Source organism: Hibiscus syriacus, unplaced genomic scaffold (genome assembly GCF_006381635.1).
Source record: "Hibiscus syriacus cultivar Baekdansim isolate YM2019G1 unplaced genomic scaffold, ASM638163v2 tig00111659_pilon, whole genome shotgun sequence".
NCBI lineage: Eukaryota > Viridiplantae > Streptophyta > Magnoliopsida > Malvales > Malvaceae > Hibiscus > Hibiscus syriacus.
Genome location: NW_024063149.1, coordinates 660,857 through 721,804, shown reverse-complemented (window position 1 = coordinate 721,804; position 60,948 = coordinate 660,857). Strand labels below are relative to the sequence as shown.

At 33.8% G+C, this 60,948-nt stretch overlaps 3 protein-coding genes and 1 non-coding gene across 5 annotated transcripts in view; 1 reads left to right on the top strand and 3 right to left on the bottom strand.

The window, feature by feature from the left end:
- Positions 1–9,814: 9,814 nt before the first annotated feature.
- Positions 9,815–16,095, top strand: LOC120167044 (dnaJ protein ERDJ2A-like). Its single transcript, XM_039176172.1, is given in 12 exon segments — positions 9,815–9,999; positions 10,407–10,605; positions 10,717–10,812; positions 10,921–11,041; positions 11,131–11,237; positions 11,345–11,517; positions 11,519–11,560; positions 13,058–13,235; positions 13,332–13,451; positions 14,095–14,181; positions 14,581–14,691; positions 15,124–16,095. Coding segments are annotated over 11 exon segments (2,058 nt in total). The 5' UTR covers positions 9,815–9,999; positions 10,407–10,419; the 3' UTR covers positions 15,961–16,095.
- A 2,023-nt stretch (positions 16,096–18,118) lies between these two features.
- LOC120167045 (rRNA 2'-O-methyltransferase fibrillarin 1-like) lies at positions 18,119–20,484 on the bottom strand. The gene is made up of 7 exons (XM_039176173.1): positions 20,469–20,484; positions 20,044–20,339; positions 19,575–19,670; positions 19,404–19,481; positions 19,139–19,315; positions 18,444–18,512; positions 18,119–18,304 (listed from the first exon to the last, which is right to left on the bottom strand). The coding sequence occupies exons 1-7, from the start codon at positions 20,482–20,484 to the stop codon at positions 18,128–18,130; spliced, it is 909 nt and encodes a 302-aa protein (XP_039032104.1). The 3' UTR covers positions 18,119–18,127.
- Positions 18,882–18,954, bottom strand: LOC120167056. The gene has a single exon (XR_005519997.1). It is a non-coding gene; the product is annotated as a small nucleolar RNA snoR60 (small nucleolar RNA).
- A 38,697-nt stretch (positions 20,485–59,181) lies between the features above and the next one.
- Positions 59,182–60,948, bottom strand: part of LOC120167048 — a 5,357-nt gene continuing 3,590 nt past the window's right edge. For both annotated transcript variants that reach the window (XM_039176176.1, XM_039176177.1), the window contains exons 9-10: positions 60,628–60,948; positions 59,182–59,906 (exon numbers count right to left, since the gene is read on the bottom strand). The exon at positions 60,628–60,948 is cut by the window's right edge and continues 211 nt beyond it. In XM_039176176.1, coding sequence (XP_039032107.1) covers positions 59,414–59,906; positions 60,628–60,948 — 814 coding nt within the window. In that variant the 3' untranslated portion in view covers positions 59,182–59,413. The remainder of the gene's footprint in view (positions 59,907–60,627) is intronic.

Here is a 60,948-nt window from a genome sequence, read left to right as displayed (position 1 = left end):
AAAGAATTACATATCAAAATTAATGATTTTGAAAAGAAAATTATTGATTTGCATAACTTACTTTCAAAAGTTCATGATGATCATCAAAAGAATATTAATGATCATCAAAAGAATATTGATGATCTTAAAACTTCTTTTAATAAGGTTGGTACAAAAAGTTTTGAAAAATGTGAGAATTCAAAATCCAATTTTGTTAAGAAAAGTTTTAGAAACTACAATCATAGAAGTCCTCAAAGAACTTCAAATGGTAAAATCATTAGAAGTATATGGGTTCCTAAAGAACTCATTACTACTAAAGATAAAAATGTCGTTCATAAACGGATACCTAAGGGGACAAGGATTTTAGAAACTAACCCAAAAGAATTTGGGTACCAAAAATTAGAAATTAATCTATGTTTGTATGAAAAGGAGCATTGCTACAAGGCACGAGAAATAAATCCAAATTCATGGTATCTTGATAGTGGAAGCTCGAGACACATGACCGGAGACAAAAGCCGGTTCATAGAGCTTAACGTCAAAAATGGAGGAGAAGTGACTTTTGGTGATAATTCAAAAGGTCACATTGAAGGTATTGGTACTATAGGTAATATCTCTTCCATACAAATTAAAAATGTGTTATATGTTAATGGATTAAAGCATAATTTATTGAGTATTAGTCAATTATGCGATAAGGATTCAATGTCATGTTTGAAATTAATGGTTGTAAAGTCATTGACATTGCATCTAATCGGATTATGCTTGTTGGTCATAGAATAGGAAACATATACATGGTGCATTTAGACTCTATTGATATGACTTATTTGTGCTTAGTTGTTAAGGATGAACATGATAGTTGGTTATGGCATAGGAGACTAGGACATGCTAGTATGAGTGTTTTACAACGGCTAATTCAAGAAGACTTAGTAAGAGGGTTGCCTAAGCTTAAATTTGATAATGATAAAATCTGTGATTCTTGTGCTAAAGGAAAAAAAAGCGAATTTCTTTTAAATCCATTAATGATATATCGACTAGTAGAGTATTACAATTGATCCATATATATCTTTTTGGGCCAACTAGGACTGCTAGCTTGGGTGGAAAACAATATGCATTTGTCTTGGTAGATGACTATTCTAGATATACTTGGGTTATTCTTAAGTACTAAAGATGAAGCATTAGAAAATTTCATCACATTTTCAAAAGTAATCCAAAACGAAAAAGGTTATTCTATCACTAGTGTTAGAAGTGATCATGGCACTGAATTTGAAAATCTTGGATTTAATGAGTTTTGTAATTCTAATGGTATTAGCCATAAATTTTCAGCACCTAGAACCCCTCAACAAAATGGAGTTGTTGAGAGGAAAAAATCGACCTTTAGAAGAAATGGCTAGAACCATGCTTTGTGAAAATAATTTGCCAAAATATTTTTGGGCGGAAGCCACAAATACCGCTTGTTATATTATTAATCGAGTAATGATTAGGTAATTTTTAAAGAAAACTCCATATGAAATTTTCAAAAATAAAAAGTCTAGCATTAGTTATTTTCATCATTTTGGATGTAAATGTTTTGTTTTAAACAACGGTAAAGAAAATCTTGGCAAATTTGATGCTAAAAGTGATGAAAGAATTTTTCTGGGTTATTCCTTAAATTCTAAAGCTTATCGTGTATTTAATAAAAGAAATTTAGTTGTAGAAGAGTCTATACATGTTGTTTTCGATGATAATCCCCTTCCGAGAAGGATTCTTGTGTTAATGATGATGTAGGTATTGTACAAGCAAATGACATTAGACATGAATTTGGAGAATCATCATCATCAAAGGAGGAAACGAAAGATAAGGAAACTCATGATCCTTTAGAGAATCCAACCATTGAAGAAAGGGAAGTTTCTTATCCAAGAGAGTACAACTATGTCAAGGATGGTGAAATTATAGGTGATCCATCCAAAGGGGTAACTACTCGATCTTCTCTTAGAAATATTTGTAATTATGTTGCATTTATTTCATGCATCGAGCCTAAGAACATCAAAGAAGCATTAAAAGATGAACATTGGATTATGGCTATGCAAGAAGAGTTAAATCAATTTGAGAGAAGTAACGTATGGACATTAGTTTAAAGGCCTAGTAATAAATCTACTGTAGGTACTAGATGAGTATTTAGGAATAAGCTTGATGAGAGTGGTAATATAGTGAGAAACAAGGCTAGACTTGTTGCTTAAGGGTATACTCAAGAAGAGGGCATAGACTATGATGAAACATACGCTCCCGTAGCTAGGATGGAAGCAATTAGAATGTTATTAGCATTTGCATGTTTTCATGAATTTAAATTATATCAAATGGATGTTAAAAGTGCATTTTTAAATGGTTTTATAAAAGAAAAAGTGTATGTGGAACAACCTCCAGGTTTTGAAGATTCAAAATTTCCGGATCATGTTCTTAAATTGACAAAAGCATTTTATGGTTTAAAACAAGCTCCTAGAGCTTGGTATGAAAGATTGTCAAACTTTTTAATTGAAAAAGGTTTTTCAAAAGGGAATGTTGACACTACATTATTTTTAAAGCATAAAGGTAAAGATTTATTAGTAGCTCAAATTTATGTTGATGATATAATATTTGGTTCTACTAATGATGTTCTTTGCCAAGAATTTTCTAAGCTAATGCAAAGTGAATTCGAAATGAGCATGATGGGGGAGCTCTCATTTTTCTTGGGACTCCAAATCAAGCAAAGAAAATATGGCATCTTCATCAATCAATCTAAGTACGTCAAAGATATGCTCAAGAAATTTGGACTGGAAAATGGCAAGCCTCATGACACTCCAATGAGCTCTTCAACAAAGCTTGACTTAGATGAAGGAGGCAAATGTGTAGATGTTAAATTATATAGGTCAATGATTAGATCTTTACTGTATCTAACTGCAAGTAGATCGAACATTATGTTTAGTGTTTGCTTATGTGCTAGATTTCAATCATGCCCTAAGGAATCACATTTACTAGCTGTTAAGAGAATCTTTAAATACCTTAAGGACACTCCTAGTTTAGGACTTTGGTATCCTAGAGACTCTAGCTTTAGCTTGCATGCCTTTTCTGATGCGGATTATGGAGGATGCAAATTAGAAAGGAAAAGCACCTCCGGTATTTGCCAATTCTTTAGAAATATGTTGATTTCTTGGTTTTCAAAGAAACAAAATTGTGTTGCATTATCTACCACTGAAGCGGAATACATTTCAACCGATAGTTGTTGTGCACAAGTTTTATGGATGAAACAACAACTTTTTGATTATGGAATTGAAGTAGGTACTATTCCTATCAAGTGTGACAATACTAGTGATATTTGTCTCACTAAAAATCCCATCCAACACTCTAGAACTAAACACATTGAAATAAGACATCACTTCATTAGAGACCATGTCACTAAGGAAGATGTAGTTCTAGAATTTGTTGATACTTTGCATCAATTAGCAGATATCTTTACAAAGTCTTTAGACAAGGAAAGATTTTGGACACTTAGGAGAGAATTAGGTTTGACCAACCTATCTTCACTTAGTGTTTAAAATAATTTTAGCACTTTTAAGAATAAATGAAAAATGATTATAATAATAACTTTTGATTGCATTCTTTGCTATTAGTTAGGGGGAGTTTATCTTGCTTGATGAAAATTAATTTTATGTTCAAATAAAATTTAAAGGATTAATTTGATTGATTGAACATGATTAATCTTCAATATATGAGTTGCCAATACCACTAAATCTAATTAATTTAGCATTTTAAGTGTTTAAAACAGATTTTTGACATTTCTGTGCTTCATGAATTGATACACTTAACAGTGCATCGATGCATCCCTTTGAATGTGAATCGATTCATCATGTTGATGCACGCCTTGAATGTGCATCGATGCACAGGGTCATGCATCGATGCATCCGTCTGGTTTTGGGTTAAAATGCCTTATTTTTTTCATTTTCTCAAACCTTAAAACTAAAATCTCTCCCGCCGTTCGTCCCTCTCTCATTCTAAATCCTCCTCTTGCTCAAAATCATCAGAAAATCATCGGTTTCTTCGTGCTTTTCATCTTTAAAACCTGCTTATATCATTAAATCGTGCAAAACAACTCCTCATCCCTCTCAATCTGCATTTTCAAGGTAATATTTCAAAAACCTCTATTTTATTGATTTTTGATTTTAGAACTAGTTTTGATTAGTTCTAGGATGAACATTATATCGGTCATTGATTGTTTGTTGGTTCTAAACTAGATTTTACTACCAATTTCGTCAAAAACAAACAATTTTTCAAGATTTTTCTTTGAATTTCGAAATTTAAAAAAAATATGATTTCGAAAGTTAGTAATTTTTTTGATTTAATTGTTTTGTTTTCATGAAAACTATATTATGATTATCAAATATTATTTTTAAATAGTTTTCAAAACATGCCTATTAGGATATGGTTTAGAGAACCTTGAATTATTGAGGAATCATGTGAGTTTTGGGATTGATTGTGCATACATGTGTTTCAAATTGCAGGTGATATTCCTTATTCCGATTTCCTTTAATCATGTCAAATCCTAAACGCCCTAGAACTTCGTCAAGTCGTTCTCGTTCAAACCAACCTTATAATCCCATTCCTCAACCTCCTAATAGCTTATTAGAATCTTTCTTTAATATGCCTGAACGTCGGAGAGAAGAATTGTACCATAGGTACATGGATTCTTTCCAATCTTATAGAATTAGGGAAGAACGTATTCCATCTCTACAAGCCATGATAGACTTTAAATTTGAATACCTCCCGATTCTTAGAACATGGAAGTTTGATAAACTATTCTCTCTTAGACATGTCGTCTTTCATCAATTAGTCCGCATTTTCTATTCTAATGTGGTCTGTATTCAAAACGAAACTCAATATGGAACTATAGGAATTAGATCCTACCTTTTAGGACAATATATTCTTATTGATTCCGCAACTATAGCTTCAAAATTTGGGTTAGATGACGATGGTGTCTATGACGAAAAAGAAACTGTAGATTATCCATATCTCCCAAATGCTAGTGTTAGTACCCTTCGATCTCATCACGATCGTTTTCTTCATTTAATGATCTCATGGTGGTTTCGACCATCAGCGGGTAGGTACTCCACTCTTCGTGCTAGGGATTTATTGTGGATGTATTGTATTAAGAATAAGATCAAAATAAATCTTCCACATATTATCTTTAGTGTTCTAGTCGATACTGTAAACATTATCCCATCCAAACATGTTGAAACATTAGTTTATGGTTGTCTTCTTAGCAATCTCTTTATCAAACTTGGTTTGGATATCTCTCTTGACAATCATATTCCTCTCCAAAACCCAATCAATCTCACATCCTTGAAGAAAGCGGATTGGAAACAAGATGAGGTAATCAGTCAATGGGTTTTTAGACCCAGGAGCTAGTTTCTCACGAGCTGCTCCTAGCTCCTCTCATGCTCCTCCTCCTCCGACTCTGGCTTCTGACGATGATCCTGAATTTCAACAGCTTATGCAAGACATCGATGATCACGTACCCAATGACGAGCCTGCACCGGAACCAACTCCACAAGAAGATCAAATGCCTCCATATTTTCGTTCGTTTTTGGAGACATTTGATTTACGGTATGCTTCCATCGAATCCCACTTGACTGCTACTCACGAAGAAGCAAATCAACGCTTAGGCACTTTGGAAGCTCGTTAGATGGAATTTCAAAGGGAGATGCTTGCATTCATGGATGCTCTCTCCCTTGAGATGCAAGCCCGATTTCCTCCTCCGCCTCCCGATCCTTCTATGGATGATTAGACTTATTTTAGTTTGATTGTATTTGGGATTAAACTTAAAACTTTGATTGATTAAACAGTTTGCTATTTTTGGAGTTGAATGATTGGTTGTTTGAACTTATTATAAATATTTGGTTTGGTTTAATTCTTGCATCATTTACATATTAGTTGCATTATGACCAATTATGCCATTTCACATTTTATTATGAATATTGATTATGAAACTAATGGCTAATCTCTCTTTTGATCTTTGATCTTAGTAGCTTAATCTTTAAGTTTCTAAATATAAATTGGCTAAGTTTTTCAAAACCTTGTGTAAAGTTATTTTAGAGTCTTTTTGATTTAACAAAAAGGGGGAGAAGTGTAAAATGTTTTAAAGGGGGAGTAATTTCAAACTTGATTTTCAAAATAGTTTTTCAAAGAAAATCTTAAAATTACTCAAGTGTTTTGTTATATCAAAAAGGGGAGATTGTTGAAAACATTTTGATATTTCGATATAACAAATTAAGTTAAATGAATTTTAAGATTTTACAAATGATTTTCTAAGGTATATTCGAATTAATTAATCGGATATCAAATTATTACTCCAAGTCTTTCAAGATCAATTTTAATCCTTACTAAATGTGTAAAATTGTGATATGTACTTGAACTATTTTTGAAACAATTTTCACAAAGTATTTTGAACCAAAATCAAGCCTTAAATCAATTTTCAAAGGCATGCATCGATGCATCAATCCATGCATCGATGCACCATTGAATAAATTGAACATCGAATGCATTTCATGCATCGATGCACTCTCTATGCATCGATGCACTCTCTATGCATCGATGCACTTAGGTTTTATTAAAACATCGAATGTATTTCATGCATCGATGCACAAGTAATGCACCGATGCACTCAGGCTATTTTCAAACATCAAATGCATTTTATGCATCGATGCACACTTGGTTCACCGATGCACTAAGTGTTCCAACGGTCAAAATATTTGAATTTTACACTGATGCACCGATGCACTATGGTCATGCATCGATGCACCGATGCTCCCAACCAGTTTTATTAATTGTTTTCACACAATAACGGCTCTATTGACTCCACTAATCATCCCCAATGTTCAGAAGTGATTCAAGGTGTATTTAAACAACCTTAGAAGCCATTGATCAAAACAAGAAACATCAAGCAACTAGAGTCAAGAGAGAATCAAAGAGAAAGCATCAAACCTCAAGTTTGAGCATATCAAGCCTATTTTTCATTCAATATTCATTTTGCTTTCAAGAACACTTATTGTGCTCAATTATATTTATTCCTGAGTGTTCTTTCTTTGTTCTAGAATTGTGCAAACATCTTACCTTGTGAGGTTTTTCTTGAAAGTTTGCGAAATTTGTAATCTTCTCTTTGAGAAAGAGTGTTCTCAAAAATTGAGGTATAATTCTTGAGGGAATTGTAAGGTTATCTCGTTGGCCTCAAAAGAAAGAACAAATTAGTGAATTTGTTGGAAAATCCTTAGTGTGGATAGCTAAGGTAGTGGACGTAGATTTTGTTGAGAAAGTCGAACCACTGTAAATCGCTGTGCAATTACTTTCAATTTTCTGTAAAAGCTTCCACCAAAATTTTAATTGCCAATTCACCCACCTCTTGGTCGATTCCATCGTTCGATTAACTCAACAATAATGAAAACAACTCACAAATTATCGATTAGGTTTCAATCAATCTTCACCAATGATCAAATTGTCGGCGATAGGCCATTTGAAGCTCTGATATCATGTTAGATAACATAGCTTTGTTAGAATCATCATGAACAAGAGTGAGAGAAGAAGAAAAACATGTGAGCAAAGCAAAAATAGAGAAGGAAAAAAGAAGAATGAATAGAACAAATTTTTAGACTTTGGCAATAGTTTATAATTGTGGGTTAATAAGCCCAACACAAGGCAAACACTTGTATAACCCATAAGTGGCCTAACAGAATTGTAAAAATTTAAATAATATTAGAAATTAGAATATTCTAATATTCATGTGGAAACTCTTAATTTTTCGAGGTTTTTGAAACCCAACTGTGTGGCTTAAAATAGAATAGAATTTAATATTATAGAAACACCCGAATTCGAGAGTCATCACTAATTTCCAATCATTAAGGGGGTTCAAAAATACTTGACCCGATTGACCCGACTCAACGACCCGAACTAAAAAATCGAGTATTTTTCTAAAAAAAATACTCGACCAGGCTGGGTACATGTCCCGACATTTTTTGGGTCAGGCCCGGGTCACAAAATTTATTTTTTGGGTACCCAATTACCCGAATACCCGTTATAATTATTTTTATATATATTATAATATTACATATTTAATTATTAATAATTTATATATTAAATTAAAAAAATCCTACCCACCCAATAATTGTATATTTAATAACTAATATAATATTTTTAATAATATAAGTTTTTTAAAAATTAATAATTTAAAAAAATTAAAAATCGAGTACTTGATTACTCGAATTACATGTACCCACAAAATTCGAGTACCCGCAACATCCATATTGGGACACATGCCGAAAAATCTAATACCCAAAAACCTGGGTATCCGGAACTTTGGGTACCCGGATTTGAACACCCCTACCGATCATGACTTGGATAAAGGAGACGACTCTTCCATTAATTTTGATCTACCTTTGCATGAATCCAACTCTAACCCCTGTTATTGGTATCAATCCCCCGGAGTTTTCGATCTTTGGAGTAATAATATACAAGCATTATTGTATGTTCTATCTTTATTATGCACTCTGTTCATTTCGTTATTTTATTTTAAAACTTATATATATATGATACTCTGCTTTACTTTTGTCTCATTCTGATGAAGTGACGTTTAGGCCTTGTTGTTGTAAAGTTCGTGATTTTCACAGATAACAGGAGGTTTTAGGTACCAAAGATAAAATTATGGAAGAAACAAACTATTTGTTTAAAGATAAAAATCGCAATCATACTATGTATATAGACTCTAAGAACGATAATAATATTACTTATATTAGTAAAGATTTTAATTGTTTAATAGATATAACATCTATATATTTTAAATAGTTGTATATAAAGTTAATAACATAGAACAAAAAAAAATAGTAGTATTGGAGTGGTAACTGAGATAGATCTAAATAGTGAATCTAAAAAATTATTATCTGATATTAATAGTAAACTAGATCAAGTTATGTTATCTTTTAACCAAGAAGATGATATAAAATTAGGTCATTTATATTATGAAAATGGAAACACCATGTTAAATTATGATACTACAGACAATAGTACCAGTTCTAAAAATAATTCAAAAGATATAGAAATTATAAATATTAATATTCCAGAAGAAAATAATTTAGATCTTATGGAAACAAATCAAACAGATCCAGATACAAAAGGAAAAAGGGAATTATATCATGATCCTTTTGAAGACGATTATTTAAGGTCTTTTAATATAGACTATGATAGAGACCAAAATACTACTAGGATAATAGGAGAACAAGTAGAACATATTTACACTAATGAAGTTAAAACTGAACAAACAAGAGAAACTTCAAAACCAGTTCCTTATAATATAGAAAATTTTAATAAAAGAAATGTTGCTCAAGGAGGAGTATATTTAGACTTGATCTTAAAAAGAATGATATCAAAGGTGTTAAAAGACCTATCTTGCATGGCAACATATCTTGGAAACATGTTTTAGGTAGGTGTATATATATTAATTATGTTGCTCAAGAAGGAGTATATTTAGACTTGATCTTAAAAAGAATGATGTCAAAGATGTTAAAGACCTATCTTGCATGCCAACATATATTGGAAACATGTTTTAGGTAGGTGTATATATATTATATAATTTTTTTATATAGAATAAACGTAAATAAAATTTTAATACAAGTATAAATTAGAATCAGTGAAACAAATTATTTTAAATTAAAAAATAATCTATATATATATATATATATATATATATATATATTTAAACTCACGAAATATCAATTAAATTAAAATTTAACGAATAAATACATGTTAAAAGCGCTAAAATGGGAAAACAAAACCAAAACCCTGTCGCTACATTTTCCGATCTCAAAAACCAAAACCAAATTCAAAAACCCAAAGCGTTCCTCGACACACAAACACAGCCCTTTTTGTTATTTGTTATTTGTTTTTGTTTCTCAGATTGGCTCAGATTGGCGCCGTCAATCACAAAATCGTTTATGAAGCAGACCGCCATCTGAAATTTATTTTTCCCAGGTGACGTTATTTCCTTCCATTTTCTTTTGAATTTATGCTGAATTTGTAAACTTTATATGTTCTCTTTCTTTACTTTTAATGGTCGCAACTTCCTTAAATTTTCGTTCCAATTTCAGATCTCTTTTCTTCTTCCCATTTATATGTTTTTTTTAAAGGCAATTGATTTGAGTTCATTGCTTCTGTTTGACTTTGGCGGCACTAACAGCTTTCCTCCTTTGGTTTACTTTCTTACCTACCAGTTTTATCAGTTGATAATTAGGGTTTTCAAATTTCCTTCAGTAATAGAACGGGGAGTACAGAGACTATCCTCACTTTATTGAATTGGAAAAATAATGATCTTTGCGAACATGTGTGTGTGTGTATAATTTAACTTAATTTCTGCAATAGCTGAATAAGATTTGTTTCAGGTAGACGATCCCCATGGCTGCTTCAGAAGAGAATGGTGCATTGTTTCCGATTTTCATTTTAACAATAATGGCGCTGCCTTTAGTGCCCTATACGATAATGAAGTTGTGCCGAGCTGCATCTAAGAATACTAAGGTCATTCATTGTCAGTGTGCACAATGCTCTCGTTCGGGGAAGTACCGCACATCGATATTTATGCGGGTCAGTCCTTTTCTGGTCCCTTAAAATTTGTTCTTGACTTTTCAGTTTATTAGGAGTTTCTAACATTTCACCTGCACTGAAACTGTTCGGCTTTGGAATTTGTTCTTGCAGATCTCAAACTTCTCAACGTGTAGTAACCTGACTCTGGTGCTGCTCTGGGTGGCCATGATATTCCTTGTTTGTTACATTAAAAACGTTAGCCAAGAGGTAAAGACATTTGGTTAGAGTATAATTCTATATTCACTTTAGATATTATTATCCCTATATTCTAGATGCTCTGCTATGAGCTGTGCTAATTTGTTTCTTTCTATTCAGATTCAAGTGTTTGAACCTTTCAGTATACTAGGATTGGAGCCTGGAGCTTCAGATTCTGAAATAAAGAAGGCATATAGGAGGCTTTCTGTTCAGTATCATCCAGATAAAAATCCAGATCCAGGTTGAAATGACTTTTAGGTTAGCAAGAAAAATAATTCATTTGAATGATAGTGTTTATTTACTTATAATTGCATTTATATTATTTTCCAGAGGCTCACAAATATTTTGTGGAGTTCATAGCCAAAGCTTATCAGGCTCTCACAGACCCAATATCCCGTGAAAATTTTGAGAAATATGGTCATCCAGATGGAAGACAAGTAATTGATTTCTTATCTGATAGAATGAGCAGCAGTTCATTTTAATACTGATCATTATTATAATTAGCCCTCCTCAAGAGTTAGACTGATATATCTTTTTGATGCAGGGTTTTCAAATGGGCGTTGCTCTTCCTCAGTTCTTACTAGACATAGATGGGGCATCTGGTGGCATACTTCTACTCTGGATTGTTGGCATTTGTATTCTCTTGCCTTTGGTGGTTGCTGTCATATATCTCTCAAGGTCATCAAAATATACGGGAAACTATGTCATGCATCAAACTATCTGCTTACTATTACTTCATGAAACCTTCTTTGGCCCCAAGGTACTTGTCTCTTTCTAAAATATTCATGAATCATAATCACTAATTACAACTCAAATAGTGCATCAACGTGTATTATATGCACATGCACTCCATGACCTGTGATGTTAACCCAAAAAAAGAAAGCATGTAATGTTATTCGAGCATTTTTTTTCCTTGTGAGTTCCTTCTTTTTTGGGATGGAGACCATCATTGGGAAACAGTGGTGTCCTCTTCCTTTCATTTTTTATTTATTTTTATACTTGTATTAATGAGGCACTGCACATGATACTTGTATAACCAGGTCTTTAGGGGCAAGCAAAACTTGATTCAACTCGGAAAAAGTCAAAAAACCATTTTGTTTTTCAAATTTTGAGTTATTCTAGTCAACTCAAATTTTTGGTTTGGATTTTCAGTTTGAGTTGAGTTTGAATTTTCAAAGTTCGAATAAATAGAAAACTGAAAATTAAAACGACATCGTTTTGGTCTTTAGCTTAGTAATTTGATTTTTTTAGCAATTTGGTCATCGATTTCCTTTTTCTTCAATTCCTTCTTTGTTTTAAGTCTTTTTTTTTTGACCAAATTTAAGCCACATGCTCCTCAACCACATTAGAATACCTGTATAGTTTCAATTCCTCTTTTTGACAACAAGTTTTTTAATTTGTAATTTAGTCCATCAACATTGCATGATTTCTTTGTTTCTTCAATTCTTCCCTTGCTTTAAGTCCATTTTTGACCAATTTTGAACCACATGCTTCTCTACCACTCTAGAATACCTATGTCACTTCCATTCCTACTTTTTACCACAAAATTTCTCGTTTTTAGGTTTAGTCTCTCAACTTTTCATTTATTCAATTTGATCCTTCAACTGCAACTATTTGCAAATTCTTCTTCCCATCAATTCTTTGACTCCTTTCAATACTTTATCCTTAAAATCCATTCTTTTAAAAAATAACATTATAACATATTTATATAATTTTAGATGATATTTGATTTATTAAATAATATTATAAATCTTCCTTACACTTGTGAAAAATAATTTGAATAAATATATATGTATATATATATATATGATTAGAGATAGGTGATTAATTTGGAATCAATCAATACCATACATTAGAAGTAATTACATTTAAATTTGGATAGAAACTCGAACAAATATTTTCGATTCAACTCGACTCGGAAGAAATTTAAATAAGGTTTAAATGATAAAATGGTACTCATAAACTTAACTACTTGAACTTTTTCAGTTTGGCTTGATTGAATTCTCATCCCTACTTACATTGAGCTTATGGATTTAATGGTAAATTGAGGGGGTTATAATAATGACCGGGTGTCGTCACGAAAATTGCTGAGTTCCTTGATGCTGTTGTCTATGTGAGATTTGATATCTATAGTGCTTAACCTGTCTTGATGTCTAATCGAATAACATTTTTCAACCTCGCTGTAAATATAGAATTGTGAAGTTGTTTGTATCATAATTGCAAAATTATCTGATTCATTTTGTTACCTGGTTCACAGCAAAGTTATGGAAGTCTTCACTAAGGCTGCCGAATATGTGGAAATTCCTGTTCGTAGGACTGATGATGAACCTCTCCAGAAGCTGTTCATGTCCGTCAGGAGTGAGTTGAATCTGGACCTTAAGAACATTAAACAAGAGCAAGCTAAATTCTGGAAACAACATCCAGCTATAGTGAAGGTAATTTATAGACTGATATATATCTTTATTGAAAAATAGTATTTTTGTCCCGGTTTATGGGGTTTCTTATTATTGCATTTGTCATTTTGTATCCAGACTGAATTGTTGATTCAAGCCCAATTAACCCGTGAATCAGCATCCTTATCTCCAGCCCTGCTTGCTGATTTTAAGCGCATGCTAGAACTTGCACCTCGTCTCCTTGAAGAATTACTGAAGGTCATATCTGTACCTGTATATCATAATTGAGTATCTATGACTGATCTGGATACCTCTGCATCTTGTAAATCTGTTCTATACCTTCTATCAGTAGTACTTTTTCCCATGGAAATTTAATCCTCTAGGCAAAAGTTAAAGTTGACATTTATGGTTCATATAGTTACCATATTGCCAAAACCCTCCGTATGGTGGATGCATGGATACCTTTTTTTTGGATAAGAATTGGAGGTCTCATTAATGCTTCAGGATAAGAAACTGTATGATAACTTAATAATGGCTCATAGTAACTTTGTTTCATTAAATAAGTTGAATAATATTCATGCATGGTTATGAGCGCAAATTTCCTGTCATTTGAGAAGTCCTACCTGCCCCTTGCATTGTCTAGGAGCTTTAGATATTTATGGCATATGTTAAATTTGAATTAATTCCAAAAAAAGAGTCAGATGAGATGACAGATTTCAGAGTGAATGATGGAATGAAATTGTAGCCAACAAAAATTGGCATGTTTACCCATGGGGTTTGCCCATGAGTACCATCTTTTCATGCTTTAGCCTGCTATCTGGCTATCTTCTATCCTTGTTTGCTCTGAATAATATCTAACTTTCACATCTTGCTTCTGTTATTAATCTATATTTTATTGCAGATGGCAATTGTCCCACGAACTGCTCAGGGTCATGGATGGCTTAGGCCAGCAGTAGGTGTTGTTGAGCTTTCTCAATGTATTATTCAGGTGCTTATTTTGGGGGATAATTAGCTAATTCTTTTTGTATAATCATTTCTACGTTATTGCCTTGCATAAATAAGTTATTGATTATTATCTATTAAAATTCTTTACACTATTTGTTTCAAAAAAATTTGAAATAGTTGAACCTGGTCTAAGTTATGCCCAACCCTTTTTGCTTTGAACAAAAATTTCCCTCCATCCTCCACAATTCCTTATCATTTTCTTGGAGTAAGAGTTACTTTACGTGAATTATCTCATAAATCCAAATACGTTTTTATCTTCATTTCCGATTGATTATATTCTCCCTTTCCTCCTCTGTCTTAGTTGCAGATGCAACATGTTGCAATTGCCCTCTTTTCCGCTCTTGTTAATGCTTGATGTTATTTATTTTGATTGATGTAACAGGCTGTTCCACTAAGTGCAAGAAAGACAACAGGCGGATCATCGGAAGGCATTGCATCATTCTTGCAGCTGCCTCATTTTAGTGAAGCTGTCGTAAGAAAGATAGCTCGCAAGGTAAGTGATAAATGTTTGGAAGAATGCATGCACTGTTCAACATTTCACCTTATTTCTGTCAATGAAGGTGCCCGATCTGCTTTCTGGTCTATGTAGGAAATTTAATGCAATCTGCTTTGATGCTTTTTTTCCTCTGTGCTTCTATTGAATAACACTTTGGTGAACTTTCTGTATATGTATAAACTACAAAGGAAGTTGTTTTGTATATCTTGGATATGTATAGGAAGATTCTGCTCATTTTAGGAGCTTTCAAATGAAGTTTTTCATATGTTTCTTAAACTAGACTTAAACAGGGAGTATTCATTTGAAGAAAATAGTTGATTCGTTTGAGGGTTTCTTTTCCTTACGTCCCTACTCGAATTCCTTGACATATTTATCTTTAGTTGTTTCCATTTGATCTAATGCTCAAGATCTATTCGTTTTCCATTGCAGAAGGTGAGAACGTTTCAAGAACTCCGAGACATGACTGTTGAAGATCGTGCTGAACTTTTAACTCAAGCAGCCGGATTTTCTACCGAGGAAGTAAAAGATGTTGCGATGGTATTGGAAATGATGCCTTCCTTAACAGTTGAAGTTACATGTGAGACTGAGGGTGAAGAGGGTATACAAGAGGGCGACATCGTGACAGTTCAAGCTTGGATAACACTCAAGCGCGGTAATGGCTTGATTGGCGCTCTTCCCCATGCCCCCTATTTCCCATTCCACAAGGAAGAAAATTTCTGGTTTTTGCTTGCGGATGCCGCCTCAAACAATATGTGGTTTTCCCAAAAAGTGAGCTTCATGGATGAAGCTACTGCAATAACTGCTGCTTCTAAAACTATCGAGGAGACAATGGAGGTTTCCGGAGCAAGTGGTAAGGAGACAAGTGAAGCGGTCAAAAAAGCCATAGAGAAGGTGCGAGCTGGCTCCAGATTGGTGATGGGCAAATTCCCGGCCCCGATGGAAGGGAATTACAGTTTGACTTGCTACTGTTTGTGCGACTCTTGGATAGGTTGTGATAAAAAGACGAACTTGAAGGTTAAAATTCTGAAAAGAACTAGAGCCGGCACCCGTGGCGGTCATGCATCGGAAGAAGGACCTCTTGTGGAGGACGGAGTAGAAGAGGAAGAGGAGAATGGAGAGGAGTATGATGAAGATTACGAGAGCGAGTACAGTGAAGATGAGGATGATGAGAAGGATACGAAAAAAAAGGGAGGTGCAGCTAATGGCACAGTGCCTAAGAAAGGCTCAAACTCTGATGGTTCAGATTCAGGTACGGATGAGGAATGAAGCAAACAATTCTATTTATCATTTAGAAGAATAAGCCACTTCTCTTTTTCTGTATAGAAAAAAAGTAGTGAATAACTGAAGGACCATGAAAAAGATAGATTCATACTTTTGATACTATAAACGTGTGGGTTAACATTTTTCAGCCTCGCAATTTTACTTTTAGTATCATGTGTTGGGTTATAAACTTGTCAAATCATTTAAAATGACTAGCTTGCAGTCATGGCGGTTGGAAAAACTGTAAAGCTTGCAGTCATGGTATGGTGTTGGCCAACAACTATCATGGACTTAGCAAAATTCTTCAGATGCATGTCTCCCTTTGCACTATGTTTACACCGGATGCGTAGTTATTTAAACTTGAAATTTTGGGGACAAAGCCTAATTTAACTAATGTTTAAACTTGTGGGTCATTCGACAAAATCACTCCATGTGTCATATTCAAAAAGTATTTGCTTGGTAGAATGATAAAAATTACTATTTAACGTTTGTATAAATGGTCGTTTCACACTTTTTTTTGAGTAGCTTAGTTTTAACGTTCAAGTTTTGACCAAAATAACATTTGTTGGGTGAAAATTGTTAGTTGAATATAGATCAACATATGTTACTATATGATATTTTCATTTGATTAGTTGTTGACGTGACATGTTATATTATTAAAAATGATGACATGGTATGATCGTCTCACCAAAAGTGATGGCGCACAGTGGCGGAGATACAGTTTGCCCATCTTGATATTCAATTTTTTTTTGATTAGTTATTGATTTTATTTATGGTGTACACCTTAAAATTTTTGATGTCCACCTTGAAATTTAAGTTTTCTTCGATTAGTTACTTATTTTACGGATCGTCCCACCCTGAAATTTTTGATGTCCATCTTGAAATTTAAGTTTTCTTCGATTAGTTACTTATTTTACGGATCGTCCCACCCTGAAATTTTTTATTTGTACCTATCCTATTTAATTTTTTTGTTAACATATATGTGTTCACCTTGAAAAATATTTATAGATCCTCCATTGATGACGAATTATGTGTCATACCACCCAAAATGACAACGTAACATATATAATATCAACAATTAAATACATGTGAAAATGTCATGTCAGTAATATGTGTTGATCATTACTTAAATAATGATTTTCATCTAACACAAGCTACTATGAGTAAAAATTGAAACATCGAAAATTAAAATACTCTAGAAAAGAAATTTATGTTGATCATTAATCAATTAAAATGTTGATATCCTTGAGATTTTGAGTTCAAGCACTAGGAATGCCAGAGATATGAGTGTTTAATATTATATACTCACAACTTACGAGATTGATTTTTTTTATTAAGCTAAGGTGATTACAAAGTAAAGTCTCTTTTAAATACTTTCAATCATTTAACAATGAACACTCAAATGTTTTGATGTAGCTTTGATACTTGAACCCTTGACATCTAAAAACAACAACAATTCTTTTAACAACTGAGATAGATTAATTCGTACTACTTACGAGATCGGTTGCATGTATCATATGCGTTGAAGCTTAATACATGCTAATCATATAGTATTATTGATGTCCAATCTCAATAATGTAATAGTCCAGAACAATTAAAGAATACTGTAACACATGGATCTCATAATTGTACCTCCTTACAATTCCCTTCCCAAGGTCTAATATGCTTCATGGTCTTTATCTATATATATATATATATATTAAATAACATATATTCTACTCATTAATAAAGAAATATAATAAAGTTATCTCCATTAAATACAATTCAGTGTTTACAAGCAAATTGTGATTGCCTTGTAGAGCTTACACTTACCTTAAGAACTTTAAGGATGCATACGCTCGTAACTATGCCCTAACCAATTTCATAAAATCAACATCTTTCTTATATAAAAAATATATTAATTATTTCCCCCAACTTCACCCTCAATTGCTTAAGATGCTTGGATTGAAGATTTAAATTCATTGGTTACAAGTAAACAATGAAATTAGCTGTAATATGGATATTAATTCAATCATTTGCCATTTCAGTCTTGGTGATCACACCTCATCTCTCACACGCATAAATTAGCTAAAACATTAATACTGAGTTCCAATGAACACCTAAAGAGAATCAGAAAAACTGAAGAAAAGTTTGAATAATTTGGACAAACATGAAACACAGACATAAGGCCAGCCTAGGCTGCAGCTTTCTGTTTCTTCGGCATGCGGTAGCCGCCAACAACACATGCATGGTCTCGCTCGAAAGGTTCGAGAGTGACTTGTTCGAAAGGCTTGAACTGCTCCTGCTGCAATTTCTTAACCTCGCTCTGGAATACAGCCTCTGCCGGAACAGTCGAGTCGATGCAGTTTGCCTGAACAAATATTCAAAACCTAAGCTTAAAAGTCTGCATACAGAGCTTGATCCAATTCTTACAATGTCAACTTCCAGGTCCCTAAAAACTAACAAATCTCACATGTTTTAAAGTTTAGAATCACAAAAAATTTACCAACCTTGATTGAAATAACAAAATGACCGCCAGCTTTCAGGAAAAATGATGCATTCAAAGCCAGAATCCTTGCCTGCAAACAATGTAACAGAAATTAAATACAAGCACGGGAAGATCTGTCTCACTCTTCTTCACCCGGAGAAGACGAGTAAGCTGGAGCACCATCTTCGGACAAAGGAAATGAAAACCACATCATTTGCATAACTGAAGTTAAAATGAAAACGATCCAGACTCATAAATACAAATACATGCACATACACACAAATGGTGGGGAAGAGATGATCTGCTACATGTGAGTTTCAAGCATGTACTGGTATAAAAAGGAAAGTATCCATAAGTTCAACTTCTTGTAGATACTTAAGTCGGTGACCAGTATACTAGACGAAACCAGAAATTGTGTAGGAAAAAAAATCAAAGAACCCTTCTTTTATAAAAGAAATATTGCATCAGAAACTCGAGTTTGCATCACCCATGAAGTCTTGAAGGGGAATCCGAGTAGAGTTCATCATTTGCGTTTAACAGATCAACCTGTTTTCAGAATGCTGAAGACCAGAACCATATGAAAACCATACAGAAGCATGGATGTGATGAAATAAACAGATCACATAAATCGAAAGGTTGTTGATTAATCTAGCAAGTGAATCTGATCCTCATTGTTTTTTCCCAATGATCTAAAACATAAATACTCAAAAAGCAAACCTGATCAGGCTGAGCGACATCGGAAAATATCACATCCACCATGCCAACTAACATCCTATATTTAGCCGGATGTCTAGCATCTTCTATAATAGGTATAACATTTGTTCGCTTCTTTGCCATGTTAACCAAGTCTCTACCACTTCTGTGAGAAAATTCCACAGCATAAACCACTCCATTCTGAGAAAAAAGAACAAACATTAAGCGACTCTGCCAGATGCAAACATGCAAAGAACATTCGGAAATTTGGGTTCAATACTGCACTTACAGGACCAACAACATCAGATACATGAGAAACGGTTGTGCCAGACGCAGCTCCTAGGTAGAGAACCTTAGCACCGGGTTTCTTGATTAAACAAGAACGATAATAATTGCAGGTCAGATATGCATATAATGTAAAGTATATGAACAAACACGAAAAGACGAATGAAAAACTTACAATCCATATGTTATCAACACCACCAAGAATCGCAGCTGCCAACTTGGATCGGAAAGGATTCCACACCCTGTACTCAACTTTGGTCCCATCTTCATTCTGCTAAGAGTAAAATCATGAAGAACAAAACACCCAGCTACTTCATTCCTGAGTCGAAAAGCTAAGGAACAACTCAAAAAATGATATAAAATTTTTATGTACTTAAGTTCATGCTCAAGTTCGAGCTTCAATCAAACTAAGACTGAGAATATTTAGAGTTAAGATTTTTTTAGCTCGAGTAAGTCCCAATTTTTTATTTCGAATTCTTGAGCTTTAACAATTTTGAGCTCGCAAAATTTCTCAAGCTCAACTTTAAACTTTTTGAATGAGTTGAGCTCTGCAACACTGGAACTCGACTCATTTACAGCTCTAATACAACACATGATGTCTAAAGCACTTATATAAGAGTGGGTGATTAGAAATATGAAATGACCTGAACAGAAATCCTCTTTTCATTGTAGACAGCCTCACCAGGGACCATATTCTTAGTAACAAGAGCATCTTCTTTACCCTTGGCAACAAAAACTCCTTCATGCCTATGGGGCTCAACTACAACCTTGCTCCCACCTTTCATTCCACCGCCTCTTCCTCCACGTCCTCTCCCTCCACCACGGCCACCGCCACGGGACATCATGGCACTGCCTCCCCTATCGCCGCCTCTTCCACCACCTCTTCCTCTCCCTCTACCCCCATCACCTCTTCCCCTAAACCCACCACCGCCACCACGTCCTGCACATAATCAAACCACAAGATAACGTTACCAGACACTAAAATCATTTTTCTGGAAAAATAAACCATAAGCTCCAAACTATCAAACCCAGTTGTTTAAACCAAAAGAACAAGAAATACATTCGATACCTCTTGGAGGTCTCATCCCTAGTAGAGTTTGACAGCGAATATAGTGAACAAGAAGGAAGAAAGGGGCGAAGCAAATGAAATGACACGGGTGAGTGACTAAAGGCTAGGGTTTATGCGTGATATAAAACGAAGAGTAGGGCTTAAGGGCGAAAAAGAAAGGGGACAAAGGCCCGCTGCATTTAAAGCAATGGGCTTGAGATGACTCGAACACTATAAACTATTTAGGTGGCGTTTCATTCGCTGAAATGTTTATGAGAGAATTGAAATCTGTGAAGGAATTAAAATCTGTAGGAATTGGAATCCAATTTCATATTCTGTTTGGTTGGCAGAAAATGTAATTGAAATACAATTCTATATTTTGTTTGGTTCGCAGACATGTCAGATGAATTTGATTTTAGTAATGTAAAATGACATAATTGCCCTTCTTATTTTTTTGCTTTATTTTAGTTTATTTTACAACTTACATATAATAATATATTATAAAAAATTAAAAAAGATTAAATTTTCATTTTATTGATTGATTATCCATTTCAATAAATTATAAAAATCATGCTAATAAACATTATAATTTAAAATCATCGCAATCAAAATATGTTAATAAGTTACCAAAAGATAGAGCAATATTTCGATACATTCTAATCGGAGTATGTTAATTAGTTACCAAAAAATATACCAAAAACTATGTTTATTCAATATATGGATTAGAAACTCGACCCGACACGACTCAAAATAATAAAAAAAATTATTTTTATTTAATAAAAACATTGACTTAATTGAAAAAAATTATATATAGAGGGGTATTATTGTAATTATTCCTAAATATATAAGGTAAAATTATATATTTTTTTCGGGTCGATCCGGTTTTTTTCACCCTAAACTCGAACCCGACCCGACCTGACCCGAATATCACACTTAAAAAACCCAACCCAACCCGAACAAAATAAAGTTTCATCCGACCCGACCCGAATATATGAATTAGAAATCCGACCCGAAATAATAAAAAATTATTTTTATTTAATAAAAACAGTGACTTAATCCGACCCGACCCGAATTATATATATTTTCGGGTCGGTCTGATTTTTTTCACCCTAAACCCGAACCCGACCCGAATATCACACTTAAAAAAACCCGACCCGACTCGACCCGAATATCATACTTAAAAAACCCGACCCGAACAAAATAAAGTTTCATCCGACCCGACCCGAATATATGTATTAGAAATCCAACCCGACCCGACCCGAAATAATAAAAAATTATTTTTATTTAATAAAAACAGTGACTTAATCCGACCCGACCTGAATTATATATATTTTCGGGTCGGTCCGGTTTTTTTCACCCTAAACTCGAACCCGACCCGACCTGAATATCACACTTAAAAAAACCCGATCCGACCCGACCAAAATAAAGTTTCACCCAACCCGACCCGACCCGAATATATGAATTAGAAACCTGACCCGACCCGAAATAATAAATTTTTTTTATTCAATATATAAATAAGTTACCAAAGGATTGATGAGGGATTATGGTCAAATTTCAATTCCCTCCAACAAGGGAATTGAATTCCATCCATTTTTGGATGGATTTCACTTTCCCTCATTTGATGGAATTGAATTCCATCAGAGATTCCAATTCCCTTGAAAAACTTGAACCAAACATGGGAAAGTGGTAGAATTGGATTCCAATTCCCACCAATTCCAAGAGATTTCATCCAACCAAACGTCACCTTAAGGTTAAAACTTGGAAGTTGAAGTTTTTTTTGGCTTAATACTAAAATAGGTGTCCAAACTATACTATTGTTATAAATAGGTGCATAAACTATTTTTTGACTCATCTCGGTGCTTAACGTCATAAACGTTACTCATTTAGGTGTCTGGGCCGTCAACGGTGTTAATTTCTCCATTAAGTAACACGTGTCACAACCTGAGAATTTTAAAATTTTATTTAAAATTTAAAAATTAAAATTATATATATATATATATATATTAAAAAATAAAACATAAATTTTGAAATAAACCCAACACTTTAGAAACCTTCATTTTAACCCTTAAACCTATGTCAGCCGAACGACGACGAATCAACGTTTATACCCCACGAACACTATGATGAAAATCACGATTCCATGCGATTCCGACGGCCAACCGACGGAAACTACGATGACGTATGAATATGAGGATGGTAGGGACTATGTCGGTTGCAGTGGCAACTGTAAAAAAAAGCTGCGGTAGCGGATTAAGGTTATGATTTGAGATTTTGAGATTGTTTTATAATAGGGTAAACTACATAAATGGTCACTAATGTTTGAGTAAGTTTTCATTTTCCCTACTGAAGTTTTAAAAGTAACAAATTAGTCATTAACGTTATCGATAAATGACAAATTGGTCACTAACATTATCGATTTATAACAAATCGGTCACTCTACGTTAACCACTATTAACGTGGTTGAAGGAAGCTGATGTGGACCGTTAACTTAACTTACCTAGCTATCTCGTGGTTAAAAGAGGTCAAATATATGTTGGGGGGGGGATTTGGGTCTTTTCTTTAAAAATCTCATGGCCAGTTAAATCAAACCGCCGCTAGTGGGTGGAGCAAGGCTCTGGGCATTCATGGAATGTAACACCCCAATTTAGGGGCTAAATTTAATAAATTATAAGGTGGTGAATTTAATTGGAATTTTGGAAGATATTGATGATTAAATTGAATAATTTCAAAGTTGGCAGACCGTTTTAAGAAGTAAATAAAGTTTAGTGGCTAAACTCATGATTTAACCATTTTTATATATGTTGAATTATAAATCTCTCCCCCCGTCAGTTTCCAGAATGATTTTCCAGATTTTCCCTCTCCGATCAACCAACTTTCAACTCCGATCTACTCGCCGTCCGACCTCCGATCGACGAGCCGAAACCACCATCGTGTTCGTTGTCAACCGAGGAACAAAACCCCTCAAACTTTTCGTCGTGAATCATATTCGTTCGTCGTTAATTTCAGTCGGAAGTATCGTCGGTAATAACTCGGTTTTAGTTGGTTTTTCATCGATTCACGACGATCGGGTCATCCGTTTACGACACCTCCCGCACCATCGTGTTTGTTGCATCGTTCCGAGTTCGCCGGTGTCATCCTTGGTCTCCGTCGATGGCGGCGCGTGAGGAGGTGAAGCAATCAAAGTTTCCGATTTGTTGAAATCGAGCTCTCCGCCGTTCAAAATTGTGAACCGAGCTTCGTAAGTATCTTGAAATCACTCGAAATAATTTTAAAGAATTTTTCCGTGGTTTTTAGGCAGCCGGAAGGGGTCCCACGCGCCGTCACTGCGTGTGGGGATGGTCCAAATGACCGGTTTGACCGGTTTTGGTGCATAATTGACTGGTTTGACCGGTCATAACCCGGCCCGACCCGTTTACCCGACCCGTTGACCTGACCCGACCCGTTGACTCGACCCGACTCGTTGACCCGTTGACTGTTGACCGTTGACCGACGTTGACCACTGTTGACCAAAACTTTGACCGGCTTTGAACGGGCATTAAACGACCTTTGACTTCGACCGAGTATACCTATCCTGACATTTTTCGACGTTCCAAATCCGATTCCGCAGTCCGTTTCTCGAAATTCAAACCCGAAGGCCTCGAAATTTCCAGTCAAACCCGTTGACTTTGATTTTGACCGAAAATTCCAAATTTTCGAAAAGCCATATTTTATGCTTTCGACGTCCTGAATCCGAATCCGAAGTCGGTTTTGCCAAATTCGAACATGGTAAGCTGTTTTTGACTGATTTATCATCCGATTCGATCTGTTTTTCAGAATTAAGCTTCGTTCTTGATGTAATTTCTGTTTATATGGATCCGAGGAAATATTGGAAGTTGAATTGAAGATCAAAGGTGTTCGAATGGAATTTTTATGGTCGATCAGTATTACACAGAAATCGAAGTAATACTTTACTACCTCTTTATGCTTTATGGAACATGTTTATATTGATAAATGCATGAACAAGATAATGTTGGTCACTTTGGTGGAGTTGAATAATTTATACACTCGATATGATGTGATAGAAATTCTGTAACTAATTAAGGATCGAATGACTAAATAAGAGATTAAGGAATTGTGAGATTAAATTACAAGTTTGTGATTAGTGATAAAGAAATCAACCCTGTATCTGCAACTTATAATTTATTTCATCAGAGGTTAAATGTTAAAGGTACTTGGATGGGAAATTATGAGAATACTCCGGTAGGGTAAAATTATGAAAATACCCTTATGTTATAAAAAGACAAGATTTGAATATGGAAGTTAGATAAGAGGATTTTACAGACATATTGATCTGATAAAAATATTGATGTGTATAAGAAATGTTAGTTTTATTTGGAAATTATGGATAACCGGTTTTAATCTTATGAGAATTTGTGAAGGATACTAGAAGTTTGTTAAGAGAACCGTTTCAAGATCAGGGAGTATTCAAGAAAGCAATTAATCATAGGATCTCTAAATAATATTATTTTCGTTAAGAGCTAATATCGAAATTATCTGGTTAAGAAATTACGGAAATACCTTAAGAGGTAGAATAGTCTGAGTTGACTCTGAATGAGAAAATACTTAGAGGATTCGTACTTAACTTTATTAAGTACGGATTTGATTGTTAAAATCCTGACTTAGTGTAGGAAAATTCCTGATGTTCCGTTTGTAAAATCTGAGAAGGCACTTGACCCGAAAATATCCGAGTTATGAGTAAATACCTGAAGAACAATTTGTCGGGGGTGTTCTGTTGTCAGAATTGTTCGAAAGGACTGAAATAAATGATAAGATTGAATTTAATAGTAAGATCAGACGGAAGGAAATGATTAAAGTACACTGAATCTGTACAATGACCAAAATATCCCTGTAATAGAAATGACCCAAGAATACCACCAAGCTTAAGAATGATTGGATATCCTCGAGGTCTGAATTGAATGGAATAAAACTGAACACCAAAATTACCAAAATACCCTTATGGCCTATATTAAGTAAATGTCTTGGATTAATTAAGGAATCCAAATAAGCATAGGTGTTGGACTACCTTTAAAAGTTATGGAACAAAACTTAAGTGAGTAGATCAACCCTAAAGCTATGTCAATACCTGAACAACATAGATATTACTGGAATGCGTGTTCGTTTTTTCAAGTTTGGCTCGATGATAATTTTGGAAGTATTCAGCTCAGCTCAACTCTAGATCGCGTTAAGCACTAAGAATTGGATATTTGTCTGACAAATCAACCACAAAGACCGAACTAAACAGAAGTACAATATGTATATGAAATTTAGAGACGTCCAAATTAATCTGGAAAACTCTGAAGTAATTGGAATGGATTTGACTACTAAGTGAAATAAGTAACCTCAATGACTAAGATTTTAATAAGTGATTTGGATGAGTCTGGAAACGTTAATGAACATACACGATGTACTGTTCTTCTGGATCATGAACTACAAATCAATCACGTCAGTATTTCATGATATAGTGGAAGCGTAAAAATGAAATAAAGACATTGGAAGATCTATTTATTGATGATTCCGAAGATGATCTATGGATAATAATTTTTGGTATTAAAGTGTAAATACCCTATAAGGACACGAAATGACTAGTCGACAAGCATTAATTTTGGGAGCTATTCATTTAAGAGTTGTTTGATAATCCGATCAATCGACATAGATTGTAAATGTCCTGAATCTTCATTTCTTCCTTACAGCTCAAGTCATATTCTGAATAATTGATGATTTTGTCAGTTATTGAACTCTTTCAATAGTGATTCTGAATTCCGATATTCTATCGGCATACTGAATAACTGTGTTTCTCTGCCTGATACAGTACCTCTAAATAATACCTATAAACTCTGGTGTGTTCCCTAATTATATAAATATTTTATCTGATTTCAGAATTGAATTCTGTTCTGATACGTTACATGAGTTCTGTTCTGATTCTGATCTGGATTCTGTTCTGATATCTGATCTGAATTCTGTTTTAATTTCTGATATCTCCGTTTATCGACGGAGAAATGTTTTATCTGGGGGGTTTATTGTTGGAGGAAGAATACTGCAGGCTCCTCGGCTGTGTGCTCAGGGCCTTACTGTTACTGGTTGTGCGGGGTGTATGGTTCCGGGGAACCTACACAAACAGATTGTGAAAGGATGGGGGTGTATATATATATGTTTAAAAAAAACTAAACTTGTTTTACGAGAACACACTAGAAAACCTATTCTGAACTCCTGAACTCAGTCATCCGAAATATCTATTTGAACTGAAAGCTCATTATCCGTTAGCACCTGAAATATCAGTAGGATCCCTGCTCAGTATAAAAATCTGTAAATGTTCGGAAACAATAAGGAATATATATTTATCTGTATCTGCACGTTCATCAGCATCATCTGGTAGTTCTGTATTACTGAGCTTTTCGAAGCTCACTCTATTACTCAACTTTTCAGGTTAAAAGAATTGTATCAGTGCATCTATCGACTTCAGTAAGAGAGTTCTTCCGACGTTGTTGCAGAGTATGGTACATGTGATTAGGGGGCATGTAATTGTATTTTGTTTTATATACGAGTCTGAAAATCTGTTTTATTTCTGTACACTGATAAATCATTTTATAAGTTACATGTTTTAATAAAAGTTTTAAATTTTCTGCCATTTTTACAGTGGATCGCTCCGATGGCCCTAATGTGACTTCTCGGATCGGATCGGGTTACCCGCATCGATCTGGAGGTTACATGGAAGGTACAAACAGATTTACCAAGATTGCAAGAATGACCATTACCGCAAACCTAAATCTTAAAATCTCTATCCGTCTTCTTCAACCCACAATTTTACCCCCTTTTTTGTTTCTTGAATTTGATTTTGAGAAGGTTTAAAAAGAGAATGGGAATAGAGATTCTAAACGAACAAACGACCATGCTAGCTTTTTAAACCTAAAACCAACCTTGACAATCATACCAGTTGCACCGTCAGCCACAACTTTCTCATGATTCCCAGGCTCAAAGTAACAAAGCTCTTTTTCATTAACATCACGAAGGCCAAGTATGTCCTGGGAACAACATGCAAACCAGTGATCAAAGACTTGATTCAAAGAACACCAATGTTAACTGAATTCTTATAGAAAGGCCTTTTATTTCTGGTCTGATGTGGACATTCTCTTCCTCAACTTTTATAACCCAACCCTTCAAATTTTTTTAGTTCCCCATGAATAACAATAACAGCTTCTCCCTTCATGAAATGGCCTTTCTTCCTGTTTGCAAACAAAGTTGACAAACCAGCCATTCACCTTCTCCTTTCACACTTGCTGTCCGAAAATTTTCAACTTCATCAAAAGTTGGTTTTATGTTCTGAGCACTAATTGACTCTGTTTTGTACAATAATCCATCTTTAAACATCACGGGACCAATATAGAATCTCTGTTCCCGGTCGCTTTTTAAACCTTCTCAAAATCAAATTCAAGAAAGAAAAAAAAGCGTAAAATTGTGGGTTTGAAGATGACAGATAGAGATTTTAAGATTTAGGTTTGCAGTAATGGTCATTCTTGCAATTGTGGTGAATCTGTTTGTACCTTCCAGTTCCATGAATGCCCAGAGCATTGCTCTTACACCTCCACCCACCAGCGCGTGGTTTGATTTCACCGACCATGAAATTTTTAGGGTGCGTTTGGTTAACCGAATGTAAGATTACAGTGGGAATGTAAAATTATCAGGGAATAGGATTACTGGGAATGTTGTATTTTGTGTTTGGTTGGCTTAGCATGAATGTAAGATTACCGTCTTTGGTTAAAGGAATAAAAGATTATTGGAATGTATATTTGACCAAATTGTCCTTATTATATATTTGTTTTTTAACAAGTTGGAAAATATTTATATATTTTATTTAAAAATTTTAAATTCATAAAATTTATATAATTTTTTACAAAATTTAAAATATAAAAAGGTTTAATGAAAGGGTAAAAAGTTTATTTTAACCCCTGAACTTCATATAAAATTTTAATTATAGAATTTTTTGTAAATCTAAAATAGTTTAAGGATAAATTTGTAATTTAACCTTCGTAGAATTTTTATTATTCAATGACAGAAGAATGATATTTTTGCAAAAAAAAATTAAGGGCATTTTAGTCCAAAACGTCGATAATCAAACAATACCTAAGGAAATGGAGGTAATGACATTCCCGGTAATATACCCCAAAAAATCCACTATTGGTAATCTTACATTACCAGGAATGGGATTCCCGGGCTAACCAAACGGGGAATGTGGATTTCATTCCTATGAGAATCTCACATTCCCCCATCCAAACACCCCCTTAAAGGAAAGAGTCAAACTGTTTGCACACATATATTTGACCTTTTTTTGACCACGACTTAGCCAGTTAAGCTAAGTTAACGGTCCACATCAGCTTCCGTCACCTACGTTAATGGCGGTTAATGTCGAGCGACCGATTTGTTATAAATCGATAATGTTGATGATCAATTTGTTATATATCAATAACGTTAATGACTAATTTGTTAATTTTGAAACTTCAGTGGGGAAAATGAAAACTTACTCAAATATTAGCGAACATTGATGTAGTTTACCCTTTATAATATAAGAAAAGTTAGTATTTTTTTAATAAATATCATAATAATTTTCATAATAAAAAAAATTCAAAATCACTAGAGTGTGACACATGTAACTTAACGAGAGAAATTAACGTCGTTGACGGTACGAACACCTAAATGAATAACGCTTGTAACGTTAGACATTTGAACAAATCAAAAAATAGTTTAGATACATATTTAGAAAAAGCTGTTTTGTTTGGAGAGTTATTTTGGTATTAAGCCTTTTTCTTCTTCTTTTTGACTTGTGTCTTTTACTCTTTTGTAATTTGCTAGATATTTTAATTTAGGTTTATTTGTAAAAAAGGTATTTAAATTTTATTAAACATTTTAATTTCTATAGTCATTTTTAAATCATTCGTTAAAAAAATCCATACCTTTCATTAATAAGTTCTTCAAACATTGTTACTTTTTTTTTTTATCCTTGATCGTTTGTTAAGAAAAATTCAAGGGTAAACTATACCAGTGACTACCTAATTATAGTTCCTTTTCATTTTGACCAACATTTTTGAATTCGTGTCAATTAGGCCATCCAACTATTTAAATGCATTCAATCAAGTCAGTAGCCATTAACAGTTAATAGAAATGATGATATGGTAGTTAGTAAAATTACACATTTAATCACTGTTACCTATATATTCTATGAATTTGGTCCTAATTTTAACAAATTAAATATAAATTTAATCTTTAAATTAAATCGTACCATGTGTCACCATTCGATTGGAGGATTTACTTCATTTTGATTTAATAATTTTATTTCGCGCCAACCAAGTAGAAAGAAAATTAAGGAAGTTGAAACGGGGAAGCAAAAGAATCGAAATTGGGTATTTTGGGTGGGAAAGCAACTGTTTAATCACTAAACCAACCAAACCCTTTGGATTAAACAGACTACAAATGCTATATATACTGAATACTAGTTTAACCTTAAATTTTTATTATTTTATATATCTTAAACTAAATTCACATATTAATTAAATTAACATCTAAACATTAAAAAATATATTTTATTCTTATCTTAACTTTAAAATATATTTTATTCTTATTTTACTTTAGAAAATATATTTTATATATCGTATAAAATAGATTAAAAAATTTTAAAAAAATTTCTTTCAAAAATATATTTTATTTTTATTTTAGCTTAAAATATAAAATCATTAAATTAAAAAAAGTAAATCCTCTAATCGAATGGTGACACACGACACAATATAATTCGAAGATTAAATTTATTTAATTTGTTAAAATTAGGACCAAATTGATAGAATATATAAGTAACAGTGACTAAATGCATAATTTTACCAATTTCACTAACTGCCAAATCATCACTTCTGTTAACTGTTAACGACTGGTGGCTTGATTGAATGCATTTAAATAGTTGGATGACCTGATTGACAAGAATTCAAAAATGGTGGTCAAAATGAAAAGGGGCTATAGTTGGGTGGTCATTGGTATAATTTAACCAAAAATTCAATGTGTTATTGTTTAACTTTATGGCAAAATGTTTTTGGACTTGAATTAAATTTATTCAAAGTTTTCAAAAATAATTCAAAGTCTATTTTACTTGGAATTGAGCACAAAATATTTTTCTGAACAAGAAGTACCAATATTATTCTTACAATATCGATACCTCATGAACTGTATCGATATTGTTCATATGGTATCGATATCAAAGGTAAGGTAGTATCGATACCACCAATATTGCTCAAATTCCAGAATGTAAAAATGGTATCGATATCAAATGGGGTATCGATATCAAATGGGGTACTGATACTACTTTACATAGCAGTATCAATACCATAAGCTTAATATCGATACCGTCAGACCCAACGGCTAATAACGTCTAGTTTTATTTAAAAATAACAAAGGTAGTACTGATACCCTCTGTATTGGGCATATTTATTTTGTAGAGAAAAACATCCCCAATGACTCCAAGTTACTCCCAACGGCTAGAAACGGCCACAACTTCATTCCAACATATAAATACAAGTTTAAGACACTTAAAGAAGGGTTAGAACACCTATCTAAGCAATCAAACACAATAAAAGAGTTTTTTATTACTATTTTACTTTCTTTTGTAAATATTTTGTTCTTGCGAGCTTTAATTCTTTGTAAACACCTACCTTAGAGAGTTTTATTGTTTACATTTATTTTCCTTTGTGTAAAGGGGATTGATTCTAGTTTAGCTAAGTGAAAAACTAGGGAGTGTAAATGTTATCTCTTAATCCTGTAAAAAGAAAGAACAAATTAGTGAATTTGTTAGAAAATCCTTGGTGAGGAGCTAAGGTAGTGGAGGTAGACTTAGTTGAGAAGTCGAACCACTATAAATCGGTGTGTCTATTTTTCTATCTTTTATTCTCCTTACTCCCTAAACAAATATTTGCCTAATCAAATTGAGCTTCAAAATATCAACAATTGGTATCAGAGCTTGACTCATTAGAAGGTATAACAACCTTGAGACGATCCTAGAAGAAGCTCTACCAATTCCCAAAGCAACCGACAAAAAGATGGCTTCAATCTCCGGCTTTTACTACCTTGAAGATTCTCAACCGGTTAACAAGCCACCGTATTTCAATGGAGCAAACTACGCCTATTTGAAGAATATGATGATGCTCTTCATTTAAGCAAATGATCTATGAGCTTGGAACTCAATCATGAAGGGTTACTCCACTTCACCCGGTGAGATGTATGATTGGAGTGATGGAGAGAAGAAGTTCCAACTCAATACTAAGGTTGTGCACATCCTCTTTTGTGCATCAGGCCCGGATGAATATAGAAGAGTCTCCTCTTATTCCAATGCCAAGAAGATATGAGACAAGCTTCAATTCACTCATTAAGGAACCGATGAAGTGAGCAAAACCAAGATAAGTCTTCTCAACCATAGCTACGAGAATTTCAAAATGAAACCCGATGAAGACATCAAAGCTATGACTGATAGATTTTTCGTGATTGTCAACGATCTCAAGGGATTTGGAGAAGTAATCCCTAATAAAAAGCTTGTGAGGAAGATGATATACTCTCTTCCAAAGTCTTAGCAATCGAAGAAGACGACGATCATTGAAGCTAAGAATCTAAAGTCTCTCACTCTCGATGAGCTGATTGGTTCTCTTCTCACTCATGAGTTGATGGTGAAGGAAGAGGAAGAATATGAAGATAAGCAAAACAAGAAGGAGGTAGGCATTGCCTTAAAGTCCACCAATGAGAGAAATCAAGATTCAAATGAAGATGTGGATAAAGATGATGATGAAGAAGGTATGGCCAAGCTCTTCAAAAGATTCATGACTTCCAAGGAAGTGAAACATTAATCGAGCAAGAAATAGAGTCCCTCGGTGTGCTTCAATTGTTAAAGAACTGTTGAGTTAATCGATCGATGGAATTAGCCAAGAGGGGGTGAATTGGCAATAAAAATTTTGGTGGAAGCTTTTGCAGAAAATTGAAAAGATTTGCACAACGATTTAGAGTGGTTCGACTTTCTCAACCAAAGTCTACGTCCACTACCTTAGCTATCCACACTAAGGATTTTCCAACAAATTCACTAATTTGTTCTTTCTTTTCAGGACAATGAGTAACCTTACAACTCCCTCAAGAATTATACCCCAAATTCTTGAGCACACTCTTTTTCAAAGAGAAATATACAAATTTCACAAACTTACAAGAAAACCTTACAAGGTAGATTGTTTGCACAATTCTAGAACAAAGAAAGAACACTCAAAGATAAATACAATAGAGCACAAATGGTGTTCTTGAAAGCAAAATGAATATTGAATGAAAATAGGCTTGAAATGCTCAAACTTGAGGTTTGATGCTTTCTCTTTGATTCTCTAGATTCTCTTCTTCCTTGTTGTTGATCAATGGCTTCTAATCTTGTTTAAATACTCCTTGGATCACTTCTGAACGTTGGGAATTATTAGTGGAGTCAATAGAGCCATTATTGTGTGAAAAAAATTAATAAAACAGGTAAGAGCGTGGGATGCATCGATGTATAGGGCTAGTGCATCGATACACTATGTGTAAAATTCAAATATTTCGACCGTTGGAAGACTTAGTGCATCGGTACACTGAGAGTGCATCGATGCATAAATATGATTCGATGGTTTGAAAAAGCATGGGTGCATCGGTGCATAAAATCAATTCGATGTTTTAATAATACATGGAGCGCATCGATGCATTGTATGTGCATCTGTACACTAAAACTATTCGATGTTCAATTAAAACAAGAGTGAATCGATGCATTGATTTATGCATCGGTACACTTACCTGAAAAATTGATTTTAGGCTCGTTTTTTGTTCGAAATACTTTGTGAAAATTGTTTCAAAAATATTTTAAGTATAAAACACAATTTTACACATTAGTAAGGATTGAAATTGATCTTAAAAGACTTGGAGTAATATTTTGATATTCGAGTAATTAAATCGAATATACTTAGAAAATTATTTGTAAAATCTTAAAATTCATTTAACTTAATTTGTTATATCGAAACATCAAAATGTTTTCAACAATCTCCCCCTTTTTGATATAACAAAATATTTGAGTAATTTTAAGATTTTTAAGAAAATCATTTTTGAAATCAAATTTGAAATTACTCTCCCTTACTATTATACATCTTCTCTCTCTTTTTGTTAAATCAAAAAGACTCTAAAACGTTTTTAAACAAGATTTTTTAAAAAATAAGCCAATTGTTCTTTATAAAATTAAAATTAAAGCTTAAGATGCTAAGATCATAAACAAAAGAGAGATTAGCCATTAGTTTTCATAATCAATATTCATAAACATGTAATGGATAATTGGTCATATATGTCTAATGATGCAAAAATAAGTATTAATATCAAAAAGAAAATTCAAACCAAACATATATATATTAAGAGCTAATATCCAAAGCAACCAAAATATAAATCCAAAAAAATTCAAACATCCAAAATAAAATAATCCATGAACATCAAAATATTTCACAATTCAAAGTTCTGAGTTCGGGACGATAAACCCATTGAGCCGTTTCCTTATCATTTTTCCATCATGTTTTCTTCAAGAAAGTAAGATTGATTTGGTTTTGGAGAGGGATAGGAATATCAGAAGAGACCCTAAGACCGAGTTTGATAAACAAATTACTAAGGAGACAATTATAAACCAAGGTTTCTATATTCTTGGAAGAAACAGTGTTTATAGTATCTACTAACTCACTAAAGGTGATCTGTGGCAGATTAATCTTCTTATTATGTTGGATATAATGTATCCACCATATATATATTTTTCTAAGGGAGGAGAACCTACCTCCGGATGGTCGAAACCATCAAGAGATCAACAAATGAAGGAATCAATCGCGATGAGATGATAAGGTACTAACGCTATCCTTAGACTTATAAGGTGATACCATAGTCTCCTTTTCATTATATAAACCTAAGTTATCTAGTCCAAAACATGTAGTGAATGTGTCAGAGTCAATAAAAACGAATTGACCTAAAAGAATCAAATTCCTATGGTTTCGGTTCGGCGCTCGTTTTGGACACATACTGCATTAGAATAGAAGATTCGGACTAATTGTTGATAAACAATAGGTTTGAGTTTAAAGAGGTTATCAAACTTCTAGGATTTAAGAGTGGGAAGATATTAAAAATCCAAATCTTCCATAGCTTGGATCGAAGGGATACGCTCTTCCCGGATTTTGTATGACTCAAAACAAGTATGATACCTATGGTAGAGATCTTGTCTACGACTAGGTACATTGAAACAAGAGTTCAGAATAGTCATATTTGGGTCATTTGGATTTTTATTTGGATTAGGTGGAGGAATAGGAGGTCGGTTTTTTGACTCGAGTGACTAGACGATGTCCTAGGTTGTTTAGGATTTGACATGGTTTAAGAAATCGGAAAATGATAGGTAACCTGTAATTTAAACGCAAGTATGCAATTTAATTAATCCCAAAACTCAATTGAGTCCACAATAATTCAAGGTTCTATAAACTAAATCCTAATGGGCAAAGTTTCGAAAACTTATTTGAAAATAATTTTTGAAAAATCATAATATGTATAGTTTTCATGAAAAACAACATAATTGAGTCAAAAACATCTAAATAAATCAAAAGTTTTTTGATTTTTTTATTTCGAATTTCAAAGAAAATTTTGAAATATTGTGTGCTTTTGACGAAATTTGTTGTAAAATCTTGTTTCTAATCACCAAACAATCAATGCCCGATATAATGTTCATCCTAGAACTAATCTAAACTAGTTCTAAAATCAAAATATGATAAAATAGAGGTTTTTAGAAAAATACCTTGAAAATTTCGGATTGATGAAAATGAGAAGTTGTTTTGCACGATTTAATAATGTTAGCAGGATATGGAGATGAAAAGCTTGAAGATTCATATTATTTTTCATTGATTTTGAGCAAAAAAAGAATTTAGAGAGGGAGAGAGGCAAATGGCTAGAGAGGGTTTAGTTTTAGGGATTAAAACAAATAAGAAAATAAGCCTTTTAAACCCAAAACCCGACGGATGCATCGATGCATGGCTTTGTGCATCGATGAACATTCAAGGAGTGCATCAGTGCATCTTCATGATGTATCGATGCACATACAAAGGGATGCATCGATGCACTGTTAAGTGTATCGGTGCATTAAGCACAAAAATGACAAAAATCTGTATTTAAACACTGAAAATGCTAAAATAAACTACTTTAGTGGTATTGGCAACTCATATAACGAAAATTAATCATGTACAATCAATTAATTTTATCCTTGAACTTCATTTGAACATATAATCAATTTTCACTAACATTCATAAACTCCCCCTAACTAAAAGCAAAGAATGCAATAAAAAAATATTATTAATATAAGCATTTTTCATTTATTCTTAAAAGTGCTAAAATTAATTTAAACACTAAGTGAAGATATGTCAGTTAAACCTAATTCTCTTCTAAGTGTCCAAAATCTTTCTTTGTCTAAAGGTTTTGTAAAAATGTCCGCTAATTGGTGCAAAGTATCAACAAATTCTAGAACTATATCTTCCTTAGCGACATGGTCTCTAATGAAGTGATGTCTTATTTCAATCTTAGTTCTAGAGTGTTGGATGGGATTTTTAGTGAGACAAATAACACTAGTATTGTCACACTTGATAGGAATGGTACCTAATTCAATTCCATAATCAAAAAGTTGTTGTTTCATCCATAAAACTTGTGCACAACAACTATCGGCTGAAATGTATTACGCTTCAGTGGTAGATAATGCCACACAATTTTGTTTTTTTGAAAACCAAGAAATCAACATATTTCCAAGGAATTAGCAAGTACCAGAGTTATTTTCCCTATCTAATTTGCATCCTCCATAATCCACATCAGAGAAGGCATGCAAGCTAAAGCTAGAGTCTCTAGGATAACAAAGTTGTAACATCCTCAATACCGGGTTGGTGATCAAATTGTAAAGTTTCAGAATTTGGTGACTAGAGTAGAACCATAGATTAGTTCAATGATTTATTTGGAAATAAATCATAAAAGTTATTGGTAATTATTAAATGAAGTAAAGGGTAAAATGGTCATTTGATAGGAAAGATTTTTTCCCTATATATGAATGAATCACGTGGGGAAAGGGGGGAAGTTATCTTCTTCTTCTTCATTTCTTCTTCTTCATCGTGAGCAAGAGAGCAAAGGTAAGATTTCTTATTTTTTTGATTATTAGCTGAATTTTAAGTTGGGTTTTGATCATTAGATGATAACTAAGCTTAAGGAAAGCTTAAGTTATCTTAAAATCAAAAGATAAATGAGTTAGGGAATATTAAAGATTTGGAGTTCTTGAGTGAAATCTTGAAATAGAGTTGATAAGTTGAACTTGAAGTTAAATTTGACTTGTCATCAGCTTAATTAATAAGTATTAATTGTTAGAATTGGATTTGAAACATGTAGAAAATAGGGTATGATTCTTGAAGTTCCTAAAGAGGAGAGGATATTAAGGTTAAAGATGAGATAAATGAATATAAATGAGTTTAAGCATGTGTATGAAAATTAGATATATTAAAGGATGTGAAAGATGAAGAGTTGAGATGAAAAAATAGTGAATTTCGTGCTTGCAATGGAATTTCTGGGTTGTGTGCATCGATGCATATTCAATGTGCATCAATGCACTCTCAATTAAACAAACATCGAATGTCATTTATGCACCGATGCACAGGTAGTGCATCGATGCACCGATAGGGAATGCATCGATACACTGTATAGTGTTGTTGGTTAAAGAAAAGCTAGCAGCCGGTGGCTGCTTGAATTTAAAACATGGGCTGCTAAATATTTTATTATTTAGTAATAGGGATAATTACAAAATTGAGTCATTGAACTTTAGGGTATTTTTAAAGATTAGTCCCTAAGTTTCAACTATAAATACCCTAGCTCATTTAGCTTGAAAATCATCCAAAAATCATTTATTCCTTCCAATACTAGAGAGCTTTCTTAGTAGTGAGTGTTTTGTAAACACCTGTAAATTTTCTCACTTAGTAAAAGATCTGCAGCAGTCCGGAGACGTAAGCACAATTGGCTGAACTCCGTTATCAATTTTTTGGGTATTATTTTTTCTGTTTTTATTTCGCATTCTCACTAATCTGGTTATAGGGAAATTACTTGTTGTACTCGTTTATTTCCTAACCAACTGGTAATCAGAGCTTTTGGTTGTGAATTTTGTCAATTTTTGCAAGGTTACTATTCATTATTATTAACGTGAATAGTGAATTTTGTGAATAGTAAAAATTTTATCGGCGATACGAATTGATCGACGGAGGTGTTCTAATACACGGTGGTTCGCAAGAATTGTCAGAAACGATCCAAACGAATCCAGATTCGAGTGGGAGCGATGGCTGCAGACGAAGGGAATGTGAAAATTAAAAAGTTCGATGGTGCGGACTTTGGCTTTTGGAAGATGCAGATCGAAGATTTTCTGTACCAAAAAAAATCTATATCAACCCCTCTCAGGAAAGCAACCAGAGGGCATGAAGAATGAAGACTGGGCTCTTCTCGACAGACAAGCCCTCGGAGTTATCCGACTGACGTTATCCCACAATGTTGCTTTCAATATAGCAAAGGAAAAGACCACGGAGGGTCTTATGGTGGCTCTCTCTAGTATGTATGAGAAGCCATCGGCCTCAAACAAAGTTCATTTGATGAGGCGATTATTCAATTTGCGGATGACGGAAGGGGCATCGGTGGCACAACACCTAAATAAACTCAACACAATCACAACCCAGTTGAGTTCTGTGGAAATTGAATTCGATGATGAAGTTTGAGCTTTAATTCTCTTATCATCTTTACCAGACAGTTGGAATGCTACTGTTACAGCAGTCAGCAATTTGTCGGGAAACAGCAAATTAAAATTCGACGATGTTCGGGATCTGGTACTGAGCGAAGAAATTCGACGGAGAGAAACAGGTGAAGCATCAACCTCCTCATCCTTGCACACGGAGTCTAGAGGGAGAACTTCAGAAAGAAATTTAAATCGTGGCAGATCCAAATCCAGACGGGGAAAATCAAGAACAAGAAATAAAGATTTTACCTGTTATAATTGCGGCAAGAATGGTCACTTCAAAAGAGATTGCGAGCACCGAAGAAAAATACCGGCGCACAGGAATCTGCCAACATGACGGAGAAGATAGGTAATGCCATGATTTTAAGTGTCAACAGTCCGATTGAATCATGGATCTTGGATTCAGGGGCATCTTTCCACTCTAACCCATGCCGAGAAATCATGGAGAACTATATCAGTGGTGATTTTGGGAAGGTTCATCTAGCTGATGATGAAACCTTGAAGATTGTCGGAAAAGGAGACATCCAACTAAAGTTGCCAAACCAGACCACCTGGACGCTGAAAGGAGTGAGACATATTCCTGGCCTCAAAAGAAATTTGATTTCTGTAGGACAGCTTGATGGTGAAGGATTTAGCACAACTTTTTCAGGCTGTGAATGGAAGATTACCAAAGGAGCACTCGTCATTGCTCGTGGTAAGAAGACTAGTACTCTCTATGTAACCTCAAACTTAGAGAATATCATTGCAGTAACAAATGCTGATGGAAAATCAAACCTATGGCACCAAAGGCTTGGCCATATGAGCGAGAAAGGGATGAAGATACTTTTTTCAAAAGGGAAGCTGCCGGATCTAAAGAATGTAGATGTCGGACTATGCAAGGATTGCATCTTTGGCAAATAAAAGAAAGTCAGCTTTGCAAAGATTGGCAAGACACCCAAGGCTGAAAAGTTAGAGTTGGTTCATACTGATGTATGGGGACCATCTCCAGTTCCATCTCTTGCAGGCTCACTATATTATGTTACCTTCACCGATGATTCTACAAGGAAGGTGTGGATTTATTTTCTGAAGAAGAAATCAGAAGTCTTTGATACCTTCAGAAAATGGAAGGCCATGGTGGAAAATGAGACTGGTTTGAAAGTCAAGCGGTTGAGGTCTGACAATGGAGGAGAGTACAGAAATAGGAGATTCAGAGATTTTTGCGCAAACAATGGGATCAAGATGGAGACAACAGTTCCCATGACACCACAGCAGAATGGTGTAGCAGAGCGCATGAACATAACCCTGAATGAACGTGCCAGAAGCATGAGGATACATTCCGGATTGCCCAAATTTTTATGGGCTGAAGCTATCAACACTGCAACTTACCTAATCAACCGTGGGCCCTCAGTTCCTTTGGATGGTGGAATACCAAAGGAAGTTTGGAGCAAGAAAGAAATAAACCTTTCACACTTAAGAGTGTTTGGTTGTATTTCTTATGTACACATAGATTCTGCTGAAAGAAGTAAACTTGATGCCAAGTCCAAAAAATGCGTCTTTGTTGGTTATGGTGGTGATGAGTTCGATTTCCGATTTTAGGACTACGAAAATAGAAAGATCATCAGAAGTAGAGATGTCATTTTCAATGAGAATGTGATGTACAAAGACAGGTCAACTATAGAATCAAGTAGCTCCAATACTGAAGCTGAAACAAAGGAATTTACTGAGTTCGAGGAGATTTCTGGAAATGATGTTCTGATCACTCCTGAAACAGTTCAAGAAGAACCAGGCACACCAGAACTGAGACGCTCCTCCAGAATTCCTAAACCAACCCAACGGTATTCTCCTTCTTTGCACTACTTGTTGCTGACTGACAATGGTGAACCAGAGTGCTATGATGAAACAATGCAAATGGAGGATTCAGTCAAGTGGGAGTCTTCCATGAAAGATGAGATGGACTCGCTTATGTCAAATCAGACGTGGGAATTAGCTGAATTACCACCAGGCAAGAAATCGCTCAATAACAAGTGGATCTACAGGATAAAAAAAGAGCATGATGGGAGCAAACGCTACAAAGCAAGATTGGTTGTCAAAGGTTTTCAGCAAAAAGAAGGTATTGACTAAAATAAAATTTTCTCTCCAGTCGTAAAACTGTCTACAATCAGACTGGTGTTGAAAATTGTAGCTGCAGAGAATTTACATCTTGAGCAGTTAGATATAAAGAAAGCTTTCCTTCATGGTGATTTGGAGGAAGAAATCTATATGAAGCAGCCAGAAGGCTTCATAGAGGCAGGCAAGAAAAACGTGGTATGCAGGTTGAAGAAGAGCTTGTATGGTTTAAAATAAGCTCCAAGACAGTGGTATCATGAGTAGCAGTGGTTTTACTAGATGCCAAGCAGATCATTGTTGCTACATCAAGAGGTTCGACAATAGCTTCATTATTTTATTATTGTACGTTGATGACATGCTCGTTGTAGGCTCAGACATGCAAGAGATTATAAACTTGAAGCAAGAATTGTCAAAGCAGTTTGCTATGAAGGATCTGGGCGCTGCAAAGCAGATTCTTTGGATGAGGATCAAAAGAGACACAAAGTCGGGGACTTTGATGTTATCACAGGCTAAGTACATCAACAAAGTACTCTCCAGGTTCAACATGCAAGATGCTAAACTAGTAAGTACACCTTTAGGTGTTCATTTCAGACTCTCCAAAGACCAATCACCAAAGACGGAGGAAGAACGTGCACACATGGTGAAGGTGTCGTATGCCTCAGCAATTGGAAGTATGATGTATGCCATGGTTTGTACCAGACCAGATATTGCTCATGCAGTGGGAGTTGTTAGCAGGTACATGAATAATCCGGGCAAGATACACTGGGAAGCAGTCAAATGGATCCTCAGATATCTGCGGGGTACCACAAACAAAGCAATTATTTTCAAAGGTGGAGATACGATACTGACAGGCTATGTAGATGCTGACTTAGCCAGAAATATTGACATCAGAAGAAGCACTACAGGGTATGTCTATACTCTAGGAGGAACCGCAGTGAGTTGGGTTTCTCAACTACAGAAGATAGTTGCTCTCTCCACAACCAAAGCAGAATATGTCGATGTTACGGAAGCCAGCAAAGAGATGGTCTTGCTCCAAAGTTTCTTGGAAAAGTTAGGCAAGAAACAAGAAAACAATGTCTTGTATTGCGATAGTCAAAGTGCTATCCATATAGCGAAGAATCCGTCTTTTCATTCCAGAACGAAGCACATACAACTATGATATCATTTTATCCGGTCTCTTCTGGAAGATGGGATTTTGAAACTTGAAAAGATTAGTGGAGCTCAAAATCCGGCAGACATGTTGACAAAGACGGTGACCACGGACAAACTGAAGTTGTGTTCAGCTTCAGTTGGCATGCTAGAATAATAAGACTAGAAATGTTGCTGCATTGATCGAGGTGTGAAGACAGATTGAAATCAGTCTTCAAGTGGGAGATTGTTGGTCAAAGAAAAGCTAGCAACCGGTGGATGCTTGAATTTAAAACATGGGCTGCTAAATATTTTATTATTTAGTAATAGGGATAATTACAAAATTGAGTCATTGAACTTTAGGGTATTTTCAAAGATTAGTCCCTAAGTTTCAACTATAAATACCCTAGCTCATTTAGCTTGAAAATCATCCAAAAATCATTTCTTCCTTCCAATACTAGAGAGCTTTCTTAGTAGTGAGTGTTTTGTAAACACCTGTAAATTTTCTCTCTTAGTAAAAGATCTGCAGCAGTCCGGAGACGTAAGCACAATTGACTGAACTCCGTTATTAATTTTTCGGGTATTATTTTTCTGCTTTTATTTCGCATTTTCACTAATCTGGTTATAGGGAAATTACTTGTTGTACTCGTTTATTTCCTAACAAGTGCATCGATGCATACCTTCATTAAAGATGAAAATAGCTTTCTTTTAGCCTAAGAAGTGTCAATTTAGAAGATATCAATTAGTATACTGATATGTATCAATGTATTATTATGATGTAGATATAGAATGAAGCTTGTTCCAGAACAATCTAAGGATTAAGATTGATTCAAAGAAAACAAGGCCAATGTGAGTGCACATTATTTAGTATATGATGTTAAATGGAAAATAAGACTTATGATAAGTCTATTTCCAATAGTAAAATGCATGAATTCATAGAGGTATGTGTTTGTTATGATTTATATGTGTGTTATTGATTTTATGATCATAGGATGTAAACTATGTGATAAGTGATAAGTGAGTATATGGAATTATATGAGAACAAGAGATGACAATGATTTATATGTCATATGAAAACCAGAGAAGTGTTATAAGCAAAGTGACATATATGTGATAAATGAATGATATGAAAAGTGATAAACAAAGTATGGTTGATATAGAGTAATATAAGAATAGCTCATAGGTTATATGATAAAGATGGAACCATAAAGGAACATTAATTGAGTACTTGATAATAAGTCATAGGTTATATGAGAATATATATGTTATGAGAAATAACCCATGTGACTAAGTGTGAATTGATATAAGTATGTGATATGAAGTTATGGGTATATGTGTTATATGTTACATGATATGACATGCGAGTTACATGAACAAATGAGAAATGATATAAGTCATATGAAACGATCTACGTGAACACATGCACTTGTGATACATGTGATATGATTTGAGATATATGGTTACACATACATGTGGTATGTGACAGAAGAGAAATAACAAGTGATATGAAATGTTATAAATGATAATGACCATGTTATGTGATATGAGAGCTAGGGGTATAGTTGGCATGCCAAGAGTCTAGGGTTTACCTATGTCTTTCAAGACATATGGACAGTTTACCTAGGTTCTTCGGGACCTATGGACAGTTTACCTAGGTTCGTCGGGACCTATGGACAGTTGCCGAGGTTCTTTATGACCTCTGGATAGTTACCGGGGTCTTTGTGACCTTTGGATAGGTCTTTCGGGACATTTATACGAGCTGTGGTGACAGCATAGTGGTGCATAACCTCAATAGACTCACGTATCTACAGTTCTCACATGTGTATCATGGGCTATTAAATAAATAATATTAATAAAAGTGATATGATAATATGTTTCTTTCCTTGTGGAATTTTATGTGTGATATTGATTGTACAAATGGTAACTTATAAGACCATATGATAAAAGGAATCAATGATAGTATATATATTTGGTTTACATGACATGATATATATATGTGCAATTGGTTATGGTATATGTTATATGATATACATGAGTACAAGTTAAAGTATATGTGAATGAGTATAATTGATTGAAATGATGATATAATAATAAGTCTATAAGATATATGATATGGACATAAGAGATCATAGGAACATGAGATAAGAGATATGAATGATAATGACATATATGTATGCATATATTTGTTACATATAAAAGTATGAGTTGAATGAAGTGATAGTAATAATTATTTATGTATGATTATTAGTTACCGTTTACCTTATACGTTTATTGCCTCACTAAGTCTTTGACTTAGCGTGTAAGTGATTTTACACGTAGGTTTCGAGAAGAGTAAAGAGCAATGTGGAGCAAGGCAGGTCAGTTCTCCTTACTAAAGGCCAGATAAGAAAAGAGGTGAATAATATGTATTTTAGTATATAAAGTTCTAGTTGGCATGTTTTCAACAGAATACATTGTTTAAACTATGAACAATTTTATAAATGTTTTGAATAGTTATATGTAAATAAATAAGTGAAATATACACGCTCTGATTGATTTTGTAATAATGAAAATGTTTTCTTTTATATAAATTAGTCATTTATATGTTATAAAAGTTTTAAATTAGTCACTATTTTATACAAGTACATGTTTTGAAAGGTCAATGTGATACCTCTGATTCGTATCCAGGTCGGATACAAGTTGGGGTGTTATATTTAATGGTATCAGAGCTAAGGTTTAGCCGATTCTAGGCTTAAACCGAAGTCAAATGAGTTTTAAAAATGTGTACATGCCAACATAGAGTGAAAATTTCTGATCTGATAGGGTAAGGAGGGTGTTGTCTTGTTAATAGAGTTAAATTGTTATGTTATATAAGATAAGTGAATATTTGAGAATGATTTAGGAGATATATATGTTATATGATATGAATTGGATGATCATATGCACACGTGATATGTGATAGAAGAAATAATATGAGCACATGAATATATGAGAGCTTCCAAAGTGAATCACAAGGCGATAGACCTGAAGGTAATAGCATTCACCTGAACCGGCCAGGCATGGAGAAGAAAGAAAACCTCAGTGAATGCCTGTATAAGATTAGAGAATGTTTCATGATGTTGAATGAATGTATAGAAATAGTTAAAAGAATTAAGAGCACCTGAGTTCAAGGGTGAATTCGATAAAGGTTCTGTTGTTACAGACATTTGAATAAATGATATGAAGATAATGTTAGATGGTTGTTATTTCTCCAAAGTGGAGAAGTTAAATTGAGAAGTTTTGTTATTATGAGAGAAAGCTAGAGTATGGTGGACAAATGTCACCATAAGAACGTTAAAAGATCAAATGATGTGGTTAGAATTGTAGAAGAGTTTAACAATAAGTGCATCAGTGATACGTTTATAAAATGAATGAAATCAGAGTTATGGATTTGAAACAAAGAAATAGTATGGTGTATAAGAAAGAGTGTGGATATGATAAGGGTTTGTACTCTAGAAGAAAGAGTTATCGTTGGCTAACGAGATTACATGCTGAAAAATATGTTGATCATATGAATTTAGATATAGTGAAGGAAATAACGATACTTATGGTTGAGGGAAAGTAAGGATTGAAAGAGAAGTATAAAGTAATATGAAAAGATCATTTGTATTAAATTAGACAAAGATATGAAAGGTAGGATGTGTATGATTGGTTGACTAGGGTTTGTGCCCTAGATTGAACAGATGTTGACTAGATATTAGAGTAAAAGTGATAAGAGTTATAAGATTGGAGGAAAAGATAGAGATGAGTATAGGTGATAAGACAAGAGTATATGAATATGAAAGGAAATATATGATTTATGTATAAAGAGATTTCAATTTGGAAAAAATAAAGGAATAATGGAATAAAGGAAGGAAAGATTAAGTAAAGGAAGTAGCATGAGAACATTAGAAGATATGTTCTCACTGATATGTTCAGTGAAAATTCGAGGACGAATTTTCTTTAAAGGAGGGGAGATTTGTAACATCCTCAATACCGGGTTAGTGATCAAATTATAAAGTTTTAGAATTTGGTGACTAGAGTAGAACCATGGATTAGTTCAATGATTTATTTGGAAATAAATCATAAAAGTTATTGGTAATTATTAAATGAAGTAAAGGGTAAAATGTTCATTTGATAGGAAATATATTTTTTCCTATATATGAATGAATCACGTGGGGAAAGGGGGGAAGTTATCTTCTTCTTCTTTATTTCTTCTTCTTCATCGTGAGCAAGAGAGCAAAGGTAAGATTTCTTAATTTTTGATTATTAGCTGAATTTTAAGTTGAGTTTTGATCATTAGATGATAACTAAGCTTAAGGAAAGTTTAAGTTATCTTAAAATCAAAAGATAAATGAGTTAGGGAAGATTAAAGATTTGGAGTTCTTGAGTGAATCTTGAAATGGAGTTGATAAGTTGAACTTGAAGTTAAATTTGACTTGTCATCAGCTTAATTAAGAAGTATTAAGTGTTAGAATTGGATTTGAAACATGTGAAAAATAGGGTATGATTCTTGAAGTTCCTAAAGAGGAGGGGATATTAAGGTTAAAGATGAGATAAATAAATATAAATGAGTTTAAGCATGTGTATGAAAGTTAGATATATTAAAGGAGGTGAAAGATGAAGAGTTGAGATGGAAAGAGAGTGAATTTCGTGCTTGCAATGGAATTTCTGGGTCGTGTGCATCGATGCATCTTCAATGTGCATTGATGCACTCTCAATTAAACAAACATCGAATGTCATTTATGCACCGATGCATAGGTAGTGCATCGATCCACCGATTGGGAATGCATCGATACACTGTATAGTGCATCGATGCATACCTTCATTAAAGATGAAAATAGCTTTCTTTTAGCCTAAGAAGTGACAATTTAGAAGATATCAATTAGTATACTGATATGTATCAATGTATTATTATGATGTAGATATAGAATGAAGCTTGTTCCAGAACAATCTAAGGATTAAGATTGATTTAAAGCAAACAAGGCCAAGGTGAGTGCACATTATTTAGTATATGATGTTAAATGGAAAATAAGACTTATGATAAGTCTATTTCCAATAGTAAAATGCATGAATTCATAGGGTATGTGTTTGTTATGATTTATATGTGTGGATGAGTATATGTGTTATTGATATGATTATATGATCATAGGATGTAAACTATGTGATAAGTGATAAGTGACTATTTGGAATTATATGAGAATAAGAGATGACAATGATTTACATGTCATATGAAAACTAGAGAAGCGTTATAAGCAAAGTGACATATATGTGATAAATGAATGATATGAAAAGTGAGATAAACAAAGTATGGTTGATATAGGGTAATATAAGAATAACTCATAGGTTATATGATAAAGATGAAACCATATAGGAACATTAATTGAGTACTTGATAATAAGTCATAGGTTATATGAGAATATATATGTTATGAGAAATGACCCATGTGACTAAGTGTGAATTGATATAAGTATGTGATATGAAGTTATGGGTATATGTGTTATATGTTACATGATATGACATGCGAGTTACATGAACAAATGAGAAATGATATAAGTCATATGAAACGATCTACGTGAATATATGCACTTGTGATACATGTGATATGATATGAGATATATGGTTACACATACATGTGGTATGTGACAGAAGAGAAATAACAAGTGATATGAAATGTTATAAATGATAATGCCCATGTTATGTGATATGAGAGCTAGGGGTATAGTTGGCATGCCAAGAGTCGAGGGTTTACCTATGTCTTTCGATACATATGGACAGTTTACCTAAGTTCTTCGGGACCTATGGTCAGTTTACCTAGGTTCGTCGAGACCTATGGACAGTTGCCGAGGTTCTTTATGACCTCTGGATAGTTACCGAGGTCTTTGTGACCTTTGGATAGGTCATTCGAGACATTTATACGAGCTGTGGTGACAGCATAGTGGTGCACAACCTCAATAGACTCACGTATCTACAGTTCTCACATGTGTATCATGGGCTATTAAATAAATAATATTAATAAAAGTGATATGATAATATGTTTCTTTCCTTGTGGAATTTTATGTGTGATATTGATTGTACAAATGGTAACTTATAAGACCATATGATAAAAGGAATCAATGATAGTATATATATATATGGTTTACATGACATGATATATATATGTGCAATTGGTTATGGTATATGTTATATGATATACATGAGTACAGGTTAAAGTATATGTGAATGAGTATAATTGATTGAAATGATGATATAATAATAAGTCTATAAGATATATGATATGGACATAAGAGATCATAGGAACATGAGATAAGAGATATGAATGATAATGACATATATGTATGCATATATTTGTTACATGTAAAAGTATGAGTTGAATGAAATGATAGTAATAATTGTTTATGTATGATTATTAGTTACCGTTTACCTTATACGTTTATTGCCTCACTAAGTCTTTGACTTAGCGTGTAAGTGATTTTACACGTAGGTTTCGAGAAGAGTAAAGAGCAATGTGGATCAAGACAGGTCAGTTCTCCTTACTAAAGGTCAGATAAGAAAAGAGGTGAATAATATGTATTTTAGTATATAAAGTTCTAGTTGGCATGTTTTCAACAGAATACATTGTTTAAACTATGAACAGTTTTATATATGTTTTGAATAATTATATGTAAATAAATAAGTGAAATATACACGCTCTGATTGATTTTGTAATAATGAAAATGTTTTCTTTTATATAAATTAGTCATTTATATGTTATAAAAGTTTTAAATTACTCATTATTTTATACAAGTACATGTTTTGAAAGGTCAATGTGACACCTCGGATTCGTATCCAGGTCGGATATGGGTTGGGGTGTTACAAAAGTCCTAAACTAGGAGTGTCCTTAATGTATCTAAAGATTCTCTTAACAACTAGTAAGGTGATTCCTTAGGACATGATTGAAATGGAACATAAGCAAACACTAAACATAATGTCTGGTCTACTTGCGGTTAAATAAAGCAAAGAGCCAATCATTGACCTATATAATATAACATCCACACATTTACCTCCTTCATCTATGTCAAGCTTTGTTGATGAGCTCATTGGAGTGTCATGAGGTTTTCCATTTTTCAGTCCAAACTTCTTGAACATATCTTTGACTTACTTAGCTTGATTGATGAAGATGCCATCTTTTCATTGCTTGATTTGGAGTCCCAAGAAAAATAAGAGCTCCCCCATCATGTTCATCTCGAATTCACTTTGCATTAGCTTAGAAAATTCTTGGCAAAGAACATCATTAGTAGAACCAAATATTATATCATCAACATAAATTTGAACTACTAATAAATATTTACCTTTATGCTTTAAAAACAATGTAGTGCCAACCTTCCCTTTTGAAAAACCTTTTTCGATTAAAAATTTTGACAATCTTTCATACCAAGCTCTAGGAGCTTGTTTTAAACCATAAAGAGCTTTTGTCAATTTAAGAACATGATTTGGAAATTTTGAATCTTCAAAACCAGGAGGTTGTTCCACATACACTTCTTCTTTTATAAAACCATTTAAAAATGCACTTTTAACATCCATGTGATATAATTTGAATTCATTGAAACATGCAAATGCTAATAACATTCTAATTGCTTCCATCCTAGCTATGGGAGCGTATGTTTCATCATAGTCTATGCCCTCTTCTTGAGTATACCCTTGAGCAACAAGTCTAGCCTTGTTTTTCACTATATTACCACTTTCATCAAGCTTATTCCTAAATACCCATCTAGTACCTACAGTAGATTTATTACTAGGACTTTCAGCTAATGTCCATACTTTACTTCTCTCAAATTAATTTAACTCTTCTTGCATAGCCATAATCCAATGTTCATCATTTAATGCTTCTTTAATATTTTTAGGCTCTATGCATGAGATAAATGCAACATAATTACAAATATTTCTAAGAGAAGATCGAGTTATTACCCCTTTGGATGGATCACCTATTATTTCACCATCCTTGACAGTTGTATCCATTGGGTAAGAGACTTCCCTTTCTTCAATGGTTAGATTTTCGAGGGGATCATGGGTTTCCTCATTTTTCGTTTTTTCTTTGATGATGAATCTCTAACGTCATGTCTAACGTCATTTGCTTGTACAATACCTACATCATCATTAACACAAGAATTCTTCCTCGGAAGGGGATTATCATCGAAAACAACATGTATAGACTCTTCTACAACTAAAGTTCTTTTCTTAAATACTCGATAAGCTTTAGAATTTAAGGAATAACCCAGAAAAATTCCTTAATCACTTTTAGCATCAAATTTGCCAAAGTTTTCTTTACTGTTGTTTAAAACAAAACATTTACATCCAAAAGGATGAAAATAGCTAATGTTAGTTTTTATTTTTGAAAATTTCATATGGAGTTTTCTTTAAAATTGTCCTAATCATTACTCGATTTACAACATAACAAGCGGTATTTGTGGCTTTTGCCCAAAAATATTTTGGCAAATTATTTTCACAAAGCATGGTTCTAGCATTTCTTCTAAAGTTCGATTTTTCCTCTCAACAAGTCCATTTTGTTGAGGGGTTCTAGGTGCTGAAAAATTATGACTAATACCATTAGAATTACAAAACTCAGTAAATCTGAGATTTTCAAATTCAGTGCAATGATCACTCCTAACACTAGTTATAGAGTAACCTTTTTCGTTTTGGATTATTTTTGAAAATGTGATGAAATGTTCTAATGCTTCATCTTTAGTACTTAAAAATAGAACCCAAGTATATCTAGAATAGTCATCTACCAAGACAAATGCATATTGTTTTCCACCCAAGCTAGTAGTCCTAGTTGGCCCAAAAAGATCTATATGGATCAATTGTAATACTCTACTAGTTGATACGTCATTAATGGATTTAAAAGAAACTCGCTTTTGTTTTCCTTTAGCACAAGCATCACAAATTTTATCATTATTAAATTTTAGTTTAGGCAACCCTCTTACTAAGTCTCCTTGAATTAGCCGTTGTAAAATACTCATACTAGCATGTCCTAGTCTCCTATGCTATAATCAACTATCATGTTCATCCTTAGAAACTATGCATAAATTAGTCATATATATGGAATCTAAATGCACCATGTAAATGTTTCCTATTCTATGACCAACAAGCATAATCAAAATAGATGCAATGTCAATCAATTTTGCAAACACTTAATTTAAAAATAAGACATTGTATCTTTTGTCAAATTCATCTAATCGGATTATGCTTTAATCCATTCACATACAAAACATTATGCAATGTTGATTATCGAGATTAAAAGCACATGCATAAAGTTTTTGAAAATGTTATGCATTAAAACTTTATAATATTAAAAAAAAATTATGCATAAACATTAAGAAAAATTTAAGGTCAAAATTTTGCAAAACCAAAGTTCTTGAAAAATCGATATCAATTGTCAAAGATATATAAATTACATTTTAAAAACAATTTTGACCAAAAATTAATATGATGAACTAGAGTTTATAAAACATTACTAAAAATTACTATGTTCATCATACAATATTTTCAACATACATGAGATAAAACATAATGATTTAGAATTATTCAACATTTAAAACCTCATGCATGTATAAACTAAATGAGCAACCAAATAAAATAAAAACATTAAGTTTAGAGGTTACCCATTCCTTTTTCATGTGTTGCTAGAGCATCTTGAATATCATCATCTTCATCACCATTGCTCCCACACACCTACAAGAGACATTTAAGTAGATTTTGGTATCCAAATTGCTTTGGATCCGTGAATGTTAGTTTCAATGCCCCTTGTTCCTTTTGGAACCCATACTTGTCTAATTTTAAATCGTTTTCCTTTCTTTAAAGGACAAGTATATTCTTATGACCATGATAATGACAATGTGAACATATTGTCATTATTGAACTAGATGAATTATTTAAAATGATATCTTTTTATTTTATTAAACATTCAAGCTTAACTTTCAAATCAAAATTTTCTTTTTCAATACTTTCAAATTTAATTTTTGAAAGCTCTAAATCCTCTTCAATATTTCATTTTGATTTTCAAAATCCATTTTCGTTTTTAAAAGAAGTTTGTCTAATTTGAAAATTTCTTTTTCAAAGTTTTCAGATTTTATTTTTGAAAGCTCTAACTTCTTTCTCAAAATTTCTTTTTGATTTTCTAAATCTAGTTTGGCTTTCAAAAGAAGATCATTTTTAGCTATAAATTTAGAAATCAATTTATTGTATTCGGAGTTCATTGTCTCAAATTCCGAAAATAATTCATCATAAGCATCTTGTAACTCATTAAAAGATTTTGAATTTAATCTATTTGAGTTAGAAGATACCTTTGGCTCTGTGAGAGCTAATAGAGACATCAACTTTATTGGTTTTTGTTCTTCCTTGTCTCCATAGATCTCCTCAAGCTTATCCCACATCTCCTTGGAACTTGAATAAGAAGAAACTCCTTTATATACATTATGATCAATTGCAAACATAACATGTGCATAACCTTTGTGTTTTGTTGAGCTTTCTTCCGTTCTTGATCACTCCACTTCTTTTCCTTCTTCGTAGGAGATGAATATCCTTTCTCGATTATCATCCAAGCTTCCATATCAAATGCTTGGATAAATATCATCATAAACCTCTTCCAACGACGATAATTTGTTCCGTTGAAGTGTGGAGGCACGTCAATTGGTCTGGATTCTTCCATAGAGAATGAATCGGAAGTAGACGCCATCTTTATCGATTTAACTCTTCCCGAATCGACTCAAGAGGTGGTTAAACCTTCAAATGAGTGAGGCTATAATTCCAATTGTTGAGTTAATCGATCGATGGAATTGGCCAAGAGGGGGTGAATTGGCAATAAAATTTTGGTGGAAGCTTTTGCAGAAAATTGAAAAGATTTGCATAGCGATTTAGAGTGGTTCGACTTTCTCAACCAAAGTCTACGTCCACTACCTTAGTTATCCACACTAAGGATTTTCCAACAAATTCACTAATTTGTTCTTTCTTTTCAGGACAAAGAGTAACCTTACAACTCCCTCAAGAATTATACCCCCTCAAGAATTATACCCCAAATTCTTGAGCACACTTTTTTTTAAAGAGAAATATACAAATTTTGCAAACTTACAAGAAAACCTCACAAGGTAGATTGTTTGCACAATTCTAGAACAAAAAAGAACACTCAAAGATAAATACAATAGAGCACAAATGATGTTTTTGAAAGCAAAATTAATATTGAATGAAAATAGGCTTGAAATGCTCAAACTTGAGGTTTGATACTTTCTCTTTGATTCTCTAGCTTCTCTTCTTCCTTGTTGTTAATCAATGGCTTCTAATCTTGTTTAAATACTCCTTGGATCACTTCTGAACATTGGGAATTATTAGAGGAGTCAATATAGCCGTTATTGTGTGAAAACAATTAATAAAACAGGTAGGAGCGTGGGATGCATTGATGCATAGGGCTAGTGCATCGATACACTATGTGTAAAATTCAAATATTTTGACCGTTGGAAGACTTAGTGCATCGGTACACTAAGAGTGCATCGATGCATAAATATGCTTCGATGTTTTGAAAAAGCCTGGGTGCATCGATGCATGTCTTGTGCATCGGTGCATAAAATCAATTCGATGTTTTAATAATACATGGAGTGCATCGATGCATTGTATGTGCATCAATACACTAAAGCTATTCGATGTTCAATTAAAACAAGGGTACATCGATGCATTGATTTATGCATCAGTACACTTACCTGAAAAATTGATTTTAGGCTCATTTTTGTTCGAAATACTTTGTGAAAATTGTTTCAAAAATATTTTAAGTATAAAACACAATTTTACACATTAGTAAGGATTGAAATTGATCTTGAAAGACTTGGAGTAATATTTTGATATTCGAGTAATTAAATCGAATATACTTAGAAAATCATTTGTAAAATCATAAAATTCATTTAACTTAATTTGTTATATCGAAACATCAAAATATTTTCAACAAGAACTTTGACACAATTGAAATCCTCACGCAAAAGAATGAGAAGCGTCAAAAGAATTTTGATCGGTTGAAAGAATCCTCACGCAAGACATGTTTTGACACAATTAAAATCGGGTAAATAATTTACCGTGGCGTCACTAAACACTTAGGATTTTCTTGATACAAGAAGGAAAAGTTGTGGCCTATGTGTCCCGTAAGTTAAAGTCTCACGAGCGGAACTATCTTACCCACGATTTGGAGCTTGTCGTAATGGTTTTTTCATTAAATATTTGAAGACACTACTTATTTGGGGAGAAGTGTCATATCTTTAAGGATCACAAGAGCCTTAAATATCTGCTCACTCATAAATAGTTGAACCTGATGTAGCAAAGATGGGTAGAAACTTTTAAAGGACTATGATGTGTGATTAATTATCATCCCGGTAAAGTGAATGTTGTTATAGATGCCTTGAGCAGGAACACCGTGGTAGAGTTGTGAGCTTGACTAGCACATATGTGTTTGACTGAGTCGGGTTGTTTGTTAGCCAAGTTATAGGTTAAACCTGAGTCGGTGAGTGAAGTTAAGAGATTACAAAGTTCGGATGCTCGATTAAAAGTTCAAGTAGAATAAGTCCACTGAGGAGAAATCCTAAGTATTGAGTTACGTGATGGGAGTGTACTACACTTCCAAGGACAGTTGTGTGTGCCAACCGACAGATAGCTTCACGGTAAGATTCTTCATGAAGTGCATTGTAGCCCTTTTCTGTTTATCAGAATATCAACAAGATGTACTAATAGCTCCAACCATTGTATTGGTGGCTGGGTATGAAGAGAGAAATGTCTAAATTTTTTGCTAAATGCTTAGTGTGCCAACAAGTCATGGCGAAACATCAAGTCCTCTCAGGATTACTGCAACCGATTGAGATACAACGATGAAATGGGAGAGAGTGATTATGGATTTCATATCCAGTTTACCGATGACTAGGTTCATGCATGATGCAATATGGGTGATAGTGGATCGATTCATCAAATCCACTTATTTTCTTTCGATTCGCATGGACTTCATATTAGAGAGATTGGATCAGCTATACATCCACGAGATTGTGATGTTGCATGGAGTTGATATCCGACAGAGATCCGCGATTCACTTCTCGATTCTAAAAAGCACTACATGGAGCTTTGGGTACTAAACTACATTTTAGTACCACCTTTCATCCTCAGATAGATGGACAATCCGAGCGTATTATTCAGATATTGGAAGACATGTTTAGGTGTACCATTTTGGACCTCGAAGGCAGTTGGGAATACCACTTGTCTTTAGTTGAATTCCCATACAACAACAGTTTTCAGGCAAGCATTCAGATGACTCCATATGAAGTCATGTATGGGCGCAAATGTAAAACCCTATTGTGTTGGATAGAGCTCAACGAAGTACGATAGTAGGTCTCGACTTGATCTGTGAAACTGAAAAGAAAGTTTAGTTGATTAAGATTCGACTGAAAGAGGCTTTTAATAGACAGATATCACATGTCAATCTGAAGCACAAAGATATAGAGTTTGTAGTGGGAGACAAAGTATTTTTCAAGGTCTCACAATGGAAAAAAATACTTCAGTTTGGACACAAGGGTAAGTTAACCCCCGTAATTCATTGGACCATATAAGATTTTAGAGAGAGTTGGGCCAGGAATTTATCGTTTAGCATTGCCTCTGAAACTTTTGTGCATCCACAATGTGTTCCACGTTTCCATTCTTTGAAGATACCAATATGATCCGTCCCGTATTATTCCCCTTGAGAAAGTGGAAGTGAGACAAACCTGACTTATGAGGAAGAATCGATCAGAATCCTTGTCAGATATGTCAAGGAGCTGAGAAACAAGAGGATATCATTAGTGAAGGTTTTATGGAGAAACCATGGCTTAGAGGAGGTGACATGGAAACTCGAAGAGGTTATGCAACTTCAATATCCACATTGCTTCTATTCAGGTAAATTTCGATGAAGGAATTTCTTCTTAGGATGGGAGAGTTGTAATTCCCCGAAATACAGGTTAGGAGTTTATTCTACTTGGACCTTAAAATAAGTTCCTTTAACCCATTAAGAGTTTGACCCAAGTGGTATATGATTTAGGCTTGAGATGAGCCCAACAAGTATTAAAAATGGTGTTTTTATTATGGACTAAAATATGGAGGGACTAGGGGAGTAAACATCTCATTTTTCAAAACTAAAGTTGAATTCCCAATTAATGGGATGATATCACGTCTGTTTTGTTCATATATCTTTTTCTTCACCAAGCTTGTATTATTCTTCTCTTCTTTTTTATTCTCTTCCCTTTCAAGTCAAACCAAAGGTTCAAGCTTTATGAATCGTAAGCCTCCTTTGATAATTCTAAGGTAAGAATCATGAACTACAACTCCTAAGCTTCATTCAAACCCACTTTTGCAAGATTTGGTTTAGTCTCCATAGAAATAAGTTTAAGTGGGGTTTACGAAAATTTGGGTTTTAAGATCGTTTTTAACATCCTATTAAGTTTTAAGCTATTTTTGGGAGAGTTTTGAGTTGTAAGATCATTTTTAACATCATTCTAAGTTCCAAAATGAGTTAATAACTCATATTCTTGTCTTAACTAGTACAAGAGAAGGGGTGAGAGCTCTAAGGCAAGGGGTAAGGAGAAACTCACAATTGAGCGATTCAAGAACATTTTTAGTAGCTTGGAAGTAAGGCAACACGATTCTAACTTGACCGTACCACATGTAGATTATTGTATGTACATTTATGGTTTATTTATCTTATGAAGCATGTTAGAGTAAATTTCATGGCAAGATCCGTATTTGTTGTTTGTAAGCATGAAAGATGATAATTGTTTACCTCTAAGACCTCAAATAAGACTTAATAAGCTTTTCTAGTCTTAGGAGAGTGTATAGGTGAGATTTAGATGCATTTTTAAGCCCAAAACAGAGCACTGTAGGCCGCCGATATCTATACTGTAATAACATATTGATATTGTTATTTATGCAAGACAAAAACAAGGCAATTTGTAAGGGTAATATCGATACTCCGTCAAGGATTATTGATACTCAAGGTCCAGTATCGATACTCAGAGGGTAGTATCGATACCGATGACTAGTTTTGGATTTCAGAATACAAATTTGATATCGATACTCATGGAAGTATCGATACCAAAGGTAGAGTATCAATACTCTCTATAGGAGTATCTATACTGAGGCATTTTTGAAAATGTAAAAGCTATTTTTGGTATCGATACTCAGGGTAAGTATCGATACTATTGGCACAATATCGATACCATCGGTGATTTTTGGGAAAATTTTGGTTCAATAGGTTTAGGGTGTTCGAGCTTGGGTGTTTTGGATTCGTATAAGCTTCAAGTATTCGATACAAGTGAAAAATAATCAAGATTACTAATTTCTCACCTAGAAATCAAGTAAGTTAGGATGACATAATATTTGCCTTTGTATGATGCTCAGGAAACGGTCAGGACACCCGATTTACTCTAGTATTTTGATGGTCATCCTCTATTGTGAATATCCGAATATTTTCTGTTTGGTACGCATCCAATGCACGTAAAATTTTGGGTCATACTGGTACGAAATATGATGTATGTAAAATTTATAATCGTACCCATATGCTCAAACGGGTTTAGAATGTGAGCTTTCGATGCACGTATATTCTGGTCCTCGCCCTGACCTCTCAGGTATCCGAGTTAGACTAAGAGTTATAAGTTCTGATGCATGTAAATTTCGGTTCTTGCCCCAAAGCTATCATGCTCTAGATAGGCTAGTATGTTGTCCAAGATGCACGTAAATTCCTTCAACCACATCACTTGGCCTATCTCATGTTTGTCTGAATACTTTGCATGTTTATGACCTTACATAACGACATGTTCATGCAATGGATGCATGTAGTATTGTATAGTTATTTTTGTGGCACTGAGCGTGTTTCTGTGCGCAGGTTAGTAGGGATCGTTGAGGAGCATATCACATCAATACATTCCAGACCATACGATTTATAGAATATGTCTTGAGTATTTTTAAAGGGCATGTATTTTATATGGGCCTTGAATTATTCAAGTCATAACTCTATTTCTGTTTTGATTTAAACATTATGGTCGTAAATGTACGTATCTGGGAGGCTCCCATATTTTGTAAACTTTGATTTCAATTCCACTGTTATTATGATGAATGATTTTGATGTTTATAAATGTATTGGTAAGAAATTTTTGGGTTGACCACTTCGGTGGTCCTGTGTGACATCGTAATCCATGGATCTTCAGGTCGGGCTGGATTAGGGTGTTATAATATTGAGAACTCTTCAAAAAATTCACAAGAGTATTTTTTTTGTTCTTAACAAGACACAATAAAAATCATAAACTCAAACCTAATGGCTATAAAGGGTTAGATTTTTCAAAAATCTCATGGAACTCTTCAACTCTGATAGTGGCTTCTGTCTATTGTCCAACGGCTATCAACAACTAGTTGATTTTAAATTTCAAAGGAACTCGTCACGTCAAATAAAAGACTAGATTTTCAAAAATCTCGTGGAACTCGTCACCTCGATATGATGAGTTTCAATCTGACTAGTGCTTCTATACATTATCCAACTGCTATCAACAACTAGTTAATTTTAAATTTCAAAGAAACTTGTCACGTTGACGTGACGAGTTCTAAAATTTATTTATTATAATTTAAAAATTAATTATTGAATTTGAAAAGAAAAAAAAATTCAGCGGACTCGTCACGTCAACGTTACGAGTTCGTAGAAATACATTATAATATTAGACCCCACAGGACCCACTTACCTTGGACCATTTAAAATTATTATTTGGACAAACTCGTCACCTCGACATGACGATTTTTTCCTGCACTATAACATTTGTCGTAGATTCTAAAATAAAAATATGGTTGATCTAATGGGCCAATTAAATATACCGTCTACCATAATGAGCCAATTTTGCCTCAATTTCTATGTATGTTGCTTATGAATGAAAATGGATTCGATTCAGATCTAGACATGACGAGTTTGAATACGATATAGTTTTATAGAGTTGAATCTTTTTAAAATTTAAGTTCAAGTCGATAAATTAAGTTTGAGAGAATGATAGTTTAGTTTGAATTAAAATCAGTTTTAAGATTGAAAAAACATATAACCTATAATACTTTACTATAAAAGATATTTTTTTGACTGTTAGTTATTCATTTTTTTTATTCTTTTTTCTCTCCCCTCCAACAAATTCACTCATATCTCCCCGCTCTCAAATTTTAGAAATCTTAAAATTATCATTGACAAGTGCATCAATGTCACCCATCATTGTACTTGATTGTTATTAAATTCTAAAGAAAAAAATTAACAACCTATTTCAAGCCTCTCAATTTCGAATATGATACTTATTATTTCAGAAAATACATTAATGTTCATAAATATAGCTCAAAATCTTTTATCTACATTGTTTTCGATCTCCTTCTGCTGTCGTCAGATAAGACCAACATAAAACTATATTGTTTCTATCACCAATATAAGTTAATTCAGTTTTAATTAAGTCATCAACAATTAACTGTTCATGAAATTATTAACATGACAATTAAATAAATTCATATAATAACACATCTGATCCTCATTAATTACATATTACAAATTTTATCAATTCGATTCTGATTTTAATTAGAAATAATTGAATAAGTTTGAGCGCAATACCATTGAACCAACTTAAATATTTGTTTCATACTTTTCAAAACTTATATTTAATTATTGCTACAAAACAAAACAGAATAACAGCAGCAAATTGATTTCAATTATTACAAAATCATCACCGCATTGGTAGCTCGTACCATCTAATAAGATCTGACAGAGATCAGAGGAAGAACTACATGCTTCTCAGCTGCACAATTTATTTATTAGTGTCCATCAAAATACTGACCTCTTTGGAGGCTATGTTCTGAACTTCTGGCTGAGTTTCTCGACTCCTTCACGACAATCCTCTGCCACTCGTTTTGCACCTTCTTTAACGGCCGAGCTAAATCCCGCTGTGCTCCGCTGCACCTCTTGTACTGATCCCCTTGCCTTCGACACAACCCTGTCTTTCAATTCTTCTGCCTTTGCACCTGCCTCGGAGCCCCACTTCTGCAACACCGAAATCAAATGCTGGATCCTCTGGACAATCTTATTGATGAATTCTCTAGATTTGCCTTTTACTTCACTAGCCAATATCCTGAGCTTTCCTAACAAAGCTTCGGCCCGGCTAATAGTTCCTTCAACTGCAACAGGCTTCTCCACATTTACCCAAATATCTCCTGCAACGCTCTCTTCAAGGAGGTCATTGTCTACGACCACTTTGATGTCGTGCCTCGTCCAGCGTTCTCTAGCTTCCTCCAGGGCTTTTGCCTGTTCTCTTGCTCTTTTTGCCTCATCCTCAGCCCAAGCCCTGAATTTATAAAGTTTTGTATCATATATTACACAACCAAATGAGAACAGCACAGCGATATATCTCTCAGAAAAATTAAACGGCAAATGGAAGACAAAATAAAGATGAACAAGAGGCAAAGACAGAATCTCCAAATGATAGTGTCAACCCCAAAAAAGAAAAGCCAAAGTTATTCATGATTTTTCTACCAACAAAATAGATAAGTAACACAGCGGAAACATTAATATGACCATCATAGAGAATCCAATTTTCTTTATCATCCCAATAGCTTTACCTTATAGAACGCTTTGACAGTTAGCTAAGGGTCAAACTTTTACAGTTTTAACATGGATTTTGAAGAAAATACTTTGGAAATTTATTAAAAAAATAGGAATCCTTAAACAGTGATAATCACATCTGGTGCATTTTCTCCAGTTCTACCTAGCAAAAAAGGTGGCAATTGATTAAGCAGATAGGCATGAATCTATTTGAAGTCTGGTAAATGCAAAGAAATGAGAATTGAGCAAAGTTTCACCCAATGCCACTAAGATATAAGAGAAAATATTCTATCATGCTATCCATGTTCTTGAAATTACTATCCCATAAAATAAAGCATTTAATATATATGTATATGTATAAGTGTATATATATGAATAGTAATTTGTCCGTTCCCATTTATTAAGTAGTTGAAGTATCAATTTTGAAAGTTGAAACTACATAATAATCAAGCTCATCTCCTCACCTGGCCATTGATAAGGCTTTTCTTTCCACCTCCAACTCATGCTGTAACCTGACAATCTCCTGGGTTTCATCCTCTGTTTCTTTTCGTAGTTTGCTAATCCTTTCCTTCTCATATGATATCTCTACTTTGTCACTCATGATGTTTTCCAACTGCTCCTCCACTTCACGCCTTAACCTTGAAAGAATTTCCATTTCAGCGCCGATAGCAGCACGGTCCTTCATTAAGGCAATATTCTCTTCCTCTCTCTCAGCTCTTAACCTTTCCAGTTCATGCTTTGCCTCTTCAGCCATTTTTTCCACAGCATCAATCTTTTCCCGTTCA

Excerpts from the sequence above, each read along its gene's own strand:
- LOC120167045 (XM_039176173.1), bottom strand. Across the intron at positions 19,671-20,043 it reads AAAAGAGGATTTCTGTTCAG|AATGAAGATGGGACCAAAGT; the intron begins GTCATTTCATAT and ends TACTCTTAGCAG. Across the intron at positions 19,316-19,403 it reads TATCTGATGTTGTTGGTCCT|AATGGAGTGGTTTATGCTGT; the intron begins GTAAGTGCAGTA and ends CTTTTTTCTCAG.